This window comes from Anas acuta, chromosome 2 (genome assembly GCF_963932015.1).
Source record: "Anas acuta chromosome 2, bAnaAcu1.1, whole genome shotgun sequence".
Classification (NCBI taxonomy): domain Eukaryota; kingdom Metazoa; phylum Chordata; class Aves; order Anseriformes; family Anatidae; genus Anas; species Anas acuta.
Window position 1 is genome coordinate 140,202,007 of NC_088980.1, and position 60,948 is coordinate 140,262,954.

General features: G+C 39.5%; 2 protein-coding genes across 8 annotated transcripts; one reads left to right on the plus strand and one right to left on the minus strand.

The window, feature by feature from the left end:
- Positions 1 to 10,283: 10,283 nt before the first annotated feature.
- Positions 10,284 to 47,270, minus strand: NUDCD1 (NudC domain containing 1). 3 transcript variants are annotated; one of them, XM_068672519.1, is made up of 11 exons: positions 47,103 to 47,227; positions 46,170 to 46,376; positions 38,679 to 38,833; positions 31,948 to 32,133; positions 27,989 to 28,172; positions 26,178 to 26,363; positions 21,913 to 22,120; positions 19,007 to 19,139; positions 17,613 to 17,738; positions 15,470 to 15,629; positions 10,284 to 13,138 (listed from the first exon to the last, which is right to left on the minus strand). In XM_068672519.1, the coding sequence occupies exons 3-11, from the start codon at positions 38,784 to 38,786 to the stop codon at positions 12,846 to 12,848; spliced, it is 1,584 nt and encodes a 527-aa protein (XP_068528620.1). In that variant the 5' UTR covers positions 38,787 to 38,833; positions 46,170 to 46,376; positions 47,103 to 47,227; the 3' UTR covers positions 10,284 to 12,845. The 3 variants fall into 3 exon arrangements, with proteins under 3 accessions (XP_068528620.1, XP_068528621.1, XP_068528619.1); XM_068672520.1 differs by lacking the exon at positions 46,170 to 46,376 and adding an exon at positions 44,196 to 44,282 and having other exon boundaries at positions 47,103 to 47,222; XM_068672518.1 differs by lacking the exon at positions 46,170 to 46,376 and having other exon boundaries at positions 47,103 to 47,270.
- Positions 47,271 to 47,296: 26 nt separating this feature from the next.
- On the plus strand, positions 47,297 to 53,290 carry ENY2 (ENY2 transcription and export complex 2 subunit). 5 transcript variants are annotated; one of them, XM_068672523.1, is made up of 5 exons: positions 47,297 to 47,422; positions 47,768 to 47,849; positions 49,733 to 49,803; positions 51,732 to 51,806; positions 53,037 to 53,290. In XM_068672523.1, the coding sequence occupies exons 2-5, from the start codon at positions 47,782 to 47,784 to the stop codon at positions 53,111 to 53,113; spliced, it is 291 nt and encodes a 96-aa protein (XP_068528624.1). In that variant the 5' UTR covers positions 47,297 to 47,422; positions 47,768 to 47,781; the 3' UTR covers positions 53,114 to 53,290. The 5 variants fall into 5 exon arrangements, with proteins under 5 accessions (XP_068528624.1, XP_068528623.1, XP_068528626.1 ...); XM_068672522.1 differs by having other exon boundaries at positions 47,389 to 47,443; XM_068672525.1 differs by having other exon boundaries at positions 47,393 to 47,448.
- Positions 53,291 to 60,948: the final 7,658 nt, after the last annotated feature.

The window sequence follows — 60,948 nt, forward strand, 5'->3', positions numbered from 1 at the left end:
TTGCATTTCACACATGCTAGTATATATACCAAGGGGGACAACACAGATGTATAATCTATCTGTATAATAGTGCTTCTGCTCGTGTTATTCCCCTTCTTGCACCCAGCATTACAGAACCTGTACCTGTCCCTCCTGGGCTGCAGCATACAAACACAGGAGGTGCACATTCCATGCAGTGAGATCGGCTTCCCAGGATAGACTGGGCCTCAGGCTATTCTGTGAAATGTGGAGCTTCTAAGATTTCTACATTACAGGCTGATATTCAAGGCCAGTTACAGCTAATCTGCATCATCATCCTTTTTAGAAACTTGCCTCCAGTATAAATCCATATTGTTCAATAGCCCAGCATCCTTTCTATCCTCAGGCATTTTCATGCTGTCTCTGCAATTTGGTCATATTCAACACTGGACTCAAACTGTGCCCCTTTGCTTTTAAGGATTTAATCAATGATATGCACACTCCTGGAAACAAGTTTTTCCACAGGTATTGTGAACAAGAAAATTAGTCCTGTTTCCTAAAAAATTCTTCTAGGGACTTCCTGATACCAGTATGAAAGAAAAGAAGCTCTGACTGATGCCTTTGCCTCAGCTGTGACATTTTTAAGGTTTCTTTCCTCTTTCCAGCAGATCATTTTAATGAAATTTACAGGAATCTTATTTGGTGGAATATAAACATTTCTGCTGACTGGGTAGAAATCAGTCACTATAGAAAACTGTACTGGATTTACATGGAAAGGTTTTGGTAGCAGGGGCTGCAGTTGAGGACTCTGTGAGCAGAGCCCAGCAGCTGCCCCATGTCGGAGCACTGCCAGCTGCAGATGGCTCCAAACGGACCTGCTCCTTGCCAGAGCTGAGCAAGTGTGTGATGCTGGTTGGGCCAAAAAAAAAAAAAAAAAAAAAAAGCTGGGAGAGGAGTGAGAAGCAGCCCTGAGACCCCAAGGTCAGTGCAGCAGGAGGGCAGGACGTGCTCCAGGCGTGCAGAGCAGCAGTTCCCCTGCAGCTACTGGAGAGGCCCCTGGTGCAGCAGGCTGTCCCCCTGCAGCCCATGGGTCCCACATGGAGCAGATCTCCACGCTGCAGCCCCCCCATGGGTGGAGGAGCCCCCGGTGGAGCAGGTGGATGTGGCCTGGAGGAGGCTGTGGCCCATGGAGAGCCTCCACAGGAGCAGGCCCCGGGCCGGAGCTGCAGCCCGTGGAGAGGAGCCCACGCAGGAGCAGGGGGGCTGGGGGCAGCTGCCGCCCACCCGTGGGGGACCCGTGCTGGAGCAGTTTGCTCCTGGGGGATGGATGGACCCCATGGGACAGAGCTGTGTGGGAGCAGTGCTTGAAGAGCTGCTGCCTGTGGGGAGCCCCCTCAGTCTCAGTTCAGGAAGGACGGTGTCCCATGTGTAGGGACCCCACGGGGAGCAGGGGCAGAGAGGGACTGTGAAGGAGTGGCAGAGATGAAGTGTTAGGAACTGACTGCAGCCCCCATTCCCCGTTCCCCTGCACCTCTCAGGAGGAGGAGGTTAAAGAAGGTAGTTGAGGGAGAAGGTGATTTTGGTTTGCTTTTAGTTTCTTACTGTTCTATTCTGCTGATCATAGGCAATAAATTATATTAATCTCCCTATGCTGCGTCTCTTTTGCACATGAAAATAATTAGTGATCTCTCTGTCCTTATCTCAACCCTTGAGCCTGTTCCATTGTATTTTCTCTCCCTCCTCCTCTGAGAAGAGGTGGATGAGAAGATGGTGCAGTTCAGCTGCCCAGCAGGATAAAACCACAACAAAAAAAAGGCAAAAAGTAAACTAAGTTTTCATTCAGTAAGAATGTACATCTTTAAATTCAGCTGGAAGTGTCCTCTACTCTTCCAGAAAAATATTTATCTCCCAAAAATTCAATGAGCAATAATTTGCAAATGGTACTCAAAAGCCATGTCATGTCACAGGATCAAAGATTGCTGTTACAGAAAATGAATAGCTAGTATGCACAGCACTAGGTGTAGTCTTTGTGTCACTGAGCACACCACAGAAAACAAGCCAAGTTTCTTTTTTGGGGAGAAAAAGATGAAAAGAAAGAAGAGAATAAACCAGCTTGCTAAGATCCATATTTTTTGATGTAACAAGAGAAAAACTGTCAACTTGAGCCTTTCCAAGAGTCACAAAAAGACTGATGGGTTTTATCCCTATAGTTGTGATACTTCTAGGACATAAAAGGTCTTCTCTCTTTTGTGCTTCTTCTTAGGTTTGGATTGATCTTTTATCTTTCTCCCCTCAGGTCTTTCTAGTGAGCTCCACAAGTTGGTTTGTGCAGTAAAGATGCATGAAAAGTTATGCCTCGATTTTGACTATTTTTAATATTTTGTTTTGCTCTGACAGCAGAAAAGGAAAACTCTCTCTTATCTGAAAGTTTTCCCTCTGGGTGAATCCACTTGCTGGTCGAGGTGAGGGTGTCAGAGGACAAAGTGGAGAAGGCAGGGATGTCCCAGGATACGCAGCAAACAGCAATACTCACGGGCCAGATTTGTGTGTGAAGTCCTATGTGCTGAAAGAAAAAACCTTCTGGAAGAACTGTATTTTCAGCTTTGAAACTAAATGCAAGGAGGTTTTAAAGCACTATTCATACCTTAGATGAGAGGTTCCAGGTCGTTTTAGTAGAAGACCAACTTCTCTTCAGCTACTGAATGAGAGGAGTTACCAGAAAGAAACACTTAATTATCTCTAAACCCCAAAAGGAGAGCCAGATGGGGTAGAAAGAAAGTCTCCAGTCCCTGTGCATAAACTAAATTTAGTATATCTTCAGTTATGGTGGAATTGGGTATTCTCCACAAGAACAACTGTTTCACTAAGAAATGTTTAATACTGTAAATCGATTAGCTTTTTAAATGTAATTTACAGAGAAAGCAAACCACTAATGTACTTTTCATGGCATTTGTCAAACAGCCCTTCCTGTTTCTTTCACATATGCCCGCAGTGATGAACTCCAGAGCTCATCTGTTAGTGATGCTGGCTTGTATCCTGTTCCTCAGTTCTCCAGTTGCCTTGTCCTAGAGCAACTAAATCCATCTATAAATAAATAAGGTTGAACCCTTTCCAGGAAGGAGAAATTTTAGCACCTGCGAAGTGCCGTAATCTGGCACAAAAACCTGTGCCAGGTGTGTCTGAGCCAGCATATGTCAGGGAAATGGCAATTCCTACCATTCCACCAGCTGACTCACTAGCACATAAGTGTTGCTCATCTAAGTCAACACCAGAGCAACCTGAAAAAGAGGAAACATCAGCAATCCCCTTTGGGACCATTTTGTAATCCCGTGTCAGTCATATTTGAGCCCAAGGGAAAAATCCCACCTAATACAATTTAATATGATACGGCCAAACAGGTGTATGGCTTTTTTTTCCCCTTCTTTCCACCCATACCAGCAGTGAAAACTTGTCACGGTTCCATGTGTGTTTGTTTAAAGCCTGAAAAAAAAAAAAAAAAAAAAAAGCAAATGGAAAAAATTGTCAAGTAACATGCCTATTTCTTATTTATCAGTATCATAAATAAACAGCTGTGCATAAATACGAACCAATAAATCCTGTAGTTTAACCACACAACTGATAAAACTCTCAGCCCAATTTGAATCTTGACCTGTATTTTCACACTGCTAACCTGACAGACTCCTAATGGATTTTGAGTCTTTACAGTTTGCTGTGGAGATAACTGGATTATTAACATCCTGGGCTTCAGGGTCAACAAAGCAGTTCAAAAAAATGAAGCTGACCAGTAATGTCATGGGCAGAAAAATTAAGGTCCCAACCATAATCCAGGAAATTACATCTGGACTGGGTGATTACTAAAAATGCTGATTGCAGACAGATCAACTAAGAAGTTGATAGAAAAGAATACAAATAGAATTATGGTGGATATGCATAACTAATCCATCTGCAGATAAATGCATCCCATATCCTGAGGGGGAAACCAAAATATTAAAAAGCCAGATTATTTACATGTGTAAAAAAGCACTTGTGAACCTAACCTATTCTAACGTAAACTTAGACCCAGTATTCACCCAGTGAACAAGCTTTAGTGGTCTTTTGTCCCTCTTGTCACACAAGAAATGGGAAAGTGCAGTGAGAGCCTTGAGGCCCAGGAGAATTGTGCTTCAGAGAGCACAGCGCCTGCAGGGAAGAATAGGAGCGGATCAGAAAGAAATAAACTGTTTTGGAGACACAGGAAGGAGACAAGAATACAACTGAGCTGAGCCAATTGGCCCGCTGAAGGTGAAAGGTTTGTGGGATGAGCAGTATGTGCAGAATAACAGATTGTTTGGCAGTCAAAGGAGAAACACGCAAGATGAGTAGGTGACGATCACATCAGCCATTTCTCAGAGCAATGGATTTGTACTAGAAGAAACACATTTTCCTTAGCCCAAGGTTTCACAGGGGTGTCTTCTGCTTTCTTATGTCTGTGGGTTAGCAGAGAGCACCTCAACCAACACAATGTGCTTAGTAAACACAGACCTGTTCTTGTAATAAGTGCTCATCATGTACATCAAAGACTTAGGGAAATTTAGGGAGATTCTCTGCAATGAATATGACCAAAAGAAGGCATTTCACAATTACCCAAAACAATCAGGATCTTGAAGTATATTAGTACATAGCTTTCATCCACTAAGCTAAGCTTTTCTTATCCTGCCTGGAATGGAGGGGTAGGGAAATTATACATATTAGTATATACAGTCAGGGTGTGTTCAGTAAAAACAGCAAGCAGAACCAGCAGGCTGCTTCTAATATGCATCAGTTGTTCTAGCTTTCAAAACAGAAGGACATTGCCATGATCTCACTTAGGTAACAGGTTTTTAAGCTTGAAATATATTATAGCATGGCCACAGCTCTGGTTCACAATATGAGATTTTCTGGAGACCAGGATACTTTAATTTATAGTAAAACTGGAGCAAAATTTTACATAGAAAGTCAGATACTATAAAAGTTTTATTAGTCAAAGTTTTATTAGTTCCTGCCACTGCAGAACACATCAGACCTGCAGTTTAACACTACAAATCTATGGCCTTTTGCTCTCTTCCTGTGCATTTCAGTATAATCACACAGTAGTTCTGTTCACTAGGACAAGATTTTTCTGAAAATAAAAACATTACCTCCTAAAACATAAGAGTCATAGAAAGTAATCCATTCTCTCATGAAAACTGTGTAAAAATGTAAAAACTTAATGTTTTGGTGCCCAGTTTGAACAAAGACACAGAGTAACCTTAGAAGTGGTAGCAAAAGCTGGAGAACCATTCCCAGGGTTTAAACACAGAGATTCACAGAAAATGGGAAACAGGTTAAAAAAAAAAAAAAAAAAAGTCAAGGAATACATGAACGTAACACTGGTTTCTTTGTTTAAATCCTTCTGTAACTAAAAGAATCAACTATAAATTAGAAACTACAAGCTATATAAAACTAAAGGAGTTAAAAATATAAACCTCTTATCAGCATATTGCTTTGCTTTACTAGAGTTTTCTCTACAAAGGGATCAAATAAATGAATTGCCTTGGACTTTGGGCAGCCAGGGTTATGTCTTTGTCAGAAAATAAACGCATACAAGCACATGACACCTTCTCTTCATTGGCTTTACTCACATTTACTTTTTTGAAGAGAGATGTTGATAGGCAGAGACAAGAGTTTATAAATCGTAGTCTGTTTTCAGAGGTACAAGAGAAGCTAGTTGAGGTGCCTCTGGGTTGGGTTTCAAACCAGGTGCCAGCCCTCAGACAGCCTCAGGCGGCCTCTGCATCACCTTGCAGGGCAGCCTGGGGCCAGGAGAGACCTCCACTGTGTCACTCCATCCGCTTGGCTTATGCTACATGTGAAAACTAATTTCACTGATAGCTCATCAATGCACTTACTAAAGCTGCTTGTTTGAGTTAATGGAGACACTGAATGCTGCTGGCTGTCAGTTAATTTTATTTAACTACAATCTGATTGTATTATTTCCTTATAAATCAAGTGATACTACTCTCATATGAATATAAAGTGATTTTTATATCGCCTTATATTTATAATATAAATTTATATTTATAAATCTAAATAAACAATGTGGCACTGTTAACTATTTATATTTATTTTCTTTCTAGGAAATTACAACATTAAAAAGTCTGATTCATGCAGGTTAGGGCAAGCAGGCCTTGGCTGAAGAGAAAACCAGCATGCTATCACACAGTTTTGCCAGGCCACTTACGGTCTGTTATGAAGATAGCATGGATGTTCCTCACACAGCTCCCATCCAGGTGCTGTAACAACGAATTTCAACTTTTATGCCGGGGAGAATATAAGCCTCGACAGCAGAGTCAGCTATATCCCTCATAAGGTGCATGGTGAGGCTAACTCTTCACAGGAGTCTGTGGAAAGCAGCCAACATGGAGTACTTTAGGTCAAAGAGAGAATCAAGTTTTCAATCTACTTCTTCGGGCTCAAAGAGGAAACCAAAGTGTTGTTAGAAGAATGCCCAAATCCAACCTAAACGATCCTTAGACACCCTGCTGCTGCTGTGGATCGGTGAAGAAAAAGTTGCTGGCAGCTTTGCTTCGAACTTCATGTTTTTTACGGGGCTTACAGTACATTTATTTTCTAAAGGACTGTATTTCTGCCAAATAAAAGACAGAGGAAGGAAGTATATACAAGTGAAGTATTGTATAAATACATTTCTCTCTTTTATGAAGGAAAAAAGCATGTATTTTGGAGTCCATGGTTTAGACTGCTGGCTTTAAAGGTATCTTCAATTCTGCTTCAGTAATTACAGAAGTTATATTGATGTTAATAGAATACTTTTAGAGTGAGAAAATATCAGCAAACATCAGAAAACAGATGCTTTCTAAGTAGCTAAAGGCAGCATATTTCAGAATCTTAGTAGAAGTGCAGATTTATTCTTTTTTTTAAGTCTTTTTAAGGGTTAATTTTCAGATATCTTCAGCTGGATGCTGGCTTGTTTTTTGTCTTTCAAATATTTGTTTATTGATTCACCTAGTTTCTTGAAGCACCAGAACATGAACATCTGAACCCCAGCAGGCTCATATACATCAATGCTCAGAGTTATTAATTTCCCTAAGCAGTGCAGCCGTTGGTAACCCTCTGCCATATGGCTCATTTCTCTCCTCATCTTCTGCGCACGCTTTCATACATATAAACACATATGATACTCAATTTGTTTAAAATATACCCTCAGCTTTCTGTGAATGTTTTTCTCAATTGGCAGCAATCATATATCCTGTTTTCTCTCAAGTATTTTAATGAAGGGAGGAGGGGTATCAAAACAGTATAAAAAGCAATGCACCCTCCCTTACCTTGCTTTGGAACAGTTTCGCTGAATTTTGGTTCTGTCCTGTCACTGCAGGCACTCTAACTCATGCCACAATGGAAGTGGCCTCAGTTGAAACAGACAGAGGAGAGTGCTAGCCTGGGGAGGACAGAGCAAGAAGACATTTTAGCCAGGGTTCAGAGACACAGACCGTCCCCCCCCCCCAGGAGCTCATTGCCTTTTACACAGCTGCTAGACTCGGCTTTTGGCAACACTTCAGTCCCATGAAGGGACTGAGCAATGTCCCCAGGAAGGGACGTGTGAGCAGTTCTGCAGGGCCACAAGAGAGGAAGAGGCTGAGTTTCAGAAGTGACTGCCCCATTCTATTTCAAAAGGAATTTGCTTTTTTTCCTAATAGTGGCTACCTGACAAGTCTTAAGAATGGTATACACATTTGATTTGGGATCAACCTTGGCACACAAAGCATATTATTGACCAGATTTCTTGAAGAAATAATTCTTATGTCTGCAGACATGGTGCAGCCTCACCTTGCGCACTGTGTGCAGTTTTGGGCACCACAGAATAAAAAGTACATAAAACTGTTAGAGAGTGTCCAAAGGAGGGCCACAAAGACAGTAAAGGGTCTAGACATTTAAGGGGCAAGACATTTAAGGAGCAGCTGAGGTCCCTTGGTGTGCTCAGCCCTGAGCAGAGCAGGCTGAGGGGAGGCCTCATGGTGGCCTGCAGCTCCCTCACAGGGAGCGGGGGGGCAGGCGCTGAGCTCTGCTCTCTGGGGACAGAGACAGGACCCAAAGGGAACGGCATGGAGCTGGGACAGGGGAGGGTCAGGCTGGGGGTTAGGGAAAGGGTCTGCACCCAGAGGGTGGTCAGGCACTGGACAGGATCCCCAGGGCAGTGGTCACGGCACTGAGCCTGCTGGAGTTCAAGAGAGTGTTTGGACAATGCTCTCAGACGTGTGGCCTGGATTTTGTGTGGGCCTGTGTGCAGCCAGGCATTGGACATGAAGATCCTTGTGGGTCCCTTCCCACTCAGGATATTCTATGATTCTTTGATCTGACCACCTAGTTATAGATTTTTATTTCAAACTCAACCACACATATGCAGTGCATTTCAGAGGAAAGCCCTGTGCAGATGGGCACAGCTGGACATCGGTGGTATTCCGCAGCTCCACATATGTTACCAATTTTGCGCAGTGAGAGTCTTTGCAGTGCTACATGCCAGCAAGAGCTGGGTTCCCAGGGACTGCAGCTAAAACTGCCAGATGGGTCCTGTGCTGGGAACCAGAAAGTTCAGGAACTGGGATCACTACTTGAAATGAGCTTGGCTTAAATAGAAAAAGAGGACATAATTCACAGGGAGTTGCTTCTTCCTAGACTATAGTCTCATTTAGATATAAATGAGGGCTACCAAGCTCAGGGAACATTCAGAAAGGGTAGGATTTTAGCAGTTGTTCTCCCTTTGCATTGGCAGTGTGCTTTTAAGCGTGCTTCTAAAGCATCATAAAGTACTCACTAATCTCTATTTTTTATAGGTTTCAAGAAATTTAGTTTACATAATGATGATTGAGTAACTGACTGAAAATGAAATACTAATGAGAAGTGTTAATTATCACAAGCTCTGAATTAATGTTCTCATATGTTTACATAAAGTTCTGAGAATAATTCCACTAGAAATAGGGGGGGAATGGGCTAAAGTTGCGCCAGGGGAGTTTTAGGTTAGATGTTAGGAATAACTTCTTTACTGAAAGGGTTGTGAGGCACTGGAACAGGCTGCCCAGGGAGGTGGTGGAGTCACCATCCCTGGAAGTCTTCAAAAGACGTTTAGATGTAGAGCTTAGGGATATGGTTTAGTGGGGACTGTTAGTGTTAGGTTAGAGGTTGGACTCGATGATCTTGAGGTCTCTTCCAACCTAGAAATTCTGTGATTCTGTGATTCAAAATCTGAGTTGTGGGAATCCATTAATTGTAAACATTAATCAACTCAAAGTCGAAAACACATAAACAATTTGTTATGGTATAAACCACATCTGGTATAGAAATGTATCTCAAAGAATCTACTTAGATACATGCCTCAGCAGCCCCTCATGCCAAGCTTGCAGACCTCAACGCACAAAGTTGGTGCAAGAGATGAGCAGCAGCAAGCTGCTCAGCTCCCCTTCGCCCAAGGCCCATTCTTATCAGTGACACTAACAAGTCTGATTGTTCTCCACACCCCCTAAGATAATTCATTTTTAGAATTTGGATTCCTTGCATTGATCTTGGCAATTGCTTGCAAGTGCCAATTATAGATTACAAAACCACACTGGAATAGTTTTTAAACAATATTTTGCCTATAGCATTAGACCAGTACTGATTATGGAGTTTTCCAAGTCTAAATCCAAACTTGTTAATTTATCATTATATTTTAATATATTGATATCCAACTACTACATCATGGTAAATATTTTTAAAATATTTTTTTCAGAAGTGATTTAAGCTACTTTTAAAGGCCCAAAAAAATACTTTGCTACTTCTCCAAGCAAAACAGTACTGAGTACTACACCCAAAATATTTTGCGTGGCAGAATCAGACAGCAATAATTCCAGTATATAATAAGATTCTTATTACTTGCTAATGTGCAATTGGCTGCAGGTTTTAAGTCCATCTAATCTGCATGATGAGAACAGAATTTATAAACTAACAGAAAGCAAGGAAATTCAAAAGTTAGTGGGAATAATGGCCATTATTGAAACAAAGCACAGCAAACTGAAATGAAATATAACCTTCAATATTATCTGTTACCCTCTCAGCATCTGCTGTTTCATTAATGAAGAGCCAGTCTTTGACATACGGCGTATGTCCTTGACCAAGACATGACCTTGCTGTGCTGACAACCATCAGAACTTTTCCCCAACAGAACAGTCCTTAACATGACCACTCTTATTTTAAGAAACTGCTTGTTTCTATTTCTTTATTTTGCTTCAGTAACGTAGGACGGATGTACATTTGAAAGGAATAAAAATCCGTTAAAATAATTTAAAAAACTTTATTAATAAACGTAACATTTTGTTTCCATTTATTTAAACTTGTAGAAGAATACATGATACATTCCAAATGTGCAGCCAACCAAGGGAAACACTAACGAGAATATTTGAAATAAATAATGCAAGTCTGTAATAGCCAAGTAGTTTCTCAGAAATTCTGTAAACAGACTGTGATTGGGACTTTTCAGGAAGTACTGTCTTAAAATGTTAGATTTCAAGAAGTAAAATTCTAGAAAAATTGAAGTGTGGTTCTCGGAAAACCACCTCTTAAATACACCCATTCAATACTTTGTATAAGCCCGCAATAATACACTAAACAAATAAGCCTTACAATTAACTGAACACAGAATTGGAAATGCTGCTAGTAAGTGCCTCCCTGCGGCTTGCAGCCATTTAATTATAGTAGCTTGCTGTGCAACAGCATGCAAGGTTCCTGAAGGCAGCAAATATTTTAAATAATAGTGTCCTTAATTCACAGGGAAAGCAAAATAAAAGAGACTGACATCCTTTCTGAGAACCCCATGATTGCAGATAGACAAGTAACAGAGAACATGAATGAACCTCTTCACCATGTTCAGTTGTTCCCATGAGAAAACAATGACTCCCTTGAAACAGACACACATTGGAGAAGAATATTTTAAGTCACTACATATGATAATACAGTCTCTGAAAAGGGGACCATTTTACTTGACTTTGTTTTTTATCTGTTCCAGAAAACAACAGAAATATGTTCCCAGATGTGCACGCCACAGCAAGGGGGAATTTGAAAAAGAGCTGAAAGTCTCATCTATATTCAGGTTACTAAGTAATATTCAAATAAATCTCAATGCACTTACTTTATGCTGCAAAGTAATTGACTGCATGGTCCACTACATGATTTCCACCATGCTGTTTGGCATTATTGCCCAATACGGAAATTTAGAAGCAAAGTCATGAAACAGTAATACATTCACTGAGACTTTTTAAAAAGTATTTTCAAGACAGTTTAAAAAAATAAAAGAAGTGAAGGTTTGCAGTAAAGAGGAGGAAAATCAGGCTGAATTTGCTTTTGAGGAAAAGCTGCTAAATTTGGATTTTTTTTCCCAAGACAACTGCTTGTCTTCCTCTTAAATTGCCACCATATCATTTAATCATTTCACTGATACAAGTCTGCAGAATTTATGGAATAGTCAAAAGAACCGCAGCTAAAAACTTGATAGTTCATAGAAAAGGAACACATTTTCTTCTCAATAGATTCTTACAGAGGTCTGAAATAATATTACAGAGGTCCAAAATAATATTGACAGAGATGCAGACTACCAGGGGACACACACTGTCCCCACTGTTTGTCTCAGTACTCCAGTAGCACAGGTCATGGCAGCTTTAGTACACAACGTATTCATTAGGCATTCATTCCTATAGAGTTATAAGCAAATTATGGAGGAAAAAAAAAAAAGGTGGGGAGTAGAACTTACTCAACCGACCCTTTTTGGTTTAACTGTATTGACATGGTCACTTTAAATTAACAAAAAAAAAATATATCTTGAAATACAGCTTTTCAACAAAATTAACCATGCCTGTTTGGTAAACAGCATCTTTAAAGCATCCATATTCATATTCTCACATTGGAAACACACCACTTTTGGACTTGTACATCAGGGACAAAATAGTTATCAAGTAACATTATTTAGGGTGGTATGACATTATTTAAGGCAGAAGCAGAACCTTTGAGTTTCCCATCTCATTTTACAATACAGGTACATTTCCTGTTAGCAGTTTTCTAATTGCAAATTAGTCACTTAAGCTCTTCAAATGAAAATAACAATTGAGAGTATGAGAGTTTGCCTTGTACCTTTCACTACGTTGTCACCAGCTATGCAGTCATCCTGATTCTCTTTCAAGAAAAATCTACGAGAAGCTATCCAACATCTCTTAAAATGTGACTAGATTCCACTGCAAGCATGAGTACGTCACAGACTTTACATATTGGATATACAATGAAATCATTCCACTTGGATTAAATAACTGTATAAGAAACAATACTCCATTCATTCCACTCACATTCCATTCAATGTTATTGAATATCATAATATTCAATCATTTTTTGGCCAATACTATTTGAATTTCTAGTTTTTTATGATACACACTTCTTTATTTCGCACACCATACATTTGTAACTCAAGGCTTTATTTTCTATACCTGATTACTTCTTTCAGAGGTAAACAGTGTCAATTAAAAACAGAAGTGAATTCTCAAATTTTCGAAGTACGGCAAAGAGTCATTTGGAAAAACCAATGCATAAATCTGTTTCACCTATGTAAACAGCAGCCTCTGAAAATTGCTTTGAGTAAGCTGCTAGCACAAAAGGTATTTTTGTGTGTCTCTAAAAAAGCTTCGTTCAGTGACAGCAAAGTTGAAAAACTTTCCCACTGACTTACAGACAAGTTCTAACAAAAATAATGATTCCCCTGTAAAATCCCTTTAAGTTTCAGCAAAACATACTGAACTCTTCAGATCCTTTACCTACCAATTCCTTAAACATACATAACTGCAGCAGAATATACTCAGTAATTAATTTCCAGTGTTCACCTTTATTAAAAACAAGGTCTTTGCTGTGAGAACAAATAATCTCTCATTTGTAGCTTGAAAGCCTAGAATGGGATCATTGGCTTCCAGGGTTGCTACCAGCTGCTTGGCAACCTGTCCTACTTGTCTTCCTTCCTTCCTGTTGTAGAGAACTGTGGACAGAGGAGCTGGCTGACGGTAGATGAAAACTCGCCGCAAGCACTCACAAAGAGCAGAATAGGAGTAGTCTGGGGCGCAAGCCATGAACTTCTTGTCTTGTTTTGATGCTTGTACGTAACCTGCACAGCCCAAAAAGATAAATAGGAAGAAGATGCAATATATTAGCTTCAAGAGCACTTTAAATGGCTAAGTCAAAATCAAGCTTAGCTTCAAAGATAATAAGCAATTACTAACAAAATTTTGAATCTGTGACTAAAACAGGGTTGATAAGACACGGATGGTTTGTCTATGGCCAGACACAGAATGGTTTGTCTATGGCCAGACTTGCACAGTGTTAAGGCTTCCTCTTTTTCCAACTCTTTGCCCCACACAGCCAATAGGTTTAGAGTGCTCAAGAACTTGGGAGGAGACAGCTGACCAAACTCATCAGATGGATGGAGAGGCTCCTTCAGAAAACTGCAGTAAGAAGGGGCAAGATCAAGTACTGCTCCTTTAACCAGCAGCAAAACATTAGAATTTACTTGTAATCTGACCAGTGTTTATTCAAAATTATCCCCCTTTTCAAGAGAAAGCTGTTAGGAAAGATACACAGAGCAAGAAAATTCTTGGTCACTTCAGTTGCCCTTCGATTCCTTCCTTAGGTTTCAGTCTAAAACTTGGACTGAAAAGTAACAATTTTGCAATCTTCATCATTGTATTGTTTGTTAAAAAGTAATCCCAAAAGTTCAAGCAAATAAAGACGGAATTAGCACTAATAGTACAGTTTTGTCCAATATAACAAGTTTTAGAAATTTAGTTTGTTAACCAATAAAATACTCATTTTTAGTTCTAGCTCTTCTACAGTACTTCAAGATTTGGCTACAGATGAACAAATTGAGGTCTTATATCATACATGGCACAAAAAAGGTGTACTAGGTTAGTACAGATGTACAAACTTCAATATAGTATTGTAAAATGATAGGACTAGAGGGAGAAAGAATTGGAGAAACATTTTGTTTTATCACCATAGGTATAAAAACATCAAAGATATCCTGATTTCCTTCCTGTTATTTTCAAAACAACTGAAACACATTATAAAAACAGTAATACAAAGTCAGCATAGAAATTGAAACTAGCAATAATTTGAAAAAAAAAATCACCTTAATCCTTATCATCCATTTTTTTCCTAGTATAATGAAATTTGAAACGAGCAAAGAACAAATTGTGGAATTAATCTCTTTTGTTAGAGAACTTTTAAGATACTTACCGCTTAATATGACCATAAGTGAAAATAAAAAATCCAGACCAAAATCAATTATGCATTATGGAAACCTGTGTGAGCTCTATAAAACAGCTCGTGCCTTCCATTTCATTTTGTATGCAGAGTGGTGTGGTCAAACAAATGTATTTAGGGAACAGAGGGAATAAATTGTCACACGGCACTGTTAAATCAGTAGGTCCAGACCACACTTAGAGAACATGAACACTATAATAAATAAATAGTAAATGGTGCACTAGATTAAACGAAACCTGATTTATCTTTATTAAGTTACAGGTACAACACTGTGCTATGCAGACCATTCTTCTTTATCTGATACAGCGATTCTTACTTACTCTTTTATCTATTTATTTTAAGTATTTTCTGCTTCTTAGCTTATGAACTCTGCTTCCAACTTTCACTAAAAAAAAATCCTACACTTGAGTGCAAGAATACAGCAATAACTAAGGGTTTTCACAGTCACATTTTCTTACATTTCTGGCAGTCTAATCTCAGAGGTAAAGTGGTTTCTGTAGCCATAGCTGGCACAGTTATGCTCTTTATTTTTCCTGTCATGTTTGTTTATTTTAAATTCATTAAAACTTTTCTCATCCACAAGGTTTTATGGAAGAAAGTTCCACAGCATAAATATGCCTTTGCTAAGTATTTATTTTAGTTTCTTTTGAACCTACTATGTACCAACATAATTTGATGTTGCTAGCTCTTGTAACAGAATAAACATTGAACAATCATTTCCAGTTCCTCAGACCTGCCACCTGGGACAATGAGATAGGAAAATGGTCACTTACTAAAATATCTTACCATAAGCACATACAAAATTAGACATAAACATCATCAGTGAACCTCAACTGTTGCCCTGTTTTTTTTGTCTTTTTTTTTTCTGTCTTTTCAGGTGCTTACTGTGCTTTTAGAAGTCTTTAAATCAAGTTCACTTATCCAATGAACTCTCCTTTTTGCTGTGCAGTACTGTGCTTGCATCATATATATAGTCTGAATAGGTTCATTTTTCTCAAGGCATAAACATCTTATCTCTCACATTCTAGTATTTCCAGAATTAAGCTAGCATTCTGTTACCAACAGAATTACAGTGCCTTTCAATTCAAATTTAATTAAGTGAAATATCAACAGAAGCCATACTGAGAGAATTCAGGCAGGAATGTCTCAGAAATGTGACACAGAGTCAATTTCCTACCTAAAGCATTAAAAGTTGCAATGTGTTCCCACATGTTTTCTGGCTGGTCAGGGTGGGGCTGCCAAAGAAGAGCATCAACATCGTGCCTCAGGCAGAAGCAAGGCATTTCTCTGGGATCCACAACAGCTGAGAAAAGATACTGGTTGCTTCCAAGATTAATCTGAAAACAGAAAGAAATACAAAATACTGATACGAAGCACGAATAGCGGATTCTGTCACGTGCTGCCACAGTTGGATGTTTAACAGATTAATGTTTGTTAGTTGATAAAATGTTTGAATACATTATGATGATGTGTTCAAACTCATCTCAGAACACAACAGGTGGCTAACACATTTCAAACACGTGCAATGTAGTTTCTTGGGATAATATTTAGGGAAGGATTATGCCCATTACACGAGCAGAGGAATAAATGCTTTTGTATAGAAATGATTTTCTAGGATGGAGGATCCTAATCTACAATGCCTGATGTTAGGAAAAGATTCTCTCTACTTAAAAAATTACAGATGCTTTTCTGCCATGCCAATAGGGAAGGAAATACTGTCCTTATGCAAAAATAAAAGTTGGTGAGCACTGGAGTAAGGATTAGTTAGAATACTAAAATGATGAAACGTCAACAGTTTTGTATTTTCTCACAATGAAGTAATTACTAAGTTCCAGACTAGCACTCTCTTCATCAAGTGTCTAGATGACCAAAACCATTCAACAACCACTTCTATACACCAGGAATGATCATAAGAAAAGTGAGACAGGCATATCCTGCCAATCCCAATTACCTTCAAAATAAATAAAAACTTCTATCAGTGAATGATCAAGGAAACAAAAGTTCCTTCTCTGTGACACTGATGACCTTTATAGTCAACTGCTTTCCAAAAAGCAGGTTTGGGAGACCCCATGTTCAGCCTGAATACCATGATATTCTGCCTTCCCAGCCTACAATTCAAAACCTCTTACATGTACAGATGCAAATTATTAAAAAACAACAACAACAACAAACTCTTGTATTTATTATTAATGTTATTAATTAATAAAAATAATTTTCCTTCCAAGCATGTAGAAATTTTGGAATTTGCTATCATAAAAGAGTAAAACTAGTTTTGAAAGATACTGAGCTTGCTGCAATAACTGGTTTTGTAAGTGAAAATAAAAGGTCTATTACAATGTGCTAGTGTTGAACTTTATATATTCTCATACATAATAAAATAGCAAGCACATATCTTTTTGAGATCTAGAAATGGATGAACACTACCTAAACAGACAGTAAACCACAATCTGAAAAATATATCCTCAAGACTTTTTCTAGAGCTTTACTAAGGAAATGGGAAATTAGGATTCAGGATCTTACTCTGTAAACATGATGTGTTCTGCAGAACAAAGGTTGTTCTAAATGTGCTTTGAGTGACACAAAGTAGTGATGAGGTAGAACACCAACATTTATTACAAGCCTAGTAGAGGTATCTTGAAAAAAAAAGTATAATAATAATAATAATAATAATAAAGACAACCACAATCTGTGATGCTCTCAGATGCTTATTTTGTTTGTTCCTTTAGGGAATAAACCAGATTAAGTTCTAACTTACTGATAGTGGGGGACATTGCTCAAAATCTAGATTAAGCATTTTGCTCACTGCTATTTCCAATGTGACTGACGAACAGTGATCACACAAAAAATGGATCTATGCTTTATTTTTGTAGTAAAAAAGGTGCAGCTTCCTACCAGGCTATCTGAAAAGTTAGTGAAAAAAATAAAAGCTATGGAACCTACAAAAAATTTATGTCCCTGAAGAAGACTCCATTCATGTCATTATTCTGACATACCTTTGCTTTGTCAATTGACTCACTTTGAGTGAAAGTGTGCCTATGTAGATATATCTATAGAGATATACACAGATTTAAATGCATATATACACACACATAGACATACATATGTAAAAACGAGGTAAGAGCAGCCTTACTTTTACATCAAAGTGCTACTGAAGGACACATGGGTAGATAATTTTTTATTGTTACTGTGATTTTATGTTATGGAAGAAATGTATGTGGTTTCAAGGACTTGCACAGATTTTTGTTCTGATAACAGAATTTAATGTTCATATCAGAAAAAGAATATTTAAAAATATTTCTGTAATAATCTACAGTACTTACTACATGAGTGACCTGTAGGGTATCACCATCAAATCTACATAAAGTTGCACTGTCTTCAAGAAAAGCATCACATTCTTCTAATTCTTGTGCATTACAAGGTGGGTTTTCCTTTTCGGGGTTTGGATTCTGAAACAGAAAGACAATGAAAACTCTGAAAAACTGAGCTTTATATACAGCTGTATATGTATCAATCCCTTTCTAAAACAAAAACAATCCATGGAACTGTAAGAATCATTTGCATATCCCTTTATACTTAAAGATCAAATTATTATGTACTTAACCAAAATGAAAGCCACCATTTCTGTTGTGGAAGATAGCATGGGTGGCAGGTACAACAAAATGTATTTCAGTTTAAGGAAAGGAATATACACCAGTAAAATATGGACAATATTTCTCCCCCATAAGTAGCAAGAGTATATGATCCTGAAAACAACCTAAGTAGGTAAATTTACATCACTGTAAAATTCTTTCAGATTGCTACTGAAAATGCTACAAAAAAAATTGGATTGATTTATTTTCTAAGTAGCCCTAATTACCCTCATCATGATAAGTATTGCACAAGAACTGAAAACTTGTGACAAAAAAATCCCCTTATCCTCAGTATGAGTTGCAAAAGCAAAGACATTTGAAGTTCCCAATGAAAATATGTTTAGATGTGCTACAGTATCTTGCCCATGAACAGCGGGGGAGAGAGGAGTGAAATCAATTTTAAGCACTAACCACAATTTATTGTAGTATAACTTTTTTCAGCCCTCTTCAAAAAAGCAGTAATCCACAACTAATATATTAAGATCCACAGGGAGTCATATTTCACAAGTTTTAGATGATACCACTTTCTAATCAAACCAAAAGGTGAAGTAGCAAGCAAACAGTACTTTAAAATTACATTTCAAGTAAAAACTCCCTGTATAACAATGCCAGAAAGTTTGTGAGTCATGATTATTTTAAAAGGCAAGCCTAGGAAACCATTTCATTAACACTCACAGTCAATATAAGCCAAGTACAGCAACCCTAAAAAGACAGCATACAGTTGTTGCTAACCTACTGATAAACAAGGAATGGACATACTTAAAATTTACTTCAATTAACTGCTTTAAAATTGGCCCATCATGGGAACAAAATCTATTTTTTGAATTAATCAGACTTGTTTTGTTGCACAGACACTATCATGTAAGCTAAATTCAGTCCCAGACGAAAACACTGCAGTTCTAAACATGTTCAGAACTCTAGTGCCATTAGTTTGTTACCAATTTCAGATAACAATGAATCTGGTGTTAGGATTCTGAATAGTAAATGAACTGAAGGTCTGTCAATGATGTGCGAATTAGGGTATCAAGAAAAGACAACATACAAATGTGCAAGAATTTTAAATATTTTATTTTTCAACTTCTTACCATTTCTTCGGAGGTCAGATGCATCAGACATTCACTCATTTCAGTGTCCATAATGAGTTCCCCATTTGTGTCACCAATTATTAGCTCTGGCCACCGGAGTCCCTCATTTTTCTTAATTAGAGAAATTTCCAAGCTAAAATGCAAATAGAAGACAACGAGCAGTAGATGAACACACTGCATCCTTTTTTCAGATGACAGTCAGAAAGCTCTGAATATAGATTTGAGAGCTTCTCCTCTCCAAACTGATAATGTAAACCTCGTAACAGAAAACACTAGGAAGCAACTTATAAAATGAACCATTCTAATGTAAAATATCCCAAAATATCCCAAAGAAAATCAGATGAAAGACAAGTGATTTCTAAAAGTGTAATAATGAATAACATGTATTCATGGATGTGCCCTCAGAGTTTTCAATTCAAATGTGGTTTCCTCTGAAGTAGTTTTGTTAGTTTTTAAATACTGCAGGAGATCACCTATAAGTAAATCAATTCAGAGAGAGAAAATTTCACTGCAGAAGTTTATTTGAAACCTAACAGGTACTAAATGCCACCCCTCAAGCGCACACTACTTTTGTATAATGTGTAGAACAAAAATATTTGTATTTTATAAGCCTCAAAAATAGTACAACTGTTACCTACACTGTCTACATAAAATTCTACATAAAAATGTACAATTACTTTAACTTGTGAGGAAAAAAAAAACACTTAATAACTTGGTATAAGGAATAAATAAATACATAAGTAAATAATGAAGAGAGCCTGATGTGTCAGCAGTGTAATTCTATTTAATTACACGTGGGTAGAACAACAAATACAGTTTCAAGAGACATGCTTTTTAGACACGCCTACAAGGTCTAGAACATCAGTTGTTTACCTGACACAACAAGAAAACTTTCTAAGTTACTAAGTACTGCATCAGAGTAAGAAGTATTTGGTGACCTCTGAATTATCTTAATTTTATAACTGAAACCACTACATTGGTTATCAGAAATACAATTATTTTATAGAAGATAATTTGGAGCAAGTTTTTTTAATCAAAAAATTTAAAGTGGTATTGCAGTGTCACTATTAAAAATCAAATGCTACTTATAACATTCAAATGCGTAAATACTATTTCATATTAAAACAGACACCTGAGCGTCACGCAGTATTAACCACTTGATAATTAGCTCAAACTTGAATCATTTAGCTATTTGTCTAATGATCAACTACTATGCACTCACATTTCAGTATACAGCATTAGCGTAATCTGCATACAAATATTAGTCTTTTAGTTATTCTCCAGAGGAATTACATAAACTTTCATTACCTAACTTTTGGGAAACAGCAAAGATTTTTATGAAAGAAAACTCAAGGAAAACACACTTATCAAATTAAATTAAAAAAAAAAAAAAAAAAACAACAAACTTTAACTGTCAATGTCTTGCCAGTAGTTTTCAATTTCAATTGTAGTTTTCCTACTACAACCAATTCTCACAAAGTACAGGCTTCAATGTACTTCACATACTACACATGCAAGTTCACACAATGCATCAAGATTAACGTCAAGCTTGCCCAAACACCTCAAAGTCATTATTATTCCTAGCATATCTTCTTTCATTTAGTATTTTAAAGCATTATAATGGCAAGAATTCAGTCTTCCCAAACATTAGTCCTTTATTTTTGCATCATCAGGTCTGGGAACCTTACTTCCGAAACTGTTCCAGAGAAAAAACTTCATTTTACCTTCATTAAAGGAAAAAAAACTCTTTTCTTCTAAACAACTTTCTTCTTTTTTTTTTTTCACCTGATGATACCATACATGGAAATTACTCTTTAAGAAACCATTAAACCAAACGTGCTTGTTTCAATGCATAGTGGCTCATTACTTTATCCTAAGAGCAAAAGTAGTAAATGTTCAAATATATATGATATACTGTCAGAGTTTGTTACTTTTCTTATACTTGTTGAAGATCCAAGACAAATTCCATCTATTCTATCAAATTTCTTGTTATTAAAAAAAAATAAGTGTCTGTGAAAAACAGGGTGAAAGTCCAGTTAATCAATCCTGAATTGTCATGAGAAAAAAAAAAAAAAAAAAAAAAAAGGAAAAAAATAATCTATTAACCTTACTTTGATACAAAGCTTTTTTTTTTATGTTTGTATACCTTTTTTTTTTCCCCTGGACATTTTTAGTACTTCAAAATATTACTAAATTTCCTTACTGAATTTATCACCAAAAGTTTCACGATTTTATGATAAACGGTCTGAGAATCATTTAACAGTTTAACCTTTTCACTTTTGCACTGTGACCAACTAGAAGTGAATGGACAAGATTATTCTCAAAGAGAATAAAAAACCACAGACACGTATGGGTTAAGTTTCAGTACAGCACACCACTAAATACTGTTATAGAAAGGCAACCAAAGGTTTTAAAACATCACATTATCTCTGGTTGCCAATAAGCACAGGCAAAGCATACGAAAATAGTGAAAAGACATGAGCATTGATGTATCCTAACACTGTGAAGAATTCTGCTTCACAGCTCAGTAGTGGAAAACCTTGAATTTCCTGGTCTGACATGAGGATAACTGTCAGTACCGTATACATTTTTTTGTGTGAAAAATAAATTTTTAGCTTGAAAAGGCTGTTCTGTGTCGTTGTAAAAAATAGCTTGTCATATAACCTCATAAGCAAGTAACTGTAAGAAGAGGGAACTACTTTCACAATTAGTTAAAGAAACAGTACTGTAAGACAGAATTGCAGAAGCCAGTGAGCTACTTTCAGCAGAGGAGATACAACCTTGTAAGGAGGAGTTCAGGGTCTAGCATTAAATGAGTCCATTCCCAGAGGGCCCAGAAGTCAGATATGATACACACTCTGAAATCAATTCCCAGCAGTAGTAAATCTAAAAACCATATACGGCACCTTTTGTTCTCTTTAATTATCCATGTGCAGCTTTCATGGTCCACAGAAGAATGTAGTTTTCCTTCCATCAAAGGAGGCTGGTCTTTCAGTGTAACACATATGTTCTCAGGGGAAAAGTGTACTTTTATGTCATCCTTAGTGATGTCTTGAGGAATGTGAATTGTTATTGTCACATCATCTTCAGTCTGCTGCCAGTAATAGAGAGGGTCTACAATTGAAAACGTACAGAAAAACGTCAGCCAGATTAAAAAATGCTGTCCTGGATTCCACAGCATGCAATGCTGCTGGGAGTCAAGGTTGGGGAAGGAAATAAGCTTCTAATCTGAACAATTTACTTAAAATATATTCTGATTATAAAATAGAGAAACTTTTTTTTTTTTAAGCAATCAAGTTCATTTTGTGTCCCTTGGTTGGAAAATATCTTATATTCATAACTATACTCAAATATGCTGATGAAGTTATCCAATAGGCATTAAATATTACTCTAAAGTTAATTGGGAAACTTATTATGAAAGATATTATGGAACGGATAGCCAAAATGCATTTATCGTAGAATCATAAAGGTTGGAATTGACCTCCAAGATCATCTGGTCCAACCATCCCCCTACCACCAACGTCACCCACTAAACCACGTCCCTAAGCACCACATCCGACCTTTCCTTAAACATCCCCAAGGGATGGTAACTCCACCACCTCCCTGGGAAACCCGTCCCAACGCCTGACTGTTCTTTCTGAGGAGAAATGTCTCCTCATTTCCTACCTGAACCTCCCCTGGCACAACTTGAGGCCATTCCCTCTAGTCCTATCACTAGTTATCTGCGAGAAGAGGCCAACCCCCAGCTCCCCACAGCTTCCTTTCAGGTAGTTGTAGAGAGCATTAAGGCTTTCCAAGCCTCCTCTTCTCCAGACTGAACAACCCCAGTCCCCTCAGCCACTCCTCATAGAGCTTGTGTTCCAGGCCCTTCCCCAGCTTTGTATCCCTTCTCAGGACATGCTCCAGGACATACTCTGAAGTATATGCCGTTCAGAAATGTGAACATTTTCCCCTAATCTACTTTGCTAGAAGTTATACTGACTTCAACAGAAATGGTTTTAAAAGACCAAATAGTCTTCATCTGCCTCAGATGACACAGATGAAATAAAACTGCCTGCCAAGGGGTAACATTTGACTTTTGCTCCTGGGCCTAGAATCTGCCTCATAGCCATCTGTATTAAACTGCTAGAAAAACTGTACTTCTGTAAGAAATATTTATACAGAGGATGGCAACAAAACTGGTTAAAGAGCTAGAACACGTCCTGTGAGGAGCAGATGAGGACACTAAGTTTGTTAAACTTGGAGAAAAGGAGGTTGAGGGGTGACCTTATTGCTCTCTACAAGCTTTCTGAGAAGGACAAGCTGGGAGCGAGGTGTTCTTCTTGTGACAGGACATGCAGGAATGGCTCAAATCTGTGACAGGGTAAGTTCATAACGGACATCGGAAAAAGCTTGTTACTTAGATGGCAGTTAGACCTTTGGACAAGCTTCTGTACTGGGTTTGCATGGAATGGTTTTGGTAGCAGGGGCTGCAGTTGTGGACTCTGTGGACAGGGCCCAGCAGCTGCCCCATGTCAGAGCAGAGCCAGCTCCAGCCGGCTCCAAAAGGGATCTGCTGCTGGCCAGAGCTGAGACAGTGAGCAACGCTGTTTGGGCCTCTGGGAGAGCAGATTTAAGAAAGGGAAAACCATTGTGCAGCAGCAACTGGGAGAGAGAGGAGTGAGAAGCAGCCCTGCAGCAACTGGGAGAGAGAGGAGTGAGAAGCAGCCCTGCAGCCCCCACAGTCAGTGCAGCAGGAGGTGCTTCAGGCAGGCAACAGCAGTTCCCCTGAGGCCTGTGGAGAGGCCCCTGGTGGAGCAGGCTGTCCCCCTGCAGCCCATGGGTCCCACATGGAGCAGATCTCCATGCTGCAGCCCCCCCATGGGTGGAGGAGCCCCCGGTGGAGCAGGTGGATGTGGCCTGGAGGAGGCTGCGGCCCATGGAGAGCCCCCGCAGGAGCAGGCCCCGGGCCGGAGCTGCAGCCCGTGGAGAGGAGCCCCCGCAGGAGCAGGGGGGCTGGGGGCAGCTGCCAGCACCCGTGGGGGACCCGTGCTGGAGCAGTTTGCTCCTGGGGAATGGACCCCGTGGGACGGAGCCGTGTGGGAGCAGTGCTTGAAGAGCTGCTGCCTGTGGGCAGCCCCCGCAGGCTCAGTTCAGGAAGGACAGCATCCCGTGGGAGGGACCCCATGGGAAGCAGAGGCAGAGAGGGCCTGTGAAGGAGCGGCAGAGATGAAGTGTTAGGGTTTGACCACAGCCCCCATTTCCCTGTCCTGCTCATTAGGAGGACACAGAAGAGGACAGATGGGGGGGGGGGGGGGAAGCTGTTTTTGTTTTCCTTTTAGTTTCTCACTAGTCTAGTCTGCTAGTGACAAGCAATAATTTATTTTAATCTCCCTATACTGAGTCTGTTTTGCCTGTGACAATAATTGTTGAATGATCTCCCTGTCCCTTGAGCCCTTGAGCCCTTTCCATCGTATTTTCTCCCCTTTTTCCTTTGAGGAGGAGGAGTGAGAGAACAGTTGTGGCGGAGTTTGGTTGCTCAGCAGGGTAAAACCACCACAGCTTCCTAGAGGATGTTGATGGCCCACGTCTGTCAGTGTTTAGGAGGCATTTGGATAATGCTCTACTATACTTTCTAGCTTTGCGTCGGCCCCTGGGGTAGTCTTGACAGTTGGACTTGATCTTTGTAGGTCCCTTCCAACTGAAGCTATGTTATTCTAAAACTAGAGAATATAAATCTACAAAATTCTAAAGGCTATGACAGCATGACTGGGTAGCACACAGCTGGTCACAGAAAACATAACCACAGATGTATTCATTTTCTTTTACATGTTACCTTCCTAGTTAGAGGGAAAGCAAAGCAGGGACTGGCTCATTCTCTGGAATGTTTTGGAAGCTCTCAAGGTGAGATAGTACAAGATTTAGTTGATCATCTCAGCAACTGTAACTCTGGAAGGACTCTTACAATGTTGCCTGGTACCATGAGTTTCCTGTTTGCTACAGGATCAGTCACAGATGCTACAAATACACTTCCCAAGAACTATTATTATATGAGATGCAGCAGCCATCAAAATTCTAAATTGTGACACTGACTGTATCTGATATTAAAGCTCTAATTTCTAAGATAACAGAATGAGACCAAAAAATACCTTTGGCCCTTCTTTTCTACACTATCTTCTAGACTACCTTATTAGTTGTCAAGTATGTATGGAGCAGAATCTGAAAGGACAAAGAAAAAGCCAAAATACCAATAAGCAACATAACCACCTTAATGTTTCCTCATGTATTGTTGTAATCTCATATAAAAATTAGTGTATTACTGCCAGCACATCTTGTTTCGCTATTTGGTATCTGCTATGCCTGCAATTTCATATAGCCATGCAACCAAAATTATAGCCCAGGTTAGGCTAATAGATTTCTGCACTGCTGAAAAAATTATGCTAATATCATTCAGTTAAGATAGGTTCATTAGCCTCTCTCTCATATTCAGAAGCAAAAATCAAATCTTAAATAACACAATATAGCTACATAAATATACATATTGTGAACTCTGTGACATTTCGGATTAATACTTAGTAGGGGTTCATATACTTCATTTTGCTTTGATCTCCTAGAAGAAAAACATGAGTGTATTTTGATGAAGTTGATTCTTTTTTCTCTAAACTACTTTCTTACTGGAGTCTTTTCTTAGATTCTCATTCTTAAGCAAAACAAAACAAAACAAAAATTTTTTGTTGTTTGAAAGGCAGGAGTGATTTCCATATCAGAGAGATGAACAACTGTTTGGGTGCCACGCTTCATTCTCTCACCTAAGGCTAGCTTCTGGATTCAAATTCGAACACTTCAGCTAGATGCCTGCACTTAGGCAACTCAACTATTGTCTTAACTCAACCATTAGCAAATAACGAGTACAGTTCTGTTTGCAGAATATTCTTTTCCTTGAGACAAGGAAATTCTTTAAGTGCTTCCTATCCAAAAAGACTTCTCATATAGGTTTATACCCAACACGACTTCCTAGGAAGAAAACAAATACGTTAAAAAAAGCCTATCTGCCTTTACAAAAAAAATCTGAAAGGCAGATATTAAAGACAAACATTTACTGCTGGACTTTCCAAACAGATTCTAAACTGACAAGCTCTTTTCTTTGACAAAACAAAGAGCAGTCTGTCATAACCTGACAGTTAAGTTTTACCTTTCTTTTCGTTTGCTGTTTTTGCATCATCATTTTCTACCAACTTTTCTTCTTCTTGTTGTATAGATTTGAATGGTTTGTAGGTAAGAATCATTAGACCATCCCCACTTGGCTCTATTGCTGCATAATGGGGGACTGATTTGCCTTGTAAAACTCTCTTTCTGCAGATTTCATATTGATGATCACCTGTAAAATGAAGAAAAAAAAAATCTGAGCAGTACTATTTTTCTACAGCACAAAATCTCATTCAAGAACCTCATTACACCTAAAAACATTACATAATTCTACTGGTTAAATAACAGTACTATGGATTCAAAGGAAATTTCTCTTTTGTTTTTCAATGATTTTATTACACCTATAGATCCTAAAATTAATCTAACATTGCTCTTTTTTCCTTATGATGACTTCTTTGATCACAGCTAGCCTGGCAATTCAGAAAACCACTCTCAGTTTCTGCACAAATAAATCTTCTAAACATTTTTGAGGTGCTAAAAAAATTTGAGTAACAACAAAATATCTTGTGATAACAATTCATGATGGAAAATGCCTACCTTCCCTTTTGATGACCAGCGTTTTACACGAGTTGAGGAGGTCCTAATTGTTAACTACTGGCACCAAGGACCACACCATTCCCTACTGTGCTCCCAAACACATGAGTAATGATGACTTAAAACACAGGTAAGGCAATACATTCTAGTGTTCTTCCTCCATTTAAATTTACCTGGATTCAGATGCCTAAGTATTTGATTGACTTCTGAATAATAATAGATAGTGCAAGCGGATTTTTAGGAATTAACCAATAACTTCATAAAATTCTCACAGGTGCTAAAATTATCCTCAAGAATTGTTTGATTTTTCACATCTATGCTTCAACTCTTCATTATAAGAAATTGTTGTACTTGAAACTTTACTTGAAACGAACCAACAACAGCAAAGAAAAAAAAGGAACTCATTAGCAGAGACGTTAGACAAGACCACATCATGAAGGTAAAAATCATCTGTACCACTCCAGTCTAATGTGTTCCTGGTTGACATCAGTGCTACATTTAGGGAAACATCACAGTCACAGAATACAAAGAATAACAGATAACGGGACCCAAATTAGATCTGGTTTAACTAGTTATCGTACTTGTACTTGCTAAAAGTTAGTTCAGAAGTGGAATAAAGAACAATAACCAGACTACAATGTAATTCTGGTACTTGGGGGTGTTAATTAAAGCCCCCCTCCCTCCTTTTTTGAGTGTGGGCAGAGGGGTATTAACGGACTAGACATAGCCATTTTAAACAGAAGCAGTCAGAGACCTATGCATTCAGAAAACCCCAGGCAACTAGGGAGCATCCTTAAACAGATCACCTCAGACTATACAGATGACAAATAGGAGTGCTGTACTGGGAAGTTGATCACTCATACAACATTATGAGAAGTACACCAGATATTTATTAGAAATAGATATCTTGAACCTTGATTTTACTGGACCAAGCTAAAGGAACTTCATTTCATAATGTCACAAAGTAAAGTTCTTAGCTTGTTTTCTAATCACTTTAGCCACACATGTATAAGTCTACTTCTTCCTCTCTTCCAAACATTTGTCATAATTAAGGTCTAAAACTGAGACCTTGATCTTAAAACGAAAGAAAATTACCTATGTAAAATCTGAGTAGAGCTTCTGTGGGAAGGAAATATCAAACGGAAGAAAAATAAACTTCTAAAACAAAGAATGAAAGCATGATAGCTGTTTTTTGGTTTGTTTTTAGTTTTTGTTTGTTTTACTTCTCCTTAACCACTAGTAACATAAATGTAAAACACTTACCCTCTTTGCTCATCTCTGCAATTGTAACCCATTCCAAGGTAACATGAAATCCACTTCCTTTTGTGTCCAATTCATCTTTTTCTACCCTAAGCAGCAGCACAGCTACTGAATGAGTACCAGATTTTACAAATGAAACACTGTGTGCTACAATAAATGGACTGCCTAGTTCTTCATTAAACACAATCTAGAAGACACAATATTGGCAAAAAGTCAGTCAGTTAAAACCCAGCCTCAGAAAGCAGCGAAAGGCTTCATTGAACATCAGTTAATTTTTGCTTGCCACAAACTGCTTTAACTTTCGGTTAGCCCTGAAGCGGTCAGGCAGTTGGACTAGATGATCCCTAAAGGTCCCTTCCAACTGAACTATTCTATTCTGTTCTATTTCTCTTCATTCTAGCTCTTCCTTCTTTGGCTATCAATAAACTGTTCTGAAATGTTTTTTGTTATTGTTGTTTCTATTACAGAATCACTGAAATGGCCCATTAGTCAAAGCACAAAGATCTACAAAAGTGTCTATATCGCACCTGTTTAGTACTAAAGTAAATAAGCATAAAGAACAGGATCCATAAGCACGGCATACCAACTGGGGAAGAAAGTCTCACACAAGAAATGCAGGCATTTCACCAATACCCTCACTGCTCTCCTAGGCAAACCAATATCCCAAAAATCATTGTGGACCTTAGCACATGCAAACAAGAAGATAAAAGATCCAGTACACTGCTATCAGTGTTTCATCATCGATCAAAGCTGAGAGAGGGGGTTCTCTTTATTTGATTACTAAAAGAGATTTACTTCTTATTCACTAATAGGAATATTCTCTAATAGGAATAAGAAACAGAGAACCTACCATTAAATGAAGTACAATATTCACATTTATTAGGAGTTTAAGTCAGAACCTTCTGACTTTTTATTTATAGGGTTTGGCAAAGTCCATCTATATTTTTATGTGACTAGGCAGGATCACTGTAATCATGAAATAAGGTCATACCGAAGGCCTGTGTATCTTGAACCTTGAGACATTTAGAAGTAGCTACCTACAGCAAGAAGTTTTAATTCTAGAGACTATGTGTTTCAGCTTTTTTTCTTAAAAGGTGCTTATTCAGCATAAATCACAAGAAGCTGAAAAACAAAATAAATCCAAAGAGCAAATGAGAAATAAACATCCTTTATTTTCTAGAACATTAATACATTAAAATCAAAGTCACAGACACAGAGTGGTTGATGTTGGAAGAGACCTCTAAAGATCATCTAAGTCCAACGGCCCTGCTCCAGGAGGATCACCTAAACATGCCCAGCCCTCTCAGCCTTTTCTCACAAAAGAGATGCTCCAGTCCTCCGATCATCTTTGCAGCCCTACACTGGACTCACTCCAGGAGCTCCAGGTCTCTCCTGTAATGGGGAGCCCAGACCTGGACATTGCACTGCAGGTAAGATCTCACCAGGGCTGAGTAGAGCGGCAGGATCACCTCCCTTGACCTGCTGGAAAACCTGCTGGAAATGCTCTCCCTAATGCACGCCAGGATCCCATTGGCCTTCTTGGCCACAAGGGCACACTGCTGGCTCATGGTCAGCCTGTTGTCCACCAGGACCCCCATGTTCCCTTTCCACAGAACTGCTCTCCAGCAGGTCACCACTCAGCCTGTACTGGTGTTTGGGGTTATTCCTCCCTAGGTGCAGGACCCTGCACTTGCCCTTGTTCAACTTCATGAGATTCCTCTCAGCCCAACTCTCCAGCCTGTCCAGATCTCTCTGAATGACAGCACAGCTTTCTGGTGGATCAGCCACTCCACCCCATTTTGTGTCACCTGCAGACTTGCTGAGAGCGCGCTCTGCTCTGTCCCTTCAACCAGGTCACTGATGAGTAAGTTGAACAAGACTGGGCCCAGTATTGACCCCGAGGGACACCACTAGCTAAAGGCTTCCAAACAGACTGCGCCACTGATCACAGCCCTCTGAGCTCTGCCATTCAGCCAGCCATGGAGAATAAAGGAAAATGAATTTAAGCTGCAGTGGATAAATGAGCATAGGCTCAATCTAGCTGTTACTGAAACCTGATAATGTTTAAGGATTTGTGAGGTTGGGATGTTAAAGTCACTGTAAACCACTGGGTGTTCTAAACACTCAAAAGGTGAATTTAAATGGTGACAAACAGCATAGAAATTCGATGTTTTAGTGCAACACTGATGCAACTTATTTATGGATCAATATTCTCACACTAAGAGAAGACAAACTAATGAGCTCACAGCAGCTGAGGTAGAAAAGTAACAACTACATTGGTGGTGTCCAAGCAAGATAACTGATACGAGTATTAGTATTGTAACACCACATTGATGTGGATACAAAAAATGCACCTTTTATCAAGGCTTCTTAAAATAATCCATTTTGTAAACTATTTCATCATGAGAAACACAAAAACAAACTTCAGTTACAACCAACAATTTAAAGTAAAAAATATTAAACACCAATATTTGCCAGAGCTAAGTGCACAATGTGAAGTTTTTCTCTACCGGAGATGTGGAAACATTACTGTTTGCACTGTATCTACTCTGCAGGTAACCCTCAGGGCTACTTATCAAAGCTTTTTAATGAGCAATTTTGTATAAGTTTTATTCTAGTCTCCATGGACACACTTTTATGATGGGGCAAATTAAATGGTGAATATTTCAAGCAGAATTACATCAGCACAAGCAATTCAGAAGTCTCTTAACTTAAAAACAAAAGCAGCTATTAGCTTGACTGATGGCAATTTTGGACTTAAAAAAATATTTATTATTCCACAGGTCAGTTGAAAAAACAAACAATAAATGATGATGGGGAAAAAAACCTAGGTGGATCCATATGAATTGCAAAGGGGAAATGGTTCTTGGAAGTTCAGCTTGACAAGTGCTAAGCCACCCATTTAGAAACACTCACTTTTATTTAGACAGATTCCTTTTCAGTCAAGAAGCTGTTCCCATTCAACCATTTTAATTTTATAAATATTTTGCATATAAAGAAATCAGTAAAATGATTTTTATGCTTGGACACAACCATTTATCAACAGTAGAGAGTTCAGATTTAAAGATTAATTTTTAATAATTATAAGAAAGGCAAGAATAAGAATTATTTTGTATATGTAAAATTCATAAAATGTTACTGTACAACAGTGTTACCACATTGTTACCATATTGTACCACAATGTTAACAAAGGCAAGTGCAGGGTCCTGCACCTGGGACAGGGCAACCCTGGCTTTACATACAGACTGGGCAATGAGATGCTGGAGAGCAGCCCCACAGAGAGGGATCTGGGGGTTGTGGTTGACTGCAAGTTGAATGTGAGCCAGCAGTGTGCCCTGGCAGCCAGGAGGACCAACCGTATCCTGGGATGCATCAAGTGCAGTATTGCTAGTTGGTCGAGGGAGGTGATTGTCCTGCTCTGCTCTGCGCTGGTGCGGCCTCACCTCGAGCACTGTGTGCAGTTCTGGGCACCACAGTACAAAAAGGACATGAAACTGTTGGAGAGTGTCCAGAGGAGAGCGACAAAGTTGGTGAAGGGCCTAGAGGGGAAGACTTAAGAGCTGAGGTCACTGGGCCTGTTCAGTCTGGAGAAGAGGAGGCTGAGCGGGGACCTCATCACAGTCTACAACTTCCTCGCGAGGGGGAGTGAAGAGGCAGGTGACCTATTCTCTGTAATCACCAGAGATAGGACCCGCGGGAATGGTGTTAAGCTGAGGCAGGAGAAGTTTAGGCTGGACATCAGGAAGAGGTTCTTCACCAAAAGGGTGGCTGCACACTGGAACAGACTCCCCAGAGACGGAGTGACTGCACCAAGCCTGTCTGAATTTAAAAAGCAATTGGACTGTGCACTTAGTCACATGGTCTAAACTTTTGGGTAGACCTGTGCAGTGGCAGAAGTTGGACTTGATAATCCTTATGGGTCCCTTCCAACTCGGGATATTCTATGATTCTGTAAGACTTACCTCCCACTTTTCTGATGCACTGTCTCCACGCTTGCCGGTTTTGATTAAATAGAGTCTTCCTGTTCCATCAGAAAGGGTAACCCACGTGGAAGATGGGAAGTATATAGAGGCACAAAGGCGATTATCACAAGCTGTCAAGTCTGCAGGGAGCCTGAAAACTTCTCTTGGCTTTTGTAGAGAAGTGTCCTGTAAGCAAAGTCATGGATCAAGACTTTAGGACATACTGATCAATTCAAGTAAGTATTACAGACAAATTAAGAATCACAAATCTCAATGGCAATTCCCCTGTTTGTTGCAGTTGAGCATATTCCAAAAATAAGTGGGTAGCAAGAATCACTTCCACATACGTGGAAAAGGTAAGGGAATTTCAGTACAGATTGAGTTTGTTTACTGAAAACAGAAGTGTCTTGTAATTGGTATTTCAGCATTCCATTTTTTTCTTCGATTTCATAGCACTAGTTATGTTTTGCATTAAAAAAAGATTTTCACTTCTTTTCCCCAAGCATTCCTGTATAATCAAACATTTACCTCAAATAATTCCAGCCCCAATAAAATCCTCAAGACTGTACGTGAAATGAAAACCAGAGAATTGTTCACTCGCACTCACTCCTAATTAAAACAAATTTTACCCCACTCTTACTCAACTGGCACATTCGAGTTGATAAAACATTTCTCAGCTTTCCTAGAGTGGTTAGCTCACTCGGAAAATTAGAGAAGTAATGATTGTGATCAGTTAGAAAAAAAAAAAAACAAAAAATAAACAACTGTATTCACATCATATTTGCAAATAACTTTTCTATCACATTATGATTACACAGTGCATCAGGACAGATACATTTATTTAGCATACCATGTCAGCGGCACACTGTAACTTTATTTTTTTCTTTTATGCCAATATTGAAAACCTGGGAAGAGAACCAACTACCTACCTATTATGTGCCATACCAAACGCACCTTCTGTTACAGTAAGTGTGAGAAAGGGACTAAGAAACAGCAGTGGAAAGACATCAGATTAAAACAGCGTCTCGTTACAGACTCTGGAATTTCAGCCACAAAACGTTCTAAGCATCTGCTGTCCCTCTGCCTTCACTTAAGCAATGGGCAGCACACAACAGAGGCAGGGAGAAGATCATGCATGTACATGTGTACTTCTAGCAAAAGAAACCCACTCCTTCTTGTACATGAAATAAGGCAATGAAAAATACAAAGCAACATCTTTACAATAGTTCTTCGCACTTGAGCGTGTATATCACAGAATCACAGAAAGTGCACATTTGCAGTACAAGCATGACATGGCCTCATTTTTTGATAATACTGTATTTAAGACAATCTTGAATCCTTCATATTTTTCCAGATGTTATTAAAATCAGATGTGTATTTAGAACATGTTCAAAAGCAGGCAAGATAAATTGGATTTGGGTAAGTACCACTTTAATAAGCAAGAGCAAAAAAGAGCAGATGACAAACAGAGAGCCTGCTTGCCTTCTGCGCCTACTTGAATTCATATCAGAGATTACAGTTGCACTACAAGAAGGCACAAGGGCAATTATGAAACCTGCAATGGAAAAGATGCAAATTAGATTTTTAATTACCAGAAGCATTCAGGTTCACTCTCTAGATTCAGTTGCATCACAATACTCCTTCAACTATTCGACTAATTTAGAACACATTCAGGAGGAGAGGATGAAAATTAAAAACAAACAAACAAACAAAAGCTACCCCAAACCAAAACACTAGGAACAAAGCCTCATCTTTTCCTCAGTTTCTTAAAGGCTTTACTGAAAGGCAGTATTTCCTGCAACAGAGGTGTTCCACTGTAAGTAACAAGTTGTATGAGTACTGTGTCTAGGAAAAAGAAACTAAATCACAGACAGAAAAAGCATCAGCCCTGGAATAGCGATTTACATGGCTGTACTATGTAACACTACAGAGGACCATGCTTTTGTCAGCCTTCAAGCGAATCATGACAATAAGCTTCAAATAGTTCTGGATGCAATTCTGTTTTTAAAAACTATCAGCTATCAGCCATTTAATTCTCTAAAGCCCACGTTAGGTTATCAGCACTGAGGAAGGATGTCAGGACTCAATATATCCGGAAAATTAAAAAAAATGTATCTTTAAATCACAAAGCCTCCCCTCAGAAGTCAAGAAAGAAAATGCTTTTATAATATTCTTCATTTGCTGTTCAGCAATTTAAATTTAGGAATGTATTAGATTCCCTGCTTCAGAAGTATGAGGGGATGCTGAGATACTAGTCAGATGTACTCACTGGAATTAGGTTTAAACATCAACAGACAGATCCTTTAAGAAAGAATTATAAAATACAAGCTAAAAAATTCCCTCTACTCTTCCTGACGCCTCCCCACCCAGGCTCCACTTAAGTGAGCATATGCCAGCTCATACAGTCATGCAGTGAAATTGTACGTAGGTTTTTCAGCATGCCTGTAAGATTTAAATTCTGTAAGTTTTATGAAGAAGTCACATTGTTACCAACAATTCCCATAATGTAAAAATAAACAATATTGCATAAAACATAACAAAAAGAAGTGAAAAAAAAACAGCCACAAGTTATATCGTGATTCTCCCCCTCTAGTCTGCTCTTGTGAGACCCCACCTGGCGTGTTGCGTTCAGCTCTGAAGCCCCCAGCACAAAAAGTACATGGACCTGTTGGAGTCAGTCCAGAGGAGGCCATGAAGATGAATAAGGGGCTGGAGCACCTCTCCTACAGGCTGAGGGAGTTGGGGCTGTTCAGCCTGGAGAAGAGAAGGCTCCAGGTAGACCTTTTAGTGGCCTTCCAGTGCCTAAAGGGGCCTACGGGAAAGCTGCGGAGGGACTCTTGGTCAGGGGGGTATAGTGATAGGGCAAGGGGGGATCGCTTTAAAATAAAAGAAGGTAGGTTTAGATTAGATGTTAGGAGGAAATTCTTCGCTCAAAGGGTGATGAGGTACTGGCGCAGGCTGCTCAGAGAAGCTGTGAATGCCCCATCCCTGGAGGTGCTCAAGGCCAGGCTGGATGGGGCTTTGGGCAACCTGGGCTGGTGGGAGGTGTCCCTGCTCATGGCAGGGGGCTGGAACAGGGTGGGCTTTAAGGTACCCTCCAACCCAAACCATTCTGTGATTAATGGTGCCATTAGGAGTTACTGTTGCTATAGCATCTCAATTCCATTCTATTGATATAAAAAGAAAGTTTCCTTTGGAAGAAGAGCTGACAGTCAAGTAAACAACTCCAAACATTTACCTGCTATAGGAGAAAACTCTGAACTATTTTCCAGCTCAATTCCAGTATTACTTTTTAAGTTGTGTGATGTTTGCAGAGTCAGATGCAAAAACAAACAAAAAGCCAACAAAAACAAACCTCCCCAAGGCCGCTAATTCTGTCACTGCACTAGCCATTAGGTCTTTAAATCAAAGCATCGATACTGGCTTACTGAGTGACAGTCTTGATAGCTGCAACAGATGAGTGTTAATGCCAAAAATATATTTCTAGCTGAGTTAGGGTAACAACTTTCTCAACTTGGTATAAATAACATCTGAATACTCATTCATCAACTTACAAAATCTGCTCATGTTCCTCACTTTTTTTTTTCAATTTATGTTTGATTTTGAGCAAGTGACAGTCTTATCTGTACCTCCTGCATTGAGCGATGACATCTTTCTAAACACTTCAGTTGCAGGGATAATTTGTCATCTACGGGTAAGTGCAACACGCCTCCAAACAAAAACTGAAGTTGCAACAGAAATAGGAATCAGAACTCTAAATAATTACGTGTTAAAAAGCCCACGCATTCTTTGGGTAAGGATTTAGGATAAGCATGCTAACACGGTGAGTCTTCTGTTAAAGAAAATACCAAAATTCAGTTGAATTGTGGCCTTTGCTAACTTGTAAGCTACGCTTGGCTGTAATGAGATTTATGATATACATTTGACTAATATATGGGCAGGCACATTTGTAATGAGAGACCTTGTTGATGTTTCTGAACACAAGTTCCTCTTTATACATATGCAAATACACAGCCTCTGCAAAACAGCACTTCGCTGCATATTAGGACAAGACAGTGGCAATTTGACAGTCTGCTATAACTAAAACCTACTGTAGTATATTAACAAAATGCCATTTCCTTGAAGACTTCAAGGGACACACCAGTCCAAGGGATTTTTAGCTGCAAGAATATCTATTTAAAGGTATCGCACATATAAATGCAAGTTGTTGCCTGTTGTAAAATCCTTTACCTGGGTTTATCTGCTAAGAATGAAATGCACAGATGCAGCTCCCTCCTAGTAACGGGATGTGCTGGGTTTATACATGCAGGTGTTGGCAGCAGGTGGGGTGGTCTCTGTGAGAAGAGGCCAGGGGTGCCCCATGTCAGGGACAGCGGGTTCCAGCTGGCTGTGTAACAAACCCAACCCAGCTAAGCCCATCACTCAGGCTGGTGGCACCTCTGGGAAAACATACTTGGGAAGTGGTAAAAAGGTGTTGCACAGTAGCAGTAAGAGAGAGGAAGTGAGAACATTGTGAAACAGCCCTGCAGGTCAGTGAAGAAGGGAGAGGAGGTGCTCCAGGCACCAGAGCACAGATGCCCACACAGCTCAGGGTTGAGACCATGGTGAAGCAGGCTCTCCCCCTGCAGCCCACGAAGCCCATCACCCGATGAGCTTTTCCATCTTTCTTTCTCCCCCTGGCCTGCTGAGAAGTGAGAGGGTAGTGCAGTGGGCACATGGCAGCCAGGTGAGGTTAGCCAACCACAGGGAAAAAAAGCATGAAAAATGAGATTGTGATGGGGCACTGATCACAGGAGGTTTTCCCTGATAAACTTCTTTCTTTTGGATGTTCTGCTGGGAATCCAGATGATTTCCAAATATTTGGAAGAAGTCTCCAATTATTTTATCTCAATGAGAGTCTGCCAAACACACAGACTGCTTGTACATTCTCTGAAAAGTGAAGGAGCTATTTTGCAGCTCCAGTTCTCAGCCCACTGTACTCTGAAAACCTGTATTTCCCAGGTTGTATTTCTACAACCACCATCTCAGGATTTCTCTCAGCTTAGCCTTGACCTTGTCATTCTTCCCCTAGCACCCTGCACAGAACAAGCCACGTTCTCTTAAAAGCCAGGCAGTATCATGGGTTTTCTTTTGTCCCACAGAATTGCACAAACTCCTTGGTAGCATGACAATGGGTATTTTCCTTTCCAAATGTGAAAATTACATATAGCCAACTACAGCAAAGAAGTAAGCTTAGGCCAGGACACAAAGCAAACTGTTCTGTGGAGTCTAGAGAGAACCACATGAGTAGACTCCACAAACTTAAACAACACAGCAGTATACAGCTACTGTGAATTTACAAGAGGTTAAATATGTTCTCTCCCTCTTAATTGATGTAAAGATACCTTCTATTTCACACTCTCACAATCTATTTAATTTTATGTCAACCAATATGATTCCAAAAATCAGATTACAGAAACTGGAAGGGGCTGCCACACCAACATACATGAATCAAACGGGAACAGCTTTATGAAGGAGGGAAGTACTAATGTGATGCATGCTGTATTTTCTAGAATTATATTAAACCCATAGCAGATCTCAACTGACTTGTTATATAAAATTAGCTTTTTTAAACATAAAAAAATCAAACAGCAGCTCTGAATCAATTAGTGCCAGAACATATCTTAGTATGAGAATAGAAGTACCTACATGTTATGACCTTTCTCAACATAAAATGTTAACCAAATAACTGGTGATGAATGAAATATTGTTATTCAAATTAGCTAACAAGTGTCTACAATTATGGACTTTTTACTTCCCTTTCTGCATAGATGATTATTTAAGAAGCTATACTTGGCGAGTCAAAATCGTCACAAAAACAAACAAAACCCTACTTTCTAATGAAAAACTGTAAGCACACCTTTAACAGGGTGCAAGTCATAATCGTCAGAGATACAATCTTACTCTAAATTATACACTCCAAGACATTGTGATAGCTGCAAAGTCACCACCAGTAAGTCTCTTATCCCTTAATAAACAAGTACTACCACTGCACATACCAGAAACCTAGTGTCCATACGTCCCTTCAGAATAAAGAATGGCTTTGCAGTAGCAATTAGTGTATCTATGCATCAAAATGCCTCAAAAAAATGGAAAACAACTTACAACTGTGCAAGAACATCAATATAACAACAAAGAACTGTCCTGTTTTCCAGACTTGGTCTAGCTTACACTCTTTCAAGTTTGCCCAGGGCCACTGGCATCTTTTTGCCTGCAACGAGTGCTGCCCAGATCAAGTTATTAGCCTATGCACACTTCTATTTATAAAGGGAGAAAGAAGCTGTGCAATTTAGAATTATATCTACAACGACTGGATTTTCACATTAGTAGACAGACAAACATCAAACAAAATAGAGGAGGAACAGCTGGCAACTGGAAAAGCAGCGTCTGCTCTCTTGTTCAGCTTGTCACCATATGTCTGCCTTCCCCATCACGGAGTACGATGCTGTACGACTGCAATACCAACACAGCGCAGTGCTAGTAAAGTACCTTTAATGAAAGATGTCACAAATTTCACTTAACCCCCTTCATCCTTCCTGGTAAACACCATTCTTGTCTGATCTACCTCTCTATCTGGCAATAGCTTCCCCTCTGATTTTGCATCCAGATCCTCCTTGACAAGTATTTTCTACTTGATTTTTCTACCCCTACCATCTCAAATTCAGTTATTTTAAAAAGAAGTTTGTTCTTACCAGAGTCACTGACAAATTCATAACCCTTCCAGACTGATCAACATAGTAGACATTATCCTGGGACCAGGAGTCAAGGTGAAGGTAATTATACATGCCAAAAGCACGCATGTGGTCAAGGGTATATTGATCATCACGGAGTTTCACTTCTGCTACAGCTGTGAAAAAAGAACAACGTTTTAAAATTGAAAATTTAATAATTTAAAGTTCCGATTAAGAATTTAAAAATAATTTGTCCATCCTTAGCCCACAGCCTTGGTTTATTTGAAGAAAAATACATTATGTATAGTTTAAAATTTCACCATAAATTTGGAAAGCAAGCCATCCACACCAAAGGTTACCACAATCACTCACTGTGATAATGGGTCAACTACCACCACTCAAGGTGTCCCACACTGCCTATTCCAACACGTGTCGGATCTCTCCAGTTTGTCAATAATCCTCACAACACGGAAATACCCAAGAAACCACCAAATAAAACTCACTTTTAAGTCTACTTGTAAAGAGGAAAGATCATTCTTGATAAACACATGGTATTACAGTAGAGGAAAACAATCCTGCTCTACTGTAACTCAAAGAAAACAACGAACAACAAAAAAAATCCAACTATGTGAATTTTATAATCTCAAATTCTGAACCAAGCTACCAACACTTGCAAAGCAAAAGATTAAAACAGTACAGAGCAGAATTAGCACGTGGTCATTACTGAAAAAAATATGTTCCTAGCACTTCCACTGAGGTTGAAGAAATCTTCAGAAATCTCCAGGATACCACCATCAAAATTACAGTGTAAGTTTTGTCTGAAGGAGGCTGCAAAGAACAGCTGCTCACTAATAATGATGCCTCCTTGAGGACAGGAATTATGCTACTTAAAAGCATCCTTGAGCAACATGTTTCCAACTAGAAACCTCCCCTCAGCTACCAGTAATCTCAGCTGGAATTATCTTTGCAAGACTAACCAAGTTTAACCTAGCTGCAGCTCCTTCCTGCTATCCCACATCTATATGGAGACTGAACAGCTCTGCTCCTAATGTATCCAAGCGCAGAAAATCTTCAAGTTCTAGCAAAGACGTCAGCAAGCGTCTAGCCCATCCTTCCCAAATAGTCTTAGACAGATTGCAACTGCTCAGCCGCCCCCACAATCAGCCCAGGATTCTCCGTTTCCCTGCGGGAAGTTTCTCTCACCCTTCATATGCCAAGAAAAGTCCTTCAGAAAGGACATGGGAACTCTGTCAGCCCATGATGAAAAGGCTTCAAACCTCCAGCATGGGAAGAGCACCTCAAGGCTAACAAAGTGAACCCATCCCAATAGTTATTCTAGTTTCTACTTCTCCAGTTGCCACACTTTCTTCTCTTTTGAGCTCAAAAAAAGAGTGAAGTAATTGCCAGTGTTTCACTTCTGTCTTTACCAAAGCAAGGACCATTCACAACTCCATCCAGCAGTCCTCACCTTACACTTTTTAAACCAAGATTTCTTACACTTTTCGTTAGCATCTATTTAAAGCCTACTGAAGCAGCAGTTATTTTTTTCCACAGGAAACTATGCAAGATATCCTGCCTGATTAAAAAAAAAAAAAATCCAGTCACAGAATAGAAAACATTTGTAAAATGATGGTACAATTAGTTTCCTAATCACTGCTGATATTTGCAAACCGACAGCATTAATTCCACTCAGCTCACATCATTATTCACATCCACCTGGAGAGATTTCAGCACCTCTGCAATTCATAGCTTGCTGTTCTACGAAGCACGGCCCTCCACAAAGAGCTGGAATAGCAAAAAAAGGAGCGGGAAGAAAACCTCATAATGGGGAAGATGCTACCCATTCTGATTTCTGCTTTAACTAATTTGAATGTTTCACCATAAATGACACTGTAAAAGAAATTAAAAGGCTGCGTTGTGAAAATGCCTTTTAAAGCCGTTTGGACAATCAAGCTTTATCACAGAGATATATTTCCCAGCACGACAAGAGGTGACGTGAATATTCTGTAAACAAAGACAAAAACAAACCTAACTCAAGACAATTATTTTCAGTGAAACCAAGTAGCTATCACCTACTTTCTATGTAGATCCATTTCCTGATCTTCTGAAATTACGACACACACTGAAGCATGTAAAGCGTTTTCAGCACAGAAAAGCTAAAACTGGCTCATTTTGTAAAGAACTTTACAAAAAGTGTTTCTCCACTTCTCCCCTCTACCCCCCTTAGCACATTGTTATGGGCATAATTTTAACTAAAATATACACAAATGTTGAAAATAGTCCAAATCAAAAGCTTCCTAAACAAATTTATAACTTTCAAAAGAAATTTTGGAACAATGTACCATTGATTAGCTGATTGTGAGGCTGTAAGCTTTGCAAAAGCTGAAAGAAGATGAAGTTTTCCAGCTGCAGTTCTGACAAGCCCTGAATAAAGGCGTCAGTTAAAGGAGATCCAAATCCCTTAAGATGCCTTATGTAATTAATTCTTCATAAATACAAGTCAGAAACTATACAATGTGTGATTTTAAACCAGGAAATCAAGCAAGTGTGTACTGTCCTGTCACGTAACGCTTCAAATACAGTTATCAAATGCTCACAGAATGTACCCTGTGTATACATCCCTGTGCCAAGAAGAAATAATTAGAGCAACTATTCTGGCCTTAATTAATTGAAACTCATTCTGTGATCAAGCGAAACCTGCATACAAATGCCATCTGCTATCACAAACCATGTGCTCAGGCAGTTTATAGATTTTATACTAGGATGAAGTTACATTCGTTCCCTTCTAGGACCTTCCAAGTTCAACTTTTCTGATGGTCCTTGGAAAAAAATGAGGAGAAAGCCAACAAAGTTGAGTGCAAAAGGAAAGTACAAGATGAAAAAACTAAGAATTAAAAAATAAATAAATAAAAATAAGCAAAATAGAAGCTAATATAAAGGGAAAATAATTATTTCAATCAGATCATCATTTGATTCAGTTACATAGGAAAAAGAGCCTTAAGGAACTGGATCAAAAACATGGACTGATTCAATAGCACCAGCCTTTGAGGTCCAATTGCCAAGCAGCAGTTTATGACAGCTATTCCCACAGAATGATACACAGTCTTACTCAAGTTTCTGATAGCCAAATCTGCACTGCTGAAACCCAAGAACATTGATTCAAACTGTCACATCAGTAATGAGAAAGAATGTACAGAATGTATACGTTAAATCTCAGCTTTCAATATTATTATACAACTGCAGTGAGGTGTCACAGTTCAGGTTGGCTTGAAGAAAATTACGCCACTCATCTAGAATTGTATGTTTCCAACACAATGCTTAAAAAAAGTAATTAGACTCAAAATACATCCAAACTAATTAAGCCGAGATTATCACTAATATCTAATTTACCTAAAAGCAGAAGCGCTAACACAAAGCAACTTATAAGAGTCAAAAGCAGCAAGATGTGCCTATCCTAATGGAATCACCTTATAATTATTCCTCTGTACCACAAAATATCTCCTCTGAATAAAAAACACTATCAAGGATATCAACACTATCATACTTTATCTGAATATGCGAGTCTTGCATCTGTCATTAAACACCACAAAGCAAATTTGAAAAAAAAAAAAGTGAAGAAAATGTGTGAAATCCACACTTCATTGTTGAATACATCACAATGACTTTAAAATACTGGAAAATCTGTAAAATAATTATACTAACATATCGTTTGGGGCATCAAATACTACATACATGCTTCCATGTCATTCTTTGTTTTGCAGTGCCACCCAGTGGAAGCAATTTAGTATTTCATATACACTTCGTACCAATGGAAAATATTCATTTATTTTCTAGCATCAGTGATCTTTCAGAGATATATCAGAGATCTTTCTAACCCAGCATCAGTTATTTTTCTTTGAATATTAACAAAACTGTTTTTGTTGTTAATGGCAGCATCATTGTGTTGTTGCTGAGTAAAAAGCTTGCTTTGTCTACTGTAGTAAATGTTAATAGTCAGAACACACAAGCTTACTGTTTAACAAGCACACAGCTCGCTGAAAACATGCACGTTTTCATTACAGGTATCATGTCAGGAGGTATTTTCATCAGATCAAATTACTTGCACAGGTATGGAATGTATGTGCTCTACTGCACACTCAAATGAACATAAAAACTGAAGAAGCTGCAAAAACTAGCAAGGCACTTGTCAAAGTGTCACTTTGGCAACACCTTCATTTATAAGCTGACTCGTGCCAGTTGTGAGGACCATTTCCATTAACAGCAGTTCTACAGCAGAACTCACCTGTACGTTATCTTTTTCTTTCTCAACAAAGTAAAGTAAAACATAGGAACAGTCACACGTCCCTGAGATCTAAACCTAGATCTACAGTTGTAAAAAGCCTGGGGAAGCCATGCCTTGCACTTTCTTAATACTTCCCAAACGTGACTTGCTCTTTTTTCTACACGCAATTTTTCAGTTTTCTAGTATACTACAAAAGGAAATCTCTATAGAAGTTTGAAACCGTTAGTTTCCTTGGCTCCATAAGACACAAGTGCATCTTGCCTTGTAGCATTGCTAAGGGGCAGGTACTTTCCAGTGAAATTCAGTGAATGGGGAACTACTTTTCACTGAAAAGCACAGAACTTCTAGTCTAAGCAGACTGCAACTAGGGCAGTACCTTATTAACACCATTGTTCAAGAATGCAAAAGGCCATTACAAAACTCAGTGCAAGGGTAACACCTGAATAAAAGTTATGGACACAAACTAGGGAGAATAAGGAGAAAAATACACAAAATTTAGGATGAAGAGTTGGGCATTAAAGGCATACCACTGTGTGACTCATTCCTAGTTGAAACATATTACCAGGGTGAGGTGAGAAAAGACAACAGGCAGTGAAAGTTGAGATGAACTAGACAGAAGGGGTGGTCAGTAAGAAAGACGAAGAACACACTCATCAAAGTATTTAAAAGGAAATGTCTTGTAATGGAATTTCACCATTCTTTTCCACTGTGAGCATATATTTAAGAAATTCACAAATAAATTTCGCTCTCCCATTAGATCCAATGAATAAACCAAGGTTTTACATTTCATTCAGCTTCAGCTGCACATCTGATCAGCAAATTCATGGCAACCAGAGCCTGACAGTATTCACTGCTAGTCTACCTGCAACTCAGTTTGACACGCTGGTCAGATACTGAAAATTGCCATAGCCACGAGCACAACACTATAAGGTGCCCAGCAACACCACATGCTGCTGGCCACCTGCTCCACGAGTACAAATCTGCACTGATTCCATGCAACAAGGTTTTTTCTCATTTGATTGTAAAGGCGGCAGTTAAATTCATAAGACGGATCAACTTAAAAACAGCAAATGTGACATTCTTTTTATGAGCAAAGAAATAAAAAAATACTTCTTTTAATGAGCAAAGAAGGTAATGGTTAATGCTCAAGTTTGTCATAAGACTGCACATAGATCAGCTACAGAAAGGGTAATTCAGTTCTGCTTAAGAACAAGACCTATTTATTGTCACATATTCCAAGTAGCTCCAAAACCTACATGCTCATCTCACTGCCATGAAATTTGGGATGCCACAGAGGCAGAAGTCCAAATCCCTGGTCATTTGAGGCAAGCTGAAGCACTTTCCTGGAAAACAAAGACAAAATTCAGCATCCATTTTCCATTAATCTTCCAGATTCTGCCATCACATCTCTGAGCACAATTGTAAATAAAATCACAAATTAGTCATGCTGACAGCATTCTTATTTATTTGACATTTTCTTCAGCTATTATCTTTTATTATTCACTCCCAATTCAAGGAAATAAAAGCAAACTTCCTGTCCCTGTCATATAATGTCAATTTGCATGTTAATTGATTCGTGAAGTGATTCAAAAAAGCCAGGGCCTACAGGCCATACCTGGTCTTTACAACTCACCCCATTACTTCTGCCCAACATGCAAGCCCAGCTGTGGGAAGATGCCCTCAGTATAACACAAATGGAGACCACAGAGAGCAGGAAATACAAAGTCCAGGTACTGCCTTGAAGTAAGCAGAAAAAAAAAAAGGGAGAAAGAGCCAGCTGCATGGCCCAACGACAGGCTGAAAGAGACAAACAGAACATCTAGAAGACACATATAGAGCCTAGATTGGTTTAGATTTCAGATTACTAATTAAAAGGTGGAAAAGAAAAAAACAAAAAAAGAAAATGGGTTTCTATTCTCCAGATTCTCCAGTAGACCGATAGCTGTACACACACACAAACACACCAGAATGCAGTATTAATGATTAATGACAGCAATTTAGTATTAATGATTTAGTAGGACAGCCACATAAGTTGGACTGAAAATAAGTCAGGGTCCTTGTGCTGTGGGAAGCAGATAAAGAAAAGAACACATCGACTTCTATCACACAGGTTACTGCAACTGTTATGGAAAACATCTCAATGGAGAGATCCATTAGGATCTCTCATCAGTTAAATACTCTAATCAAATTCTGTAATCCTCATCTGTTTAGAATAGGTATGCAGTAAACTTATCTGAGAACCACACAGCTTGTTTGACATTTTACATACAGAACATCATAGTAAGGATAAAACTATATATCCTCGTAAGGGGGTGTCGAGAGGCAGGAGACCTTTTCTCCATTAACACCAGTGACAGGACCCACGGGAACGGGGTTAAGCTGAGGCAGGGGAAATTTAGGCTTGACATCAGGAGGGGGTTCTTCACAGAGAGGGTGGTTGCACACTGGAACAGGCTCCCCAGGGAAGTGGTCACTGCACCGAGCCTGACTGAATTTAAGAAGAGATTGGACTGTGCACTTAGTCACATGGTCTGAACTTTTGGGTAGACCTGTGCAGTGTCAAGAGTTGGACTTGATGATCCTTAAGGGTCCCTTCCAACTCAGGATATTCTATGATTCTATATATATGTATATAATTAAAATGGACAACTTAATTTCTACATGAAACACCTCACTTGTTCAAAAAGAACATTCATATTTTAGCAAGACAGTCCAAAAATATCTTAAAAACCAGCTTTGCAAAACTTTAATCTCAAAACCAAGACACAGAACTAAGAAGCTGTACTTATACTACATGAGTTGTTGCTACTTCTGACAGAGCTGTAACACGCTCCTAACACACACACACAGTCTTACATTTGGATGGTATTTTAAAAGGCAGCACCTACACCTTAGAGTAAAGTCTTAGAGTGGAAATATTAAACTACATAACAAAAATGGCACTGTCATTAGGTTTTTCAGTCCTATCATAGGTCTACATATAGTACTGTCTAACTTTCATTCACTCATCCTTTGATACACAATTCACACACAACACATCTTTTGCCCCACTATTAAAATAAAGTACTTAACACAAGAGTAAAAGCAATTCTTAATGGATAACTCGGAAGACTGGTGTATTGCCTGGTACATGTATAGACAAGGTCAGCTTGCCCAAATAGTACGTTACTGTCTGGTCTTTACAAAAAAAGAAAGGAAAGAAAAAGAAGAAAAGTAGATACTTCGTGTACCTTACAACAGACTCAAATTTCACCCATCAATAAAGCTAGAATGCTGAGCAATTTCAGGGGAGCATGGGTATGTATGTGGGCCCATACCCCATATGGCTCAGCAAATTGAGGACTGAGATAATTGACCCACTGGCAGAGCAGCACCTTAAATGTTGATATTGCTTAGTAGAAGAAACAGAGCATGGAGTGAAGAGCCTGACCATCCACCTGTGAACAACAAGCAAAGAAAAATGGCAGTTTGCAGAAAACTGTGTAAGACTACACTAGCTGAATCACAGAATGTTAGGGGTTGGAAGGGACCTCAAAAGATCACCTAGTCCAATCCCCCTGCTGCAGCAGGAGCATATAGATCAGCTCACACAAGAACGCGTGCAGGGGGGTTTTGAATGTCTCCAGAGAAAGAGACTCCACAGCCCCCCTGGGCAGCCTGCTCCAGTGCTCTGTCACCCTCACTGTGAGAAGTTTCTTCTCACATTTAAGTGGAACCTCCTATGGTCCAGCGTGCACCCATTGCCCCTTGTCCTATCATTGGATGTCACTGAGAAGAGCCAGGCTCTGCTCTCCTAACGCTCACCCTCCACATGTTATAAACGTTAATAAGGCCTCCCCTCGGTCTCCTCTTCCCCAGGCTGAACAGACCCAGCTCCCTCAGCCTCTCCTCATAAGGGAGATGCTCCACTCCCTTCATGCCCCCCGTGGCTCTGCGCTGGGCTCTCCAGCATCTCCCCGTCCTTCTTGGGCCACAACACCCCAGATCCCTCCGACCCACCCCCGGCCCTCCCCACAGCCCCCAGCGGGTCCGGGCGGCTCCGTGTCCGCCAAGCGAGCGGGACGGGTCCCGCCGCCATGCCAGGGCCCTGTCACAGCGCGGAGGGGAGGGCCGGGCAGGCCAGAGGAGGGCAGGGGCCGCCCGCCCGCAGCGCCGCCGCTCACCGTCGGCCAGCCCGAGGCGGTAGCAGGCCAGCGGCTCCAGGGACAGCTTGTAGCCCTCGAAGCGGGGCTCCAGCAGCAGCCGCTTGGCGCGCAGCGAGCAGCTGGTGGCAGCCGCCATGTCGGGGCTGCGCGGGGCCCCTCAGCACCGCCCGCCAACAGCGTCGCCGCCGAGGGGCACGCTGGGAGTTGTAGTTCCGCCCCAAAGGCTGCTGCCGGGAGGAGCCCTCAGCCCTGGAGCACGCCGGGAGCTGTGGGCGCCCAGCTCGGCGTGGCCGCGCTAACTACATTTCCCAGCGGGCCCTGCGAGGAGGGAGCGGGTGGTGAGCGCCCGGCCCGGCTCGGTTCGGTCCGGCTGTGGGGGGGGCGGGGTAGGGGCTGAGGCGGCCGGGGCGCTGGGAGGGGGGGGCTGCGGGTGAGCGGTGGCAGGGGGCGGGCGGGCGTGGAGCCACAAAATGGCCTGGGGGGAAGGGACCTGAGCCCTGACTCCAGCCCTGCCGTGGGCAGGGACACCTCCTGCCTGCCCAGGGTGCCCGCATCCATGAGGGGCACCTCAGGGATGGGGCAGCCACGGCTCCTCTGGGCAGCCCCCGCCCGTGTCCCCCCGGTTGCGTTCTCGCAGCCCTGTCGGTGTCGGTAGCCTCGTAATTTTCTGCTTCCCCGCCTAGGTCAGCTTTGCACCATGAATAAGGACGCCCAGATGAGAGCCACCATTAACCAGAAGCTGATCGAAACGGGGGAGCGGGAGCGGTAAGTGGGCAGTGGGCGTTGGGCGCTGCCGCCAGACGGGAGCGGTGCCTTGGTCAGAACACCACGAAAACACCGAAATCTTAAATGGCTGAATAAAAATACTATCGTCTGAACGCTTTTCTGATTTTACCCTTCGAATAAAGGATGGGGTGGTTGGCCTGAGAACTCCAAAGCTTCTTTGTCTGGCAGGTTGTGTTGGGGAGCTCCTGGCTCACGCACAACTTGTTAAAATACAAGTTTCTGCAGTTAAATCTTGTTACTTCATGATATGAGGCAACCCTTGCTTTTCTACTTTTGAAGTTTTCTTATGTGTTCCTATGTGTTCTTTTGCTGGGGAAAGAAATATATAGTAGAATAAAACAGCACCCATAGAAGTCATGGTAGAGAGCCCAATAAAGGCCAACAAGTAAACTACGTGGTGTATTGTGGCAGCTGGTTTTCAGCCTTTTGTTGTCTTTTCACTGTTTTGTTTCCATTATATTCATGCAACATCAGTATGCTTTTAATGTTCCACGCCTCACTTCAGTGTAGGTGTAACCATACCCAAAAAGCTCAGTTTTCTTCATTGTCTAGGCCTGTATAAGGAGCCTTCTTCCTAGGTCATTACACAGCCAGGTACCTACCGTAACTTCATGCAGACTGACAAGGTGCCTGTGCTCTCCTTCCCACCTGGCTGTGACCAGCCCCTTTCTTGATATGATGCTGGGACCAATTTTATTCTAGGGATAGAGTAATCAGAGTTTTGACAGAATGTCAAAAGTTGTATTGTCAACAAATTTGACAGGAGACCAAGCACTCAGATTTCTTGACTTTAAGAAATACCCAGTAGTAGTGAATTTGACGTACATTGTTGTTTTGCTTTTTCTTAGCAGTTTGTCTTCCCTCTATACAATTAATGGAGTAAAAAGGATTAGAACTACCAAGTTCAGCTTCTTGCTGCAGTCCAATTACTCAGAAAAAAAGAATTTTGCTAAGGTAGTTCAGGGTGGTACAAGATAAGTCAGCTTATTTCATCTAGTTGATGAAATAAAAGGTGAAGATACTGCTTTAATTTTCTCTTCTTCTGTTTTTCAGTAATAACTTTCACTTGTTTAGTTTCCCTTCAGTATTCTCTTTCAATACACATAGTAAATGTATCATTGTTTCTTACTCACATAGTTTCTAGTCACACTTAGGAAGCAATACAGTGTTTGTTTTAGTTTAATTGATTAAAATTAAGTAGAAAAGATTCCTTATATATAACAAAGTAGATTTGTGTTGTTTAATTGGTAAGGTTTCTTAGTTCCAATTTGAATTTGAAACACCAAAACACTTTTCAAATAAAATTTAAAATAAATAAATAAATAAAAACTTCTGCAATTGCATTATGTACGTGGAGATTTCTTTAATTCTTACTATACTACTACAAGATGTAAGATTCCTTTCCCTTATTCTTCACCCAAAACAAAGTAAAGCATAACTGGGGAGACAGCTGAAGACAAAAGTAGCACCAAATTCTTGTTTCAGAAAGGATGGGAGAAGGCTTTATGTTGAAAGTCTTGTTTAAATTAAATATTCCAGCTTTGAATGCTGGCATACATTTGCAACAGAGTAGTCTCAGGTAGTTCACGTGATTCTACATCTTTTCTGTGGCTGCAGCATCAATGCTACCTTAAGAAAGATTGAGTTAGCTTCTGAACCAACTCCTTCTCATAGTCCAAACGTTGTACACTGAAACTGATACTCATTCAGGATGGGATTCACATGCTATTCAGCCATTTCTGCTGCTGGTCTGGAAATTCTACTATGAGTAGTAACCTTGGGCTTACTTTTCATGCTGAAGCATATTTGAGCTTGCTGGGAATGTGTGCTGTTCCTAATAATTTTGTTTATTGTCTTAATAGCCTTAAAGATTTGCTGAGAGCCAAGTTAATTGAATGTGGCTGGAAGGATCAGTTGAAGGCACATTGCAAAGGTAATTGGTGGTCAAATAAATAATCCTTTGTAGTCAACTGAGGTTGTGGTCAAATAAAGGTCCCATGTGAAAACTTTTACTGTCTAACAGTCAATTTAAATTGTATTTAGGGAAGCAAAAATATCCCTGGCAGTTGTTTTCATGTGCAAGAAAGCATCTTGTCATCTTCGCCAAAAAAAATCTTGAAGCTTTTCTCTGATCTGAAACTCAGTAAGTGCCTGAGAAAAAAATTGAAATCAGTTCCCTAAATATTCATGACCATACAGCTTCTTGTTTTGAGAAAGATGAATTCTTACACAACTTAAAAAATATAAAAATAATTGTGTCATTTGCATACAGGAGAGAAAAATATGTATTTTTACTGCTTTTGAATACAATTCATGAAAATAAGATCATCTCTCTAATTGAGAGAAAACAAGCTGATGAACCTCTGTATACCCACAATTTCAGCGTTAAATCAACTATCATTACTAAAGTTTACTGACTTCTATGAAACTGTTATTTTATAAATAGTATTTCAGCCTCCAAAAGTATTACTACACGGTCAAATTTGCTTAGCGTAAATAACATATCCTTTGAGCTTTCACTTTTATTCTGATTTGGTCTATCAGCCGAAATTTTTATGGGGCTGTGTATGACAAATTGTTTTCATAGGTGAATTTGCAGAGAATGCTGATGCCAGTGCTACGGATTACCCATTTCAATAGTACGGGTAATAAAGGGAAAGTATATATGCCTTTTCAACTATACGTTTTGTAATCTGCTGTAGTAAAGTTATTTGGAATTACTGAATTTATGTTTGTATTTTGAACTGTAACTGCAGCTGCTGAGAAGGCAAATATAAGTTCAGTTGTCCTTACTAAAGGCATAATAACCTCCAGTAGAAAACAGAGGGGTTTTGCTTGCTTGTTTGTTTGTTTTTGGTATCTTGATCTATATCATGGAATGGTTTGGGTTGCAAGGGACCTTAAAGCCCATCCAGTTCTAACCCCCCTGCTACGGGCAGGGACACATCCCACCAGACCAGGTTGTTCAAAGTCCCATCCAGCCTGGCTTAGAACACTTTCCAGGAGGAGGCATCCACAACCTCTCACCTGTGTGGATAAGGGCCAATAATTGGGCAATCCAAAATAAATTTCTATAGGAATTTAACACCCAAAAATACTTGACAAATCGTTCGCATGATGTCAGTTCAGAAAATATATTTGGTACCTTGGACACTAGCATTCTCCAATTCTCAGAAATACTGACGTACAGTTAAAACATGCATGTTTAAACAAAATATGTTGGGTTTGTGCTTCTGAATTGAGGCTTTTCAGCATTGACTTCTGCATTTTTTTCAGTAGCCTTCTAGGTAGTATAAGTAGGCAATTTGTTAAAATGCAGGTATGTGTATGTGGGTTGTCTTAAGGATTGCTTTTATTTTGTGGCAGATTTATACCTTTCAAACTTGCTTTTTTACTGTCCTGGAGTTTAAGCAACATAGCTCTATAATCTATTTAGGAAGAGTTGTAAGTGTTTACTGCCTGTGCAGTAAAAAACTTTTTCCAGTTGCATCTTTCTCACTGTAATGTAAATAATGATTTTGAAGAGATGTTTAGGCTAGCTTGCAAACTCCAAAATGCTCTAGTAATGTGCACATCATCTGGTAATGCTCAGATAAACTTAAACCTTCTAATATTTGATTTTAAACTATGAGCTGGCTGAGATACATCAGTAGTAGTAAGCTTCCATCCTGAAGCCTATGGCACAAATTGGAGACTAAATCCACTGAGCAATGTAGTAGGTAGTGAGTTAATAACCTATATCTAGGTCAGAATCTCTAGGCTGCTTTGATACCTGCAGGCTTTATATCTTAATCATTGACAGAGGTTTTGTCTTCTACTGAATGAATTAAGACTTCAAATGTCTGTCTTGGTCTTCCCCAGATGTCATCAAAGAAAAAGGATTAGAGCATGTCACTGTTGACGACCTGGTGGCAGAAATCACTCCAAAAGGCAGAGGTAAGAAAACACAAGAATGGGTGTTATTCTTGCAATACAGGTAGGTATGTTCATTAATGTATTATATATTGAAACTATGAACTTGCCTATGTTGGATGCAAGGAAAAACATTAATATCTTGATTTTAATTATGAATAAGACATGTAAATGGGTATTGTGTAACAGCCATTCAAAAGTTGTAATGAGCTGTGTGTTTACACTACTTCTGCAGATTATGTTATTTTAGTCATGAGTCTGTATGCAACTTGATTGATTTGATGCTCCCAACAAAATTTTGGGTATGAGGTAAAGATGTTTTAAAATTCAGTTCTGTCTTCTGTTTCCCAAAGCCCCATCCATCTTGACCTTGAACACCCCCAGAGATAAGGGATCCACAACTTCCAAGGGCAACCTGTTCCAATGCTTCACCACCCTCATAGTAAAGAATTTCCTCCTATCATCTAATCTAAATCTCCCCTCTTTTAGTATAAAACCATTCCCCCTTGTCCTATCCCTATCTGCCTATGTAAATGTCACTCTTCATCTTTTCTATAAGCCCCCATTAAGTTCTGAGAGGCTGCAATGAGAACTCTCACAGAGTTCTTGCAGTCTGCACTGCTCTCTGGGATTGCCCTTAGCCAGGTGCAGCACCTTGCATTTGGCCTTGTTGAACCTCGTTAAGCTCTCATGGGGCCAATTCTCCAGCTTTCCTAGGTCCCTTTGGATGGCATCCCTTCCTTTTGGTGTATCAGCTGCACCACTCAGCTTGGTGTTGTCTGCACACTTGCTGAGGGTGCACTCAATCCCACTGTCTGTGTCACTGATAAAGACATTAAACAGTACTGGTCCCAGGACAGACCCCTGAGGGACACCAGCAAATAGTCATTACCAGCCTCCACTGGAACGTAGATCCAGGAAACATATTTCTTTATATAATTTTTCTTGGACTCTAATAAACTTTGGTTTTAATGGGTGAAACTTCATTCAGTCTTAAAAAGTAGATATTCAAGATAATGTGCTTAATACCTTCACTCAGTGGTCATGGCTAAGATCTTTGCTCTTAAATTTCTGAATGAAAGAAGTACCCAGGATGATCAAAGCAGTTTCTGGTCATTATGTCCTTTCTACTGTTGAATAATCCTTTTCCTCAAATTCTCAAATTTTCTTGACTATGGTCATGCAGAAACCTGCTTGGTATTAGCATATTTTCCCTTTTGTCTTTTTCATTTCTTGCTTTCTTATGTATTTCAGCCTTGGTACCAGACAGTGTGAAGAAAGAACTCTTACAAAGAATAAGAACCTTCCTCGCTCAGCATGCCAACCTTTAACTACAGCAGTCGTCTTGGATACAGTATTACTGTTTCTGCATTATGTCAGTCGTGTCAGGATTGGAACTCAGTTTCCATGCTTAATGATTGAAATTCGTTTCTTTTTTTGTATGAGTTGAAATTTCCTTGCACTGAACCAATTTCTTGGTGTTATTTTAATAAAAAAAAACAAACGTGGATTTGTGGTTCTATGGCTCCTGATCAATATACTGTAACACAGTATCATCTATTTCACTTTTTAGTTTTATAATCCAGTACTGTACAGTTGTGTAGAGCTGTTCAGATTCTCCTCGCACACACAGCAAAAACACAACAACAAAAAAAAAAAACATGTTTAACAAAAAATGCAGAAGGGGAAAGAATTTGGTGGAAGATGGGATATGACGTGCTACTGAGCACAGTCTTTCTCATTTTCCCTAAGTACCCTGAGAGCATGAAGAAATTAAAAGCCTATATGAAGCTCCTGGTGCCCTTCCTCTTTAGCGCTTTGTTGCTGGGGAGCGAGTGGTTAGAAGTCTCTAACTTGTGTTGTACATCCTCAGTAACTGGTCAAAGGTTGAATTATTCAAACAAAGCCATTTTTGTCTTTCATCAGTAATTCTCCCATTTACTTTAATTACAAAGACTCACTATTCTGATCCACGAAAATGTCTTTTCTAGCTTTGCCCACATCACTGGTAATTTTTAATTTTGTGGATGTTTGGACCTTTCGAAATTTAAGTGTGATACAGTAATATAGCAACATAAGTTTCAAGATAATCGATTTTAAACTTGTATCTGCAACTGCAGCATCAGCCAAGTCTATAAATAATGCAGAGAATAATGATGAACAGAGGATATAGCAAGTGACTTTGAAGTGAGAATACTTAGTTTTAGGGAACCTCAACGTGAGGTAAGTGTCTTAATAGGTTATGAATTGTAGAAAGCATAAGCAGAAACTGAGCAATTGTATGCTACTGACTTGGCTGCGATGAATAATGAATTGACTGAACCTAAATCTTGATTCTCCTAATTAGAAGAATACTCGGAAAGCTATCACACAGAGCTGTTGAGACATGCAGTTGCTTGGACGAGCGTGCCTGTTGCAGCGGGGTTTTTGCCTTGCTGATTGCCGAGGAGAGGTTGCAGGAGAAGCCCAGGAGGTGGCACCCGCGTCCCCAGTTTGAGCACAGCCAGTGCCAGAGTGCAAGCGCTCTGTGAAATTTATCTGCCCCAACTGGTGAGCAGGAGAGCAGGATCTACCAGTAACTGCAGGTTAAGTACGGCACTAGACACAAATCAGTATGAGCTAGGCAATACTGATGCTCAGTGAGACAAGATCTATCTGAGCACAAACACCTTTTCTCCATCTGAAACCACGTTCCTGCCAAGACTGGAGCGTGGCATGAGCCAAGATCAGGGATCTGCTGTGTGATACAGATGCTCTTTTCAAGCCCCTGGGCTGTGCTGCTTTAAATCATGCCAGCTTGAGCATGCTTCCTGCAGGTCATTGTCTCTACGCTATTAAACAATGGCAGATGCTGGAAAGAAGAAAATTCTTTCTTCTATTTAAAGGTCCATGGACTTATTTGGTAAAAAGTTTATTTGCAATTAGTATGTTCTGTTTAAATTGCGTATATGGATATTCATTCTGAGCTTTTCGTTTTAGGCTTGATTTACCCAAGAGTAACTGGTAGAATACAGAATGTTTCTCTACATAATCCAGCAGAATGCAGGCTACCTACTTGTCTGTTTAATATATGGCAAGGCTGTAAAATATCTTCCATATTCTTACTCTTTTGTTCTTGGAGGTGTTCCCTGGTGCTCTGCAATATTTTCCGCATGACTTTACAAGTCTTTGCTTGATGAATGGCTGCAGCGTGTCTAGAACTTGCTCCAGAGCTTCCACTGATTTCCTTCATTTTACATCTACAGCAATGGGAGAGAGACAGTCTTAAAGTATTCATCTACCTAACTGTGTAAGGCTTGTTGTCTGATTAATAACCATTTGAGATTTCATCTAGAACATGACAGTTCTGTAAATACACCAGTAGGCTGCTGTAAGTGCTCTGTAGTTCTCTTCTGTAAGCAGCTCACACTTGGCAGAGAATAAAACTGAATGCCCTATGAATTTTCAGAAAATTGTGCTGACCAATCTGAGTTTAAAAGCTGGAAAAATAACTCTTTCACATACTTCCAAAAATAAGTTGTAATGTGTTGCCCAGACTGGCTTTAAATGTAAGAGCATTCAGAAGGAAGAGGAGAGAACTGCTGCCGACCAGACACACATCAGCAGCTTGTCTCGGGGTGGCCCAGGCTGCTGTCGGATGCCAAAACTGAGAGCAGCAGTGAGGTCTGCTCATCAGGACAGTGCAGCCTCTATACATTACCTAGGTAAAAAGCATGTTTGACCGCATAGAGAGATCCAAAACACACCAGCATGGACTGGTCAGATACCCTGATAGACCCTCAAAGAATGAGGTTAGGTTTAGGTTGCTATTGGCAATGGGAGATGGTTTCTTGAGAACTAAATAGCTCCCCTTAGTGACCTCGTATTTTTGTTTTAATTGCAGGTTTTATTCTCAGATGCATAGGATGCCTTTGTTTTGCAAACTGTTGTCTGCACAATCTGTTTCTGCTCACTTGGCTGAGTATTGAAAACAATTGGTAACATCCAAGGTTCAGACAGACAATTATTGTCCTGATGATTTGGTTTTGTTTTTTACTCACTGAAAAATCCCATGTCCCATGCTGCCAAAGATTCCATACCTATAACATATACAGACAGATATGTTAACTTGTTTACCCCCAAATTTCTGCATTTCCAATGTTAGGAAACCTATCTTTTCCTTACCAAGGTTTTTGGCAGCACCCAAAACTGGATAGCTAAGAATGATCTTTCCAGCAGATCCTTTGGGGCGACAGCTCCACACTACTTAACCTGTGCCTTCATCCTTTCTTTCACATGGCTGAATGTGTTTAATTGCAGTGATTGTGGCACCTTACAGCCTGGCTCTAACTTCTTTAGTGATTGAGTTTTCACTGCAGCAATGAGGAACATAATGCTTTTACCTGTTGGCTCTCTAAATTTCTAAACATTTGCAATTGAAATCAGAATTGTTTTCTACTTGGCCTGTTTTTCTCAGCTATTCAGTTTCTGAAAGAAACAGCTGTGGCTACAGAGACAAATCTGTAATGATTGGAGCCCAAAATGAGGAAGAAAAAAAATTCCTTTCCTCATAAATAATTTATAGTTCACTGCTTCAGTGTAATGAATAGGTTAATCAGCATTCTGCCTGGGATAAGAAAAGGTCTAGGCTTGGTTTAGTGTATTTCACATTTACTGTGGCACTTTGCATCTGAACAGTATTCTCAACATGTTCTTCACACTTACCTTATAAGTAATTAAGTGATTTACTACTAGATGATAAAAAACAAGTCCCTGTAGGAAATCCCTGCTGATTTCTGTTTGTTGGAGTTACTAGGAGAGAGGTTATTTATTCTTTCAATTATTGATTTGGAGGTAAAGTATCAAGCTGCTGCTGATAAAATCTGTGGTTGGCACACCTATCAGGGAGTGCTGACAAGGGCAGAGCACCCTGTCCTGTTCTGCTGGCTGGCTCTGCTCAAGTATCTGCATACAAATTCGGCTCAGTGCTGTGTTTTTATGCCTAGCTGCAGAGGGCGAAAGCAGCACTTAATTCCCTGGAAAGCAATGATACTGAAAATCACAGTGAAAAACTCATCATCTGCTTCTGTGTGATCTTTCAAGGCGTTTGAGCAAAGATGAGCATTGCATCACATTATCTTTGTGTGCTGTATGAGTGAGACTGACACTCATGATGTACGATTCTCATTTTTGAAAGGAAGTAGAAAAAATTGAGTGCTGAAAAGGGAAAGGGGAATTATTGAGGGCATGCACTGCTAGTTAAGCTTTTTAAATCTTCCAGTATTAGTTTATTGAAAAGAAAACCAATAGAAAATACCATTGTGGTGTATCAGAACCTCCTTGGGGAGCAAATACGAAACAAAGGGTCCTTTAATCTCACAGAAAAGGTAGTAAAAGGAAATAGAAGTCAGACAAATTCCAATTTAAAATAAGAAGATGGTATATGCAAAATTACAGCTACCTAATCACTGGAACAAACTATGAAGAAATATGGTGGGGCTTTCATTTTTTAGTGCTTTCCTGAATACTCAATGCCTTTGTGGAAGAGCTGCTTTAGCCCACTTGCTTGAGCCCACTCAAACTTTCTGCAAGTTCAGGACTCACCTAGGAGTGTTCCCTGGAGCTGCCAGCAGCAGTTCAGTTTCAGATGAAATATTTCAGATGAAATATTCCATGTTTTCAGATGAAATATTCCATGTTTACACTCATTCTCCCCTGCAAAAGAAACAGAGGTATCCCAAAAAAGTTAAGGACCAGAGCAGTTCACTCTCTTGTAGACAAGACTCACTTGTCTTCTTCACTTTTTAACTCTTCTGTGCTGGAAAAGCTGACCTTGAATGCTATTTTCTAGGATCAAACTTTAAATGAATCCTAAGGATTTCCATAAAGAAAAATACTGCTCTAGCTGAACACAAGCAGAATTGGTTAGTCACAGTGCAGGTGTTATGGGGTAGAATGTAATGACCTAGGAATCTACAGTGGAAATGTCAGTAGCAGTTAGGCATTGCAAAATCTTTCTGATAACTCAGGCTGAAATATTCTCTCATCTAGCTAACCCGTTTGTTAACTTTTTCATGTGCATTTCATTCTGAGACAAGTTTCTGGCCCAATCCTAGATCAGAAAGCCAATATCTGAGTAGTTAAGATTAGGTTTCAAAATACCAGTTGACATATTTTTTGCAAGAGGATGTTTAGCAAATAGTCAGTGGACAGAAGAGTCCTCTTCTCCCTCCAATGACTAAAGATCAGAAAGAGAAGGAGTATAATCTATGCCTAGTTTTTGGCTGTTGACTGCTGCAATGATATAGCAGGCTTAAAATACTTCCTCACTGTCATGAGGTAAACAGAAAAACTTGATAAAGACTGAAAAATGTATTTATATCATTTCCTATTTTAATTTCTTTGCTACCTCCCCATGCCTATCTCTATGAGATCACACAGTTATATTCAAACCAGTTGTTGTTTCCCTACCACCACCAAAACTGCAAACAAGTTAACTCAAATTTAACTGGCACAGTGAAGTTTTTCTGAAGGTCACCTTGATCTTAGCCAGATTTTGGGATCTCAACACTTCCAACAGCTGCTTAGGTTTGGCACACAGGTGGTCAGGTAAGAACCTGAGTTTTGAAGTTTCTGATCTATGAATAGAAATACCAAATGTTGAAGTATGTAGAAAAAAAGAATAGCTTCATGATCCCCCCCCACCCCAAACCCAAACCCTGGAATTAAAATATTTTGCTTTCCTAACTGCTTTCCCCAAGAAAGCTTTGCAGTCTTGACTTTCCATGCTATGCAATATCTCTTCTGTTTCCCTGCACGCAAATCAGTGAAACACACATAGTCATGCAGGCCTGCACACCCATGTACCCATGTATGTAACTAATTTTATAAAGCAACTTGCTAGCTATTAAGTGTTTAGATGATTTGAATTCAAATACAAACAATTTGCCTAGGATCCATCTTCAAATAACTTGAGTATAGCGCACAGAGTTATTTTTTCCTTAACAAGAAACACAAGACAAGCTGTGCATGTAAGTCAGGCAAGGTTACTTAATGCCTAAATACTACGGGACAGAAAGAGAGTTTCAATTTAGTACTGAAGTGATATGTTGGTTGTATAAAGGTCCTATTAACCTCTACCTAATTTGCAGTTGTTGAATATGAGAACCATAAAGAACACAAAGCATAAGATTTCTTTCAATATAAAAAAGCTAGTGATTTTTTTTTTTCTTGACAATTCTAATATTCTTTTCTAGTTTGGTCTATGTACCTGTTTTCTCTGTTAAAATCAGCAGTAAAAAACAGAGCCAATATAGAGCACAATAATCTACAGTACATTTCCAGTGGACTTTAAGCACCAATATCCACATTTGGTATTTAAAAGCTGCTCAACTGCAGCCAAATGGCTGTTACAGAACTTCTTAGGTGTTGTGATTGTAGATACATTTATGGATTCTAAAATTAAATCAATTCCTAATTTTGTCTCTGTACATGCTGGAGTTACCCCATTGTGTGCAGCTAAATGTATGCAGAAGCATCCAACTGGCACCTAGAGGTAGCTGGCACCTAGATGACAGAACAGAATGCTTAAATCCCCATGAGATCTGAATCCCAAGCACAGCACAATGAGTATTTATTGATGAGATTTGCTTCCTGCCAAAAGAGCAGCAGCAGCCACTGCTTCCTTTAGGATGTGTCAGAATGAAGAGTAAATAACGTCCCTTTGAGATAACTTGTACAGGAAGTCTAATAGTTAGATGACAGTCAAGGTCTATATAACAGGTAGATTCGTTATTTGAGAAAGAGAAGAGATGGGTTGATTGATCAACCCCTTCCTGACACTCCAAAATGTGAGTAATCCCTCACTTTAAATCTAAGTCCTGGCAGAACAGTCTTATCAACAGGCTACAGTCTTTTCTGTCAAAACTCATGAGAAGAAGGGGAACTCCATTACTTGTGTTCACCTGCACTAACATTAAAAAAAAAAAAAAAAAAAAAAAAAAAAAAAAAAAAAAAAAACAGTAATTGAAAGAGCAAGAGGAAGCCTGGCTCTGAAGCCTAGTGATTATCTCACTTGCCTGGCAGGGAGAGAGAGAACTGGATTCTGGTACCTACTCCCAGCATTTATTCTGTATATTCAACCATCAGCAGCAAGTGCGACATATCCTAAGAAAGAAGGAGCTCATGCCACCCCCAGGGAAAACTCAGGATCTTTTTTCCAGGAAATTTCTAAGCATCAGGCTAAAGTCACACATTCTTTACCTGTAAAGAACTCCTAACATCTTTGCAGCACTGAACAAACCAAGCAACCATTTTCAACCTGAGGGGCATATTCCTTTAAAACCAGGAAGGTCCTGTTGGCAGGTCAGGCTCCAGTTTGAAGGTCAGTGCCAAGAAGAGAGATGCCAAAAGGAGTCAACCGCTTGGATCATTCTCAGGGGAGCAAATAAAACTGCCCAGTTCAGCAGAAGACTAATCTTCTGCCTGCTCTAACCTCAGGAAGACCTGGGCAGCCACTGCATCTCTTTGGCCTCTCTTGGCCACTGCTTCCAAATAAAACTTTGGGTGCGTGTGCCTTTTTACAGTTTTAACTATGATTTTATATACACTACATGCTTGTTAAAAGTTTGTTGAATCCTCCGAACAAGGCCTCTTACCAAGATATAAATTTAATTTCCAAGGCATATCAAGCTTTAATAGGCACAAGGGAAGGAATTTAAGGTATGCTGGCAGAGGGAGTGAAGAGTTCAGCTCTAGAAAAGAAAAGAGGCTTTCATGATTGCTTGCCTACTTGTCTTGGAAAAGGGACAGATTTTCAAATACAGTAGAATATGCCCTTGCCTAAACATAGGCAAAATCTTTGGACAGTACTTGGATTTTACCAAAAATATATGCTCAGGAGTAGTAGAAAGGAATGGAAAATGTATGTAACGATGGAACTGCCTCCTCTCATCTAGAGTTTCAAGACAGTTAATGATGAATTTTCATAGAGTATAATAGAATTCTATAGCAGCAGCACAGAGATTTACTTCTGAATTTGATAGTAAAAACCTGCACTTTTCTGTGTTTGAAACTATAAAAACTCTAATTAAAATCAAGCATTTGTTGAGGGTAAAATCTCTTCCATGAATGTAAAACTTGAGTTACTGCATAGTTCAACAGTACTGTAACTGTGGAAAGGTGCAGT

Coding starts and splice junctions, on each gene's coding strand:
- NUDCD1 (XM_068672518.1), bottom strand. CDS start 47,220: ATGGCGGCTGCCACCAGCTGCTCGCTGCGCGCCAAGCGGCTGCTGCTG. Junction 26,364..27,988: donor TGCAGAGATGAGCAAAGAGG/GTAAGTGTTTTA, acceptor TTCATTTTACAG/GTGATCATCAATATGAAATC. Junction 13,139..15,469: donor TGCAACTTTTAATGCTTTAG/GTAGGAAATTGA, acceptor TGGGCTGTGCAG/GTTACGTACAAGCATCAAAA.
- ENY2 (XM_068672523.1), top strand. CDS start 47,782: ATGAATAAGGACGCCCAGATGAGAGCCACCATTAACCAGAAGCTGATC. Junction 49,804..51,731: donor GTTGAAGGCACATTGCAAAG/GTAATTGGTGGT, acceptor GGTCTTCCCCAG/ATGTCATCAAAGAAAAAGGA. Junction 51,807..53,036: donor AATCACTCCAAAAGGCAGAG/GTAAGAAAACAC, acceptor TATGTATTTCAG/CCTTGGTACCAGACAGTGTG.